The following is a 72,089-nucleotide window of genomic DNA, read 5'->3' as shown; positions in this document are numbered from 1 at the left end:
CTTTCAAAAGTGTTACCGTGGCGACGCTAGACGCCAAAAGGCGCGCCCCCCCTTCATTTGATTGGTCCATATTTGATAGTTCTCCAAAAGTCACCAAATTTTGCATGCAAGCCAGACTTGGCGATAAATTTTATATTTCATGGTTTGCATTAATGGGCGTGGCCTAACGGCTCAACAGCGCCCCCTAGAATACTTTTATCTGCCATAACTATTGAATGGTTTGACATAGGAAGTCGTGGGTGGTGTCATGGGACTCTGTAATGAGTCCTTAAGCTTCGTCGGCCTTAATTAGCCCCGCCCCTTCTTCTGATTGGTTGTCCCGATTTTCTGCTATAACTTTGGAATGGTTTGGCATAGAGAGTCGTGGGTGGTGTCATAAGATTCTGTATGGAGTCCTTGACCTTCATTGGCCTGAATTAGCCCCGCCCCTTCTTCTGATTGGTTGTCCCTTTTTTCTGCTATAACTTTTGAATGGTTTGACATAGGAAGTTGTGGGTGGTGTCTCTTCTGATATGCTTATGGGGGGCGGTGGCCGTGAGTGCGAGGGCCCGTTCATCGCTGCTTGCAGCTTTAATTTGACATTATTATTGCACTATTTCATACAGTTACACATAAATCTGGCCAAATGTCCTCATTTCAAGTGCTGCTGCCGAAATATCATCCAGAACAAGTGCTGCTAAAACGATGACGCCTGCCACTACTGGTTTAGCGGGCTGATTGACTGCGGGTCCCAGCAGACTTCTGCTTGGAATGGTCTTGAAATCATCAGTGGCTCGGCAGTGGCTCCAGCCCGGAGCCACTGCCGATAATTTCAGCTGATCCACGCCAGATGAGCCGTGGAGCTGCCAGCAAACATTCGCCAAGGTCGCTCCCATTTAAGATACCGTTTGAGTGGCGTTTAGCACCAAAACGGGAAAACAGACCTTCGGCTCTGAAGCTGGAATGTTGGCGCCTGGTTACAGCGTAGCAAGATGGGAATTTGGATAAATACTGGTAAGATCTCATACACCTTCTCCTAAGGAAAGTAAGTCTTTGTAAAGCATATTGTAACACAGTTATGATTCGTAGACATCACTAACTGCTTCACATCGTTCGCTTAATAGTCATGCATAGGGTTGCCACCCGTCCCGTAAAATACGAAATTGTCCTTTATTTGAGAAAAAAATGTTGTGCCCCGTATTGAACTAATATGGGACCATATTCTAGTTGAATTATTGAAATAAATTAACTTTTACACCATATTCTAGTTGAATTATTGAAATAAATTAACTTTTACACCATATTCTAGTTGAATTATTGAAATAAATTAACTTTTACACCATATTCTAGTTGAATTATTGAAATAAATTAACTTTTACACCATATTCTAGTTGAATTATTGAAATAAGTTCACTTTTACACCATATTCTAGTTGAATTATTGAAATAAATTAACTTTTACACCATATTCTAGTTGAATTATTGAAATAGATTAACTTTTACACCATATTCTAGTTGAATTATTGAAATAAATTAACTTTTACACCATATTCTAGTTGAATTATTGAAATAAATTAACTTTTACACCATATTTTAGTTGAATTATTGAAATAAATTAACTTTTACACCATATTCTAGTTGAATTATTGAAATAAGTTAACTTTTACACCATATTCTAGTTGAATTATTGAAATAAATTAACTTTTACGCCATATTCTAGTTGAACTATTGAAATAAGTTAACTTTTACACCATATTCTAGTTGAATTATTGAAATAAATTAACTTTTACACCATATTCTAGTTGAATTATTGAAATAAATTAAGTTTTACACCATATTCTAGTTGAATTACTGAAATAAATTAACTTTTACACCATATTCTAGTTGAATTATTGAAATAAATTAACTTTTACACCATATTCTAGTTGAATTATTGAAATAAATTAACTTTTACACCATATTCTAGTTGAATTATTGAAATAAATTAACTTTTACAGCATATTCTAGTTGAATTATTGAAATAAATTAACTTTTACAACATATTCTAGTTGAATTATTGAAATAAATTAACTTTTACACCATATTCTAGTTGAATTATTGAAATAAATTAACTTTTACACCATATTCTAGTTGAATTATTGAAATAAATTAAATTTTACACCATATTCTAGTTGAATTATTGAAATAAATTAACTTTTACACCATATTCTAGTTGAATTATTGAAATAAATTAACTTTTACACCATATTCTTCACCTGTATGTATATTATACATCTGGGCTGACATACGTCGCATAGGAGGCTATTTCAGTTGCTAGTATGGTTGTCTGTCTCTACAGTCATGAAAGTTCAATGCTATTAAAGCATTTTAAACTTTAAATCAAAGCATTTTGTTTTTCATATAAAATAAACACATTTTTATTCAGTTTAGAAGTTTTAGGGCTTTTTTTTTTGGCTCCTGCGCTGCTGAAATCAGGGCGTCCCTTATTTCTATTTCTGAAAGGTGGCAACCCTAGTCATGCAGGTGAAAATCAGGTCATTTGTGTTGTACCTGGAGCACGGCATGGTCAAACGTCACGGCGTAGGACAGCGAGGGGTCTTTGTTGATGCGATTGACGGCAAGCTGTGCCGCCACGTTAGGAAGGGCCTTGGCAAAGAAAGGGTCACATTGCCAAGGTCCCACCACCCCGACCCGAAACCCGGCCGCCTGTACTGCACACGGCAGTAAACACAGGGAGGCCAGGAGGACGACCCTGAGGAGGCCATGTGAGGAGGGGCGGGAAAACTGTAGGGAGAGGGGTGAAGAAGAAGGAGACGAACAAGAGGAGCACTGAGAGGGAGAGGAAACTGATGCAGGTGGCTGCCGGGGAACTGGAGTTGAGGCAGGAGCAGCGTGATGAGGGAAGGTCACATGAACATCAGGGGATGTGTTCGGTGTCTGCTCCCGTGTCTGAAGTGAGGAGATGAAGGCACGGCGCTGGTGAGGCATCTCAAGATTCACCGCCTCGTCAACTCAGTGGAGGGTGGATGAAGAAGGTGTGAAGGTGTTGCACCTCTGCAAAGAAGAGCTGAAGTGAGGCCAAGCTTCGACTGATGAAGGGGTTTTGTACACTTTAACAGACAGTACAGTCACTTACACAGGTTCAGTCTGTTTCAGGGAACAAACCGTCAAAAAATCTAAAATCTAGTCATAAAATAAATGTAAAAATGAGTCAAATACAAATTTTTGCCATTTTACAGTTGAATCATCTGATTCATTTTTGATTTAGAGGAACTATTATAACATCATGGTGTCATTTGAAACTTTATTTTCAACAGTTAGAGGGGTGAGTTAAGACAAAATCAAAGCTTTGCTTTAACGTTGATCAGTTAGGAGCATCATTTCAAGTTCTTGTTATACTTTATTTTTAAGTCAGTTAAATAGACGACTGATGCAACTAAATTAAACACTGTTTTTAGTCTCCAACTAAATAATAGCGATATGGAAACTATACAATATAGTTGTAAAAAAAAAAAATATATATATATATATATATATATATATATATATATATATATATATATATACATATATATATATATATATATATATATATATATTTATTTTATTTTTTTTATATATATATATATATATATATATATATTTTTTTTTTATATATATATATATATATATATATATATATATATATATTTTTTTTTTTTTTTTCTTTTTTTTTTTCTTTATATACAGTATAGACCAAAAGTTTGGACACACTTTCTCATTCAAACAAATGGGGAAGTGTGTCCAAACCTTTGGTCTGTACTGCATTTTAGAGGACATTCTAGAAAAAGTTGTCACAGGAAGGCCATTACTGAGGAATGTTGCCCTTTAGTGATAGTTTCTAGTCTTATTACATCCAAACAAATCTTTAGTTATGTAGCAGCTCAAGGTAGCTGCTGAAACACCTGTTTGGTTTGGTTTTCGACAATTTCCACGTTATCAGTTGGAGATGTGTAAAGACTGCATGCATGTCAGTCTGATGCAGTTTCTACGAGTCACGTTATGTTAAAGTAACTCACTTCTTCCTCTATAATCCAACATCTATGGGATATCAGACAATGAAACTACTTTGAAATGAAACTACATCTCATTTGGCCTCGACAGGATTACGTGTGTGCCCGTCTCATAGTTGCATGAACAATAATCCCTCGTATCAATATCTCTCCAAGGTTATACGAAAGAAAAATAACTCTGAGACCATTTAATGACATTATAAGATATTGATGTTTCCTCAAAACGTGCTGCATTTATTTCAGAAACATATGAAGTAAGCCATTTTATGATCATATCCTAATACATTTTGTATATATATTTAAAAGACGATGTCTGAGAGCAGTTTTAATCGTTGTTTCACCTTCCATCCGAACTGAACCGCCTATAAAGTTAAACTTGCTTTTTTGAACATGTGTTCACACTCTTCTCACATTCTGATTTAATAACATTGGAGGTTTCCTACCCCGCATTTATGAGATGAGCAGGTGTTTGGTCTCTTCAAGGCAAATCTCCCGACCCGAAGCAGCACATTTAAGGCAGGTTGCATTGCTTCTCTTGTTTGAAACATCCGAGACGTCCTAACAAGGTGCCATGCAGGTACATCCTCACCATTTCAAGCCAAATAGTGTCGCTACATCATAAGCATCATGCATGCAAGCGTGTGGAGGCTTTGCAGCTCTGGTACTTGTGTCTATGAGACGATCTGCTCCAAGTGTGTGACCTGACCTGTCGGATTATATCAAATCCAATCAGGATCGTTCTGTATGTAAGCTTCTGCAAGTGAGAAGGGGAAGTGAAAGTGATGCTCATTATTGTTATCATTTATCTTAGAAGACTGTACTTTCATGTACGCCTAATGCATGAAAATACAGTCTGTGTTTAGCGGTAACTGGCAACAATTTTACCTTATTTATGTCTTCTGTAAGTGGAGTTTGCCTCACCGGGAGCAAAGAATGATGTCAGTTAAGATTATGTTTTATTTGCAATGTTAGAGATGCTTTTAGAAAGAGCTGCTTCAGCCACCAGACAGACATTAGCCTCAAATAAAATTAATAGCATTAACCTCAACCCTGAAACTAAAGTTTAACGTTAAGAAATCCCAAGATAGTTAAAAGTGTTTCTGAGGTCTATGCCTCACTTCACACTTGGTGTAACTATGATCCAGTTGGTAGAGATGGTCGCGGTTTGATTTCAAAACGCTGCTTCATCTCAAAGATAAGGTTTTCCTCCCTCTGATGAGCTTTTTGGAGTTTGATTGTTGAGCCATGTACACTGCCGTCGCGTAGTAACGACAAGCACTTAAACAGCTTTGGCTTACCGGTATGTTTTGAGCTCAACTGTATTTTTCAATGTTTTAATGTTAATTTAGTGCAACATTCCAGATAATATTTTGTTATCTGGAATATTTGTCTTTTTAAAATGTTAACATTCATTATAAGCTGCCTTGTGAAATTAAATCAAGTGTTTATTTTATTTTCAAATATAGTGTCCTTTAGTCCTTTATTCATGTGTTTGCGTCTGTTCCTCTACATTAAAATGTAATTTCGGCCCATAGTGCAGAGCTCCTCTGGAGGGCAGCACAACACAGGAGCAGCGACCTGCTGTTTCAATGGCCCAGTACAACTGATACAACTTCAGTCCAAATGGGGCGATGAATGGCTTTGGTAGAGATTTGTATGTTTTTTTTTTTTAAATTTGATTTGATTTGAATTTTCTAACTGATTTCCACTTCTCCGTGTTATAGTGCTGGTGAAATGTTATTGTGCAACGTGGCTCCATCTGTCCTCAAGGGCCAACGTCCGTGTTCAGGACTTTTTCTGGGCCTGTCGGCTTGATTACCTGCCTCACCTCAGCGTACCTTTGCCAGGATCACACTCTTGTTTGGAACTTGAGTTAAAAATGATTCCTAAATGATGAAATCGAATCAAGGATAACGCATGATCAAGGCCGAGCTCCTTATTTGTTTTCTCTCTCTTTTTGTATTGGATATTTTTGCAGCTCTGTGCTTTGTGTTACAAAACAAGATGCCAAAGGGAGCTTTTCCAACTTTTTGCATGATAAAGTAAAACCCCTCTAAACCAAACCAGGACACATCCGTCCAGATGAGAGGTTCTGACCTGCCAGTTGAAGCCTCTGACTATGTACGCAGATGTAAACACACACACTTTAACAGCCTTTGGAAGCTTTTTGATTGCACAGGATGATAAATAAATACAAAAGAAAGTTTGAAGACCTGTAGTAGAATGAGGAACTGATTGAGACCATAAGTTCTGGATACAAGCTCTGGGGAGAAGAGAACTTAAAATAAAATTGTTTAGCTTTACGTTAAAATATGATACTGATTTTATTTTGAAATGATAACAACCAGAGCTCAGGTATCCATATATCTCATCAGATCAATATCATACCTGTGTTATGCAAGAACATGTAAAAGCTACATTAACAGTGTCAAACATTACAGTTGTCTAATAAACTGTACGGTGAGAACCTTTTTCGGACACTTTCCTTCATAAATACCGGGGAAGCAGCTTACATCTCGCTGTAAACTGACGTCAACATTTTTATAAATGATGTCATTTGTCATTTTTACAGCAGGGGTCTCCAACCCTGGTCCTCGGGGCCCCCATGTCCTGCATGTTCTAGATGTTTCCTGCTTCAACACAACCCTGAGGGACATGGCTGATGACATGCTGGTGATGACCATTAATTAGAGTCAGGTGGCTTGATGCAGGGAAACATGTGAAACATGCAGGACGGAGGACCAGAGTTGGGAAACACTGAGCATGAGAACACACGGGCAGCGATGCAAACAACACACCCATATTTAATTTGCTCATTCTTTTTGTCATCTCTGATGAAGGCGAAAGGAATCGCCGAAACATGACAGGCATTTAAAAAAATCTAAAAATTTCTTGGCCGACAAAAAGAATTAGCAAATTAAATTGTAAAGCCATGAACAAAAATAACTTTATTAAATCACCACACCCATAGTTTCCAGCTGATGTTCAAAACAAAACAAAACAAGAGCCTTCTAGCCAGGAGGTCTATTGCAGAGTTATCACTGTCGTGTGTTTTTTATTACTATCACAGATATAATAGTTAAAGGGGTGTACTGACACCAGTGTCAACGGCTAACAGTATTCATCTCATAAGTAAACTGTACATCAATGCTTTATTATAAAGTCATGAATACATTTAAAATATTTGCGTAAAATATAGGCACTTTGTCTGCGTATATACTGATACAAGGCAAATGTGATAAAAAAATAATAATTATGCATTACGTAATTTGGTTGGTCCGAGGGAGGGAGGGAGGGAGGGTGGGGGTGATGATTGATCTGTATTTTATTTAGTTTTTTTTGTGTCATACAAAAATATTATGTATGGAAAAAGACTATTATGGTTATCGGTTTTCAACTACGTCATTTTTTTATTTTCTAGTGGTCTGTCTAAATGACTTGGTAGTAACTGCCATCCCTTATGTAAATTTGCTTTTCTTGAGAATTTGCACCCAAAACTAACCAGAGGAACTTTGACTATAACATTTATGGGTTCATATTCCCAGGAATCATAGGTTATTTTGGGAGATGTTGCATATAAAATAATGTCATACATAATTTGAATGTGATTAAGGTTCTTTAGGTATCGCTTTACTGATGTGAAACATTCATGTTATCCAGTTATGCTTAAAATGTATAACTAAAATCCCCCTTTTACCTCAATAAGCAAAAATTAAAACTGCTTAATGGGGTTTGTTCAATAGGATCCAGAGGGTGGGTGGGTAATGTCTGGGGTTATGATTTTATTTTTATTTATTTATATATTTATTTATTTTTTGCCCTTAATTTATGTGTTAATTTTGCATTGTTATACTTAATTATATGGGCATTACCTTTTTTTTTTTTTTTTTTGTATTTGCTTTTTGCTATTACAATTATCTATTCATTTGTTGTCGTTTTTTTTTTGTTAAAATATCATATACATGCCCCATGTTGTTTTTTCAGAAAATGGAAAAAAGAAATAAAAATTTGATCACAAAAAAAACATTAAAAAAATTCCCTTTGAACAGCTGAATCTCTATTTTTATCGTTTTAAATCTCCACGGAGGTCTACCTACGTCAGAGGGGGGCAGCAGGTTACTACTCCTGTCTCTTTATGTCCAGGTGCTGACAGTCTCTGCCATAGGCAACTCTTTGAAATGATCACGAGCTCTTTCTTTCGCCAACGCCACTTTTCCTTATGAAACGGCCAGTTAACTGTCGTTGATGGAAGGCCCTTTATTCCCAGGACAGACCGGCACCGTGGATGCGTGCGTGCTCAGGCGTGGAGGCTCGGCGGCCTGGAGAAAGCAAGTTCTCCCATACCATCAGTGAGGACGTGCAGAGGCCAGTGCAGTTCACTTCAACTGATCATCACTCTCCTCAACACACAGACGGTGAGAGGATATGAAAATGTGAACGTTGAGTATGACAAAGAAGTAAAAAGCACAAAAAGTCCTATCCCTCATCAGTTAAAATGGATTGAAGAGAACACTTCAAAGTGTTGAGAGTCAAAACATGACACTTGAAGAGGGTTGTGTTTGTGGTGTCAGTGCTGTGACCTTCAGAGATGGCCTCTTTCAAAGAATGTCCTCTCTCGTGAGTGATGCTTCTGATAAATCGGTCGGCATGACTCATCGTCCAGCTCCCTGCCGCCTCCCATCGCAGCTTGTTTATCTTGGAGACACAGAGAGGCCGAGGCGTGTCGATGTAATGACCCTTCTGGAAAAGACTGGATTTATTGGTGATACGGTCCAAAGACACAGTCTACTGAAGGGTTAAGAGAAACGTGGAAGCACATGGTGTGTCTTTCACTACATTTTTTTTTGTTATTGTGGCTGTCGACTGTCTTTCACTCCATCAGATAGCAGCCACGATGCAGCAGCTCCAGAGGGCTTCCAGCACAAACTACACACAGAGTTGCCACGGCTACAGTCTATTTGTTACAAGTAACTAAGGGATCTCTAAAACATGATCCAGCACCACAGACCACTCTTGATTTTGGTCTTTTTTGGTCTTCATTCTTAAAATGTGGCTTCCTCTGGAAAAAAGAAAAGCAGATTGCTCAGATAGGACAGAGATAACACCTTTTTTTTTTTTTTAATCCAAGAGTTTTATTGGTGGAAGATATGGGATAAAGTTGTTGATAAAACTGTTGATAGAAACCAATTTATAGAAATAGGCTAAATATTTTACTATTATACTCTAGAACAGGGGTCGGCAACCCGCGGCTCTAGAGCCGCATGCGGCTCTTTAGCGCCGCCCTGGTGGCTCCTGGAGCTTTTTCAATAATTTTTCACCTTTTTTTCCTTTTTTTCCCCTTTTTCTTCTTTTTTGCTTCTTTTTTTCTTCCTTTTTTCTCTTTCTTTCTCTTTCTTTTCTCTTTTTTTCTCTTTTTTTCCTTTTTTTCTTTCTTTTCTTGTTTTTTTTGCTTTTTTCTTCTTTTTTTCCCTTTTTTCTTCTTTTTTTCTTCCTTTTTTTCTCTTTCTTTGTCTTTATTTTCTCTTTTTTTCTCTTTTTTCTCTTTTTTTCCTTTTTTTCTTTCTTTTCTTGTTTTTTTTTCTTTTTTCTTCTTTCTTTCCTTTTTTCCACTTTTTTTTCTTCCTTTTTCCTTTCCTTTTTAATCTCGACATTTCGACTTTTTTCTCAACATTTCGACTTTTTTCTCGACATTTCCACTTTTTTCTCAACATTTGAACTTTTTTCTCGAGATTGTACTTCAACATTAATCTCAACATTTTGACTTTTTTTTCTAAATTTTGACTTTTTTCTCCACATTTTGACTTTTTTTTTTCGACATTTCTCCTTTCACCATTTGTCTTCATTCTAAGGCTTTCATTTTTTACGGCTCCAGACATATTCGTTTTTTGTGTTTTTGGTCCAATATGGCTCTTTCAACATTTTGGGTTGCCGACCCCTGCTCTAGAACCACAAAATGATATCCAACAAAGTAAAAAAAACAACCTTATACTGAACACTAGAATGAATAAAATGTTGAATAAAGGTCCCCTGGCCTTGCGATCCTCTTGCCAGCAGAAGAGGAAATGCTTCTGTGTATTCGCTGAGCCCTTGTAGGATACCACGAAATACCTGAGGTCTATTTCAGTAGCAGGAATGAAGTTGTTGCTGACGGTGAAGAAAAGCTGTTATTGGCATTAATGGCGTACTTCCCATAGCGCTTCATTTCTTCTTTATTTATGAGTTTTCGCCAACCAAAACCAAAGATATCTTGATCAGTTTAAGTCTCTCTGCCTGAGCCGGTCATAGCTATTTAAAATAAATCATCAATTGCTTCCAATGTGGACCAATTAAATACTGTAAATGCTGAAGCTGTTTTTAACCTGAATGAAAAGGAAGATTTGAGGTCTGTTATTCTTATTTCTGCTGTTTTATAATTTGATCTTTCTGCAGGAGACCGAGGTATGTCAATACAAAAGAAAGGGTTGGAAGATAATTGGAACTACGGCTGTCAGATCAGTAAGTAAAATCCTAATAAAAGGGCATTTCCACATCAGTGGACGCCTCTTTCTCAGAAGATTCTCCAACATCCAGACACTCAATTCATTGGAAGAGCATGTTAATTACAATGTGTCAGGAATATTGAAAGAATAACAAAGTTTCTGCATATTTGATGAACTGCATGCTTTGGCATGATTTATTTGATGGTAAAAAAAAAAGGACTCAAATTTCAGTGTAATAAATATTTAGCATAGTCCATGCTCAGCTCGATAATATAAATACATGACTAGATAAAACGAAATAAAAACAGACATTTTTATTTATTTATTTATTGTATTTATTTATTTTTTGCACAGTGATAATACAATCATTTTTTTATCATATAAAGACAAATAATTTGTGCAGGAGAGGAAAAGAAGCCCGAAGGGCTTATAAGAAATCCTCCCCTCAATACAAAATCACCAAAAACAAATCAGTCAATAGCAAAAGAATAGAAAGGAAAAAAGAAAAGGTAAAATAAACAAAGAAAAATACAATAAGTACACAAACAAAAATATCCATGAAATGGCAATTTCATTTCCATAAGAATAGCCTGTTAATTTTGTCTAGATAAAAGATACCCCACCAAGCTGGTCCTAAACGTTTTTAAGGATGAGGCTAATTTAAGAGATCTATCTAAACAGTCGGACGACACCAACTTTGTCATGTCGCATTCTAATTTTGAATGTCTATTAAGAAATGCCAATACCATGTTGGAATACGCCTCAAGATGGTTTCTGACGAACAAGCTTTCCTTAAATATAAATAAATCAAATTATATTCTTTTTAGAAACAAAAACACATTTTTCCCTGAGCAGGATTTAAAGCTCCAAATTAATTAACATTATAGAAATAATCAATAGTCAGCAGAGATCCCTAATGTACTGAGCTGGATACTGGTGGGCACGAGGAGCAAAGGTCGGCGGTGCCAGGCGGGCGGGCGCCGCCACAGCCCTGCCCACCAGGACACTCACCACTGCAGTGCAACAACTCTGACCTGGGAGTGAGACGAAGAGAAATCGCATTAAGAAATCAATGGCAGGTTGGCAGACATGCCAGCTTAGCTGAAGCAGCTTCCTCATAAGTGCTTTGAACAGTTTTAGACTCAGTTCATTGGTATAATGCAGATGTTTCAAATGTACAAAGTGGTTATCCAATAATAAATCAAATGGAGACAGCAAGCCTGTATCCTCTCTGGCAGTGTCGATGGGAAGGTGCAATGCGTCCAAATTAACACAACCGCTTTTGTCCGTTAAAACATGTATGTGTAGAAAATGAAGATGTACAGGGTGAAGTTTTTTTTTTATTCATTGATATTCTCCTTTAATGACTTCACCAGCCCGATCTACAGCTCCACCCCTCGTAACTGTAACATGACAGACAGACGGTCCGCTGGGTGATTGACAGGTGGATGGAGAGGGTTCTTCTTGTCTCTTAAATGTGCAAAACTTAATTCGGTACTGATTTATTAATTCATTTGTGAGTTTAAATTTAAATTAAAGCTGCAAGCAGCGATGAACGGGCCCTCGCACTCATAGCCACGGTCCCCCATAAGCATATCAGAAATGACACCACCCACGACTTCCTATGTCAAACCATTCAAAAGTTAAGGCAGAGAAAAGTATTCTAGGGGGCGCTGTTAAGCCGTTAGGCCACGTCCATTAATGCAAACCATGAAATATCAAATTTATCACCAGGCCTGGCTTGGTGCAAAATTTGGTGACTTTTGGGGAACTATCAAATATAGACCAATCAGACGAAGGGGGGCGCGCTTTTTGGCGTCTAGCGTCGCCACGGTAACACTTTTGAAAGAGAAAAGTAATGCGTGTTGTCGCAGGATGGAGACGCACATTTTGATGTATAACACACTTGGGGGAACGTTACGGTTCGGGCTGTATTGATTCTCAAAGGAATGGCATAAATTGCTGCAAAATTACGCGATTAATTCAGAATGTTCAAAATGGCCGACTTCCTGTTGGGTTTGGGCCATGGCTCCAAGAGACTTTTCTTTAAGTTGTGACATGATACAGGTGTGTACCGATTTTCGTGCATGTACGTCAAACGGTATCGTGGGGCTTGAGGCACAAACTATTTTCTCTCTAAACCAATCAGATGAAGGGGGGCACACTTTTTGGCGTCTAGCGTCGCCACGGTAACACTTTTGAAAGAGAAAAGTAATGCGTGTTGTCGCAGGATGGAGACGCACATTTTGATGTATAACACACTTGGGGGAACGTTACGGTTCGGGCTGTATTGATTCTCAAAGGAATGGCATAAATTGCTGCAAAATTACGCGATTAATTCAGAATGTTCAAAATGGCCGACTTCCTGTTGGGTTTGGGCCATGGCTCCAAGAGACTTTTCTTTAAGTTGTGACATGATACAGGTGTGTACCGATTTTCGTGCATGTACGTCAAACCGTATTGTGGGGCTTGAGGCACAAAGTTTTCTAGGGGGCGCTGTTGAGCCATTTTGCCACGCTCATTAATACAAACCATGAAATATCAAATTTATCACCAGGCTTGGCTTGGTGCAAAATTTGGTGACTTTTTGGGCACGTTTAGGGGGAAAAAAGACCCTAATTTAGTCGGAAGAAAAATCACAATTCCTACGGATACAATAGGGCCTTCGCACTGTAAGTGCTTGGGCCCTAATGAGTGAAGCAAAAACATGGGAAAGGATGGCAATGTGTATCTTTTATTAAGAAAGTGTTTAAGTGGACAGTTCAATTTTATGGCTTTTCAAATTTCCTAGACTTACTTCCTAGAAATGTTCAGAAATGTGAAAAGATATTTCCACTTGTATATCTTTTCAGATACGATAATTCTAGTTTAATGCTACTTTTAAACTGTTTTATGTCTTTATCCCATAGATCTCATGTCTGCTGTCATGGAGGATAAAAATACAGCACATTGTCATAAAGATTAGGTTGTTGTCGTCTGAGCACACTGACAACTGAATCTAGGAGGACCACGAGGGTGTTTGAGAGCAGATGGACGTGTCAGCTTGTTTTATTGACAGCTTGAAAGCCGACTGACGTCTGATCTAGACGACGATCGCCACTGGATACGAGGACCACACTGCAGCAGAAATCCACCTGATGGCACTGTTGAATGTTCTGCTTAGTCTCACGAAAAGCTGCACAAACTGCTGACAAGTGAAGAAGGAAAAAAGAAAAAGGCAGGCTGGGAGAAGGAAATGAGAGACTAAATGGGTTTCCTACTGGGAGCTTCAGAGCCAAGAATAGAGACAACAGACCTCAGATATATCGCTACAGCTTAAACTCTGTACTTCAAGCTTGGAGATAAGAACAACAGCCAGGCAACCAGAAGACAATTTATTATCCTTCTAAATGTTATAAATAGTTTTTAAACTTTAGTAATGATTATGACAAATCCTTGCTGTGAGTAATGCAGCTAATACTTTATTTTTATTTCTATTTATCTATTTGCAGCATTAGGTGGCCACAAAAAAAGCTTATACTCAAATAGAGTACGCTGGTTTGATTTAAGTCTTTTCTCCAACTGGAAGGTCATCAGAGTTCACAAGACGGTGATCTCGTAGTAGTTCCAGTTCAAACCTCAGATAAATGGGGGGGTCGTGTCAGAAGAGCATCAATAAGGCCAGAAATTATTCTGGTTTATTTTAAGATAAACTGTTTCTCACTGAGTTCTTTATCAAGAGACTGGAACCAACTGAAAACACCATCATCTAAGTAAATTAAACAAATAAGATCAGATTTAATGTGGAAAAAATGTACTATATGAAGATTATCAGTTCATTTGAGTGTAAAATTAGTCAGGCTTTTTTTAAAGGAATGTAAAAACATTTATAGTTAAGTTACATTGATTAAAAAACAACCCCTTTTCAAATTAAAGTTGGGTCAATGTGTAAAATGTTTATAGAAATAGAATCCAAAGAGTTTCCAAATCTCATAGACCTGCATTTTTCTTCTCAATGGAAGATAAGCATCAAATGTTTAAACGGAGGCGTTTGGCCATTTCATGGAAACTTTAGCTCATTACAAAGATACAAAAACAACAAAGATTCTCCTTTTTAAGAGTTTATGCGTGAATGGATGAAGTTTGACACCGCTGAACCCAGGATTGGTCGAAGCACAGATGATTCCGGATGCATTTCCTGAATAAATAAATAGCCGAGCATAAATTACTGTTTGACTGGTTTATTGTTTTTTGTTGATTTTTTTTTAGTTCAGTTTAGTTTATGGGACTTGAGCTACAGTGAAGATCATACTTATGCAGGATTATAGTAAAAATGGGTCTGGCACCGCGGCACAGTCTGCAAAGAGTCTACCTCTGGGTGTGTCTCTGTACTTAGCTCCTTATCAAAACATTTATTACATAAAACTCATCATCATCAATCATTTCTGCTCTTGATTTTTATCATCTAAAAGAATTGGTGGCATAACAAGTTAATTTACTTTATGTCTCCACAAATGCTGATAATCTTCCTGTCTTTCTTTTTTTTTATCTTTGTTTCACTTTTACTTCTCTAACTTCATCTCTTCTCAACACCACCCTGTCCCTGCTCGTCCTCTATTTTTCTCTCTCCATGTTTTTGATTCCTTTCATTCTCCATTGTTATCAAGATTTTCAGCTATCGTCCTGTCCTTCCACAGTATGCCTTGCATTCTCTCTAATTCGGGGTCATGACTTCATCCCAGACCCAACTTCAACTTCCTGCCACCTCCTACAGATAAAGCGCAAGGGGACTTGTGCACGTGTGCGTGTATGCACACACAGCCGGTTTACGTCCTCCCATTTGCTGCTGTTGATGAGGTCCTCTCCCACAGAGGTCACCAGAATAAGAGTGACTGCATATTTAATGGTTTTCTGGCTCTGGGTGAGGGGCGAAGTGGTGATCAGCTGGTCTTCCACTCCTTTTTTATCCTTTACACATACTTGGCATGTTTGTGACCTCAAGGGGAACTTGGTGCCAAATACAAAACTGATTGCATCACAGAAAAAACATGTTTTAAATCACTTCAATTTTCAGCCCTCATACAACAAACAAGCTGAACAATTATTCTGCAGTCTTTTTTTCACGTGAATGTCTTGCAGATGCACTTTTAATTTGATCACTGAAAACACTGATGCACATTTTTTTCTGCAATGTCAAAATTGAGCTTAGCTCATGCTAACTGTCCTCCCCTCACATTCATTCAGATCAAATCCATCCATCCCTCCACATTCCTGATATAACTACTGAGATGACATCTCAAAGGGTTTCTGCAGCTATTAGTCATATAGCCATGTGGCTGAGGTTAGCCTTGATCTGTCTTTGCAGCAGCAGCAGCAGGCAGCAGCACTGGCCAGAGTAACTGCAGTCTGCTGGTGGCTTTTGACCTCCGTCAAAGGCAACTTCAGCTCTCAGCCCCCAGTGAAAGGCTGCTAGCCTGTCAGCGGACATCACATTTGGCTGTAGGCTGCAGCTGGCTAGCACTTGATCATGGTCTCTAGGAGAAAAACCTTCCCGACCAACACAGAACTGCTAGTGGCAATCTGTAGTATTAACAGCACGAAAAATGTTCTTTAAAGTGAGAGTAGGGTTGCCACCTTTCAGAAATAGAAATAAGGGACGCCCTGATTTCAGCAGCGCAGGAGCCAAAAAAAAGCTCCAAAACTTCTAAACTGAATAAAAATGTGTTTATTTTATATGAAAAAAGAAAATGCTTTGATTTAAAGTTTAAAGTGCTTTAATAGCTTTGAACTTGCATGACTGTACAGACAGACAACCATGTCCACATCAGCCCAGATGTATAATATAGATACAGGTGAAGAATATGGTGTAAAAGTTAATTTATTTCAATAATTCAACTAGAATATGGTGTAAAAGTTAATTTATTTCAATAATTCAACCAGAAAATGGTGTTAAAGATAACTTATTTCAATAATTCAACTAGAATATGGTGTAAAAGTTAATTTATTTCAATAATTCAACTAGAATATGGTGTAAAAGTTAATTTATTTCAATAATTCAACTAGAATATGGTGTAAAAGTTAATTTATTTCAATAATTCAACTAGAATATGGTGTAAAAGTTAATTTATTTCAATAATTCAACTAGAATATGGTGTAAAAGTTCATTTATTTCAATAATTCAACTAGAATATGGTGAAAAGGTTAATTTATTTCAATAATTCAACTAGAATATGGTGTAAAGGTTAATTTATTTCAATAATTCAGCTAGAATATGGTGTAAAAGTTAATGTATTTCAATAATTCAACTAGAATATGGTGTAAAAGTTAATAAAAATACAGTACAAATCGTGTCCCGTATTAGTTCAATACAGGACGCAACATTTTTTTCTCAAATAAAGGACAATTCTGTATTTTACGAGACGGGTGGCAACCCTAAGTGAGAGTGATCATCATATTTTAGTCCTTACAGCTCACGTTAAGTTCACAAAAGCAACAGTTTGTCAACATAAAACGCGGTCGCTCAAAACACCACCTCCCTAATTATGTAGGAGATTTTAGTTACAAACTTTACTTTTGCTTTAAAGTTGGACTACTAACATGGGTAAAGGAAGCTTGACTGGCTTTTAGATACATCCCCTAGTGGTCAATCGGGGAAGTGCAAATACAGCTAGGGTCGCCACCTTTCAGAAATAGAAATAAGGGACACCCCGATTTCAGCAGCGCAGGAGCCAAAAAAAAGCCCCTAAACTTCTAAACTGAATAAAAATGTGTTTATTTTATATGAAAAAACAAAATGCTTTGATTTAAAGTTTAAAGTGCTTTAATAGCTTTGAACTTGCATGACTGTACAGACAGCCAGCCATACTAGCAACTGAAATAGCCTCCTATATGCTCTGTATGTCCACATCAGCCCAGATGTATAATATAGCCTGCAGGTGAAGAATATGGTGTAAAAGTTAATTTATTTCAATAATTCAACTAGAATATGGTGTAAAAGTTAATTTATTTCAATAATTCAACTAGAATATGGTGTAAAGGTTAATTTATTTCAATAATTCAACTAGAATATGGTGTAAAAGGTTAATTTATTTCAATAATTCAACCAGAATATGGTGTAAAAGTAAATTTATTTCAATAATTCAACTAGAATATGGTGTAAAAGTTAATTTATTTCAATAATTCAACTAGAATATGGTGTAAAATTTACTTATTTCAATAATTCAACTAGAATTTGGTGTAAAAGTTAATGAAAATACGGTACAAATCGCGTCCCGTATTAGTTCAATACGGGACGCAACATTTTTTTCTCAAATAAAGGACAATTCCGTATTTTACGGGACGGGTGGCAACCCTACATACAGCCAGTTTAGGAAGCCACATGAAGACCACTTGGTACGCTGAAGAAATGCTGTTCCTGATGAGTTGTCTCCTCTTCTCTTTCATCACCAACATAGTCATGTATGAAAACAGCAAACAAAGCAACCATCTCACTTCCTTCCTAACTGATCTCTTTTTTATGTTTTGGTTTCCTTCTATTCTTTCCTCTGCTTTGTCATCATCTTATTCTTCTTCCTCTTTGGTTTTAAATCCCAGTTGACAAACAGCGAAGTGGCATGGACATTTTAGTTTGTGGATGTTCTGTGTTGGACGCTGTAACGGAGACACGATGGCTGGACGGACTGAGAGGGAGGCCCCGTTACAGTTCCCTGGACCCTCGCTAATGGACATCTGATTTGGTTTTTGGACTAGATCAATAATACTCTGATATTCTCTAAAGTAAATATTATCTTAAACTGACTGAGCGACATGTTGTCATGGATACAGCTGGATCGGATGTTTGAAACAGATCTCTGTCAGTCAGAGCGACTGACAAAGATCTGTTTTTTTTTTTTTTTCTTTTGTCAAAAAAGCAACGGTTAGAAGAGGCTCACTTTTTTTTTAACCATCCATATAGAAATATTAACTCTTCATCTTCCACATCAACGCACATCTGAAGTTCACTTTAGCGCAGATAAGCAGCTTTGAGGGGGAAAAGGGAGAATTTAGGAACACTTGCTCCAGTGGCACACAGGAAGGAGCTCTTTAAGATAGTGTGTGTGTGTGTGTGTGTGTGTGTGTGTGTGTGTGTGTGTGTGTGTGTGTGTGTGTGTGTGTGAGAGAGAGAGAGAGAGAGAGAGAGACAGACAGACAGACAGACAGAGAGAGAGAGGGGGCTCGAGTGCAAACACGGGAGGAAATTAGAGCCAAAGTGCCTGAGGATTATGAGAAAATCTCCTTTTCTCTCTCAGACAATTGCACTCGGATGGAAACTTCTTTTGAACTTCACAACTTAAAAGTATTCTTACTGAAGCGCAGTGAGAAGAATTTGTCTTATGGGAAATTCCTTTTTTTTTTTCTTCCAGAGCAGGAAAGCCGGTTCTCACAGTGTAAAAATGTGTCCTCACTAACTGAGTAATGCCAGTAAACACTCAACTTTGCCTTGGCATTCATCACATGGCATCTCGTAAGTCCGCTGGCGAGACGACGGGTCTCGTCCTAGTTTTCTTCCAGACCGTGATGGATCCCCGCTGCTTCCAAAGGTCAAAGAGCAAGAGGTTATGAGTTGGGGTCAGCAAACAATTTTTAAGTTTGTGTGTGTGAGAGAGAAAATGAGCGTGAACGCACAGACACACACATACAGAGTGTGTGACAGGGCGAGAATGGTGGTTCAATGACCAACAAAGAAATTCCAGATGCTGAGGAATTTTGTCTTTACTGGGAATTCTGCATTTGTTTCAGTGAGATGAGAGGTCATGAGAACAGCACAAAATACACACACACACAGATACACACACACACATTGCAAATAATGTGCAGTGCAACGCAACCTCCTTCTGGACTGGTTCCTCACGGAGAGAAGAGGCTGGATTTTAAAACATCAATTCCATCAATTCATTAATGTTGGATTTTAAAATGAGACGGTAAACACAGGATTCCAGCTTCCTGCAGCTCATCGCAGCACCTCTACGTGTCCCTCGCTACACTGAGTCTTCGTTCTTATAAAGCTGAACCACTGAAGAGTTAGTCACAGTCAGCATTTGGAGTATTTGAACCTGCAGCTACCACGGAAAGAGTCCTGGATCCTCACAAATGTGGTTAAGATCAACGTGACCAAGGCGCAGAGGTGGACAGAGTACTCGACCCCAGTACTTGAGTAAGAGTACAAATACTACTGGTCAAAATTTACTCCGTTACAAGTAAAAGTAGCTCAGTCAAAATATTACTCGAGTAAGAGTAGAAAAGTACTTGCTTTTAAAGGTACTTAAGTATCCAAACGTAAATGCTTTTAAATGTACTTTAAGTAAAAGTAAGAGTAAGAGTACATTTCTTATTTTCCACATCAGTAAATTACTATATTTTTTCTAAATTAATTTAAGGATCTTTTAACTCTTGTTTCTGAGAATTAGCTCTTTGAAACCAGCTGCACTGATGTGCTGCTTTTAGAACCACAATGTTATATAAAACCTGCAGAAACACCGAAAACAAATCAAATGAATGGGATCATAAGAGGACAGCAGATGATGCAGAGTTTATTAACAATCATGAACTGAAACCAAATGAACCTGCACCATCCAACTAAGTCTGGATCCCCCTCAAAGACCACTGCTTTACAAAAAACTACATCTCTGCTTTCAATAACAATAATGTCTTGACTTGTTGCGGCTCTGTCTTGACAAACACAGGCTACTTTGGCGGTATCGTTTTGAGGAGGCTTGGCGTATTTCCGCTTTACGTACATCCCAGTGGAGAGCGTGCACTGTGATAGGTCTCCTCCTTTGACAAAAACAGCTTGTGTCCAATAGGATTTTAGGGAAGAAGAAAAAAGAGCAGACCTGAAAGTAACGAGTACTTTTCAGCCTTCCTAGAAATTTACTCGAGTAAAAGTAAAAATATTTGTCTTGGAAATGTATTCAAGTAAGAGTAATAAGTACCAAAGAAATCTAATACTCAAGTAAAGTACAAATCCTCTGGATATGTACTTAAGTACAGTACTCAAGTAAATTTACTCCGTTACTGTCCACCACTGCCAAGGCGTCAAGAAAAGCAGCAGAACCGTACTGTAAATCTGACATCCACAGATAGTTAAATGACTGCGTTTGCAAAGTAAATAAATATAATTAACTAACATATATGACTAAAGCTTGGATAAAATGAAAATTCAGGATGCTGATACATGCAAATCCGTAGACTGAGCTGTTGACAAACTGAAGCTATGGAAGTACTTGGATTCCAATATTAAAAATGATTCAATTTAACTGAATCCAAATTGAATTTTAAAGTCAATTATGTTAGATTTGTTTGAAAATGCGACTTCTACCACAATGTTATCATTTGATGGAATCTTGAATGAAAAACATTTAAATAGTCAATGATTTGATCCAGCTGTTCTCAATATGTTCAACTTTCCTTGGAAATGTAATGGGTGCAATTTTGAACCTAAAGTAATCAAGTTAAGCCTGCTCTTTTTATCTACTTTCATTTTTTTCAAGCCTGACCAAAAAAAAAACATGTTGCAACTGGCTCCTATTTCATATATTTCAGGGTTCATATACGTACATCTGGAGGTCGCTCTGCTTGTTTTGTGAAGGAGAGATTTCCTTCCTGCTGCAGATGTTTCGGTCTGCAGCCTTGAACAGTTGCATTGTGGGGTCATTTCCTGTTTTGCTTTTAAATCCAATATGCAATAGACAGGACAACGATTCACATCTTTTTTAATCGACTTTAGAAACTGTTAATAGCATCGTTTTTATGTGGAGCAACTTGAAGTATATATATAAAAAAAGAAGAAAAAAACAGGACATATTTAAAGTATAATTTCATTCCCAAAATAAAGAGAACAGCAATTAAAACCAAAATGTAAGTAAGAGCAACAAGTGGGACATAAAGTATGAAATTGGGTCATATTATCAGTGTGACACATGGCACGTCTGGATCACAGATTCAAGTCTTTGTTGTGTTTTTTAATCATTTCATTTCACATCAGTCTGGTGCATTCAGCTCTGAGATCAATACAATAACTGCTCTCATGTGTCGGACTTCTTCACTGCTCTTAACGAGAGACATGTCAAGGTTTCAGTGTTCGACGAGTCTCGTTTGAGCCGCGTCCTTGTTCATCCTGGGAGGAGGTCCTCCTGACGGCGAGTCTTGTCCAGAGCAGCTCGGCTGCCAAAAAGAGCTCCATTCAGTCGCTGCCTTTATCCGTTCATCTCAGGAGGACTCCTTGTGCCCTTTGAAATGCTTTGATCACTTCAGAGCGGCTCAGCCCCGCATTTTCATGTCACGAATGGCCTCAAACCCCGAACTCAGAGGTCCCAACTCTTCAATCTCTCCTCCTGTGGTTTCTCCTCAACCCTTTTTTATTTCCACACAACTTTGATGCTGCTTCTTGTCTGGCTGCTGCATGTCGTCGGTGTCCATCCCCACCCCTGATCAGATAGTCGTGGCTGACTTGACTTTGGAGGAAAGGACCTGCCTGAACCTCCGCTTCAGCTCCTGCATGTTGGGAGATTTGGGCCTGGCCAGGTGGAGGCCTCCCCTCCTTTTCTCGCCGTTTCCACCCCCGAGGGCTCGAATCACCTGGTGAACAGAAGTGAAATTGTTTTATATCGGAATTGTTTTGTAGTATGTTGGTGATTTGGTGGTTATGCCAACACTTTTAGCTCTAGTGGAGAAAGAGGACCTTGCTAAAGACTTGGCTGTACGCAGCTTTACCTTAACCTTCTGCTTTTTATTCTGCTCTTTTCTTTTCTTTTTATATTTTATTATATTTGAACTCATAAGCTACCTCACACTGTGCAATTTTTCTATTTCCTGTCCATAATGTCCCAATATTCCTTACCTATCTATGTGCAATACTCTTCCATCCTTTCAGTGCAATATTCCTCCACCCATTCATGTACATTTTTATTTTATTCTCCCATTCACTCTTTTCTTATAGTGTATATATATATATTTATGTTTACTTTTTTTGTTCATTTTTGTTGTGTACAGTTTACTTGCTTATATAGTCTTGCATTTGTTTTGCACTTTGACGGAGCTGCTGCCTAATTTCATTGTAGAAGTATAATGATAATAAAGGCTTTCTATTCTATTTCTATTTCTATTTCTTTTTCTCAGAGCAAGAAAATCCAAAAATCTAAATGTTCACCACATCTAGAATCTACATGATGAGCTTGATGGAGCATTTAGCTCCTTTAGAAAAGGTCTAGTCTAAAAACAGAAAATGATTTAGCGGAACAGGAAAATTAAGCAAATGACAATGTTGCTTCACACTTTAAGTTCTCAGCACTTCCTAAAATTTCCGAGACAAGACCAGAGCTTCTGGTTAGCAGGCTGCTGCCGTGTGCAACCGGCTGACACTCTCAGCTTTTAGACTTTGGACCGTTTTTAAGATAAAGCTTGAGATCCACTGTTTTGAAAAAGCACATTGTTCTTCATTTATTGTGCTTTGTTCCACATGTTCTTTTATTTGTACCAATTCTTTGGGGTTTTACAGTTTTTAAACAATATTAATATTATATTTTATTATTACAAAAGTGCAAATTATAATTTGCACTTTTTTTTTTTTCACCTTTTGAATTGAAAAATGTGCCATATAAATAATTAGAGTTGACTGTTGACATCTACATGATCTGTGAAGGAACAAATCTTTGGTAACGCGTTCATGGAAAAATATAATTGTTTAGGAGGTTTTTTTTACAGAGGTTGGCAGTGATGTTAATTAGGATTTCATTATACTTCTTTTTAAAAGATCCAGTTACGTGTCTTCTGTCTGCATCACAAATTATACTGGATGTAATTTAGTCTTTGATCAAATAAACAGGACTATGTGTGCCTAAGACTTTTGCACAGCTTTCATTTGAAATTTCAGCAGAGCTGATGTGAAATCGAGGGGCAGTGTGCGGTTGTCAGAGAAGGGTGGGCTTTTTTACGAGGGTCAGCCTCCCAAGCTCCAGTTTTCACAGGAAATACACAAATATGGGAAAGCCAGTGGAATTCCACTTGCTTTTATACATGGGAACTTTAAAACAATATTTTTAAAGCCAGAACGGCTGATTATGTTGGCCTACTGAATACGGATCGAAATGTTGAAAACATAACTTCAACACAGACTTTTAATTGAGCTTCAGTCAGTCACCAGCTACACCTCCTCTCCCTTTCTCCACAGGCCACGTAGAAGTTCATTTAGATATCCTTATTAGGGCATTGCATTCACTTCCATTCATTCTGTGCAACCAAACCCAAAGCTTAACCCAAACTTTAACCGTTACCAGTTTATGCCTAACCCCTTCCCCACACTAATCCCAACTGACACTATGAGAATCCCTGCAATCATCTTCGCTGATTAAAAGCATGCAACATCCTGATAGCTTGACCAGATTGCTTCCATGAGGACAAGTCTTTTGTAAACACAGCTCCTCATCAATTAAACATTTCCGACCAACAAGCAAAAAGATAAGGTCCCACCTCCTGGCAGAGATGGAGGAAGGCGGCGTGGACTCCCTCGTGGTTCTCCCTGGCCGAGGCCTCAAAGTAAACCCCTCCTGCAGGCAGAGGCAGTGTTTAGATCAGGACCGCTCTCATTTTCCTGATAACACTCCACATTCCTCCCTCATTAGGCGTCATGCAGGATATAGTTTAAACACTCAGGCGCACAGGTGGAAGCCAAAGATCAAGGAGACAAACCAATAACAGTCTCAGGATGCAAATAAAACTTTGTGTTCCTGAGTATTTTGGCAGCTTCGTGTGTGGGTGGCTCCTTTTCCTCTAAAATGGTTTAAGTAGGTTAGTGAATCAGCGCTCCAATAAAGATCTATCAAATCCCTTAAGATATTCCTTTTTTAGCAAATATATACCAGAAGAGAATTAGCAGAAATATTCTGAACAAGTCTCTGAATGACAAGACAGGAAGTGAGGGGATCATTATCTCCTATGAACCACAAATATTTACTCTTTTCTTCTTCTTTTTTTAATTTGAGATAATGCAGACAGTCTGCTCTTCATGTCATACCAACACATTAAATGTTTTTTAGAGATGCTGCAAACAAAACTAAATATATTTCTTCTTTTTGCACCTTCTGGCAGGACTAAACAGCTTACTTTATTTGCTATAGGCAAGGCAAGTTTATTTGTTTAACGCATTTCGTGTACAAGACAATTCAAAGTGCTTTACATAAAAAGGTTTTGAAAAATGTATAAAATGTCAAAGAGTTTAAAAGCAGAAATTTAAGACGGATATAAGCTAAAAAATAATTACACAAATGAGATGCAAGCAATAAAGGTTGCAGTGCATTATGGGGGATTAATGAAATGCAGCAGTAAATAAAAAGGTTTTCAACCTTGAATTAAAGCAACCTGAGAGTTTCAGGGGCCCTGATGCATTCTGGGAGTTTGTTCCACAGACAGGGAGCATAAAAACGGCGCCTCATCGTATTTGGTTCTAACTTTGGTTCCAGAACGTAAGACATTAACAAAACTGTGACTTCATTGCATTATGCATTCTTTGCATTGGTTCTGGAATGTGGTGGCTATCTGGGCCAGGATATGGCCTGGCCCAGATATCAGATTGGGAAGGGGACCAGAGAACACCAGAGAACCAAGAGGGTTTCTAACCATAGGAACGTAGCAGAGTAGTATAATTTGTTTCATATTGAAACAAAAAACACAATAAATGGAAGGAATTGGTGCTCTTCTAAAAGTGTAGACTCTCATCATATGTAGAAATATAGTCTTGTGGTATATTTTTAAAATCCCTTTGCAATGCTAGAATAACTTATTATTCACCATTAATAGAAGATGGTAAAAATAAACCAATTTTTTTGTTCAGCACTGTAGCCAGGCTGACAAAGAGTCATAACTCTGTTGAGCCGTGCATTTCTGCAGACTCTCAATAGTGAGAACTATGAGTTTAATTAGCAGTAAATATCATCAGAGTTTGAGGGCATTTCTACAGCTTAAGTAACTTTCTAAGGTCCTGACCTGAGTCTAGACAGTTTTACTCCTATACACCTCCCTGAGCTGACCTCAATCTTCAGTAAAGCAAAACCACCCACGTCTGTTAGACCCCATCTCAACTCGACTGCTCCAAAATGTTTTCTCCTTTACTGGTATGTCAATATTGGATCCGGTCAACCTATCCTTAAAATCAAGATACTGTGTGCAACGCAGGCTTTTGGAGGAGGGAACGTCTGCCATGATGCACCATTACTATGGAGCCAGCTACAAGTTTGGGCTGAAGAAGTTGACACCATCTCCATCTTTAAAACCAAATTTAAAACATTTCTGTTTAGTAAAGCCTATAGTTAGTGTAAACTCTAGTGTGTTAGGTCCAACAGTCATGGGTGCAGCTACAGGACAAGAATAGAGCAGGCTTGTCTTAAACATAGCTTTGTCCTAGATATGCTGCTTTAATCCTACGCTGCAGGGGGACACTACCTTGATCCACTGAGTGGTGCTCCTCAGCCTTCTTCTCTTTCTTCAGCTCAAACCAACGTTATTAATTAGAAGTATCTGATTGCACGCCATTGTTCTTGTAGTTTGTGTGCTGATCTGCTCTCTATTTTTCTCTTCTGTATATGTTTGCAAGTCAGAGCTTCCAGAGCTGCATGCTGACCTGCAGTCCCCACCTCTGACCACCTCAGTGTTTGCTGCAGGTTGTACTGGCCCTTGACCTTAATACTTAATGCGACATAATGATCATCTTGTTAGAGCGAAATATTGGCATGCTATCAGCCTTTCACACATAGGACATTTTTTGTGGTTGGTATTATATATATATATATATACATATATATATATATATATATATATATATATATATATATATATATATATATATATATATATATATATATATATATATATATATATATATATATATATATATATATATATATATATATATATATATATATATATATATATATACAGTACAGATCAAAAGTTTGGACACACTTCCTTATTTGTCTGTACTGATATATATATATATATATATATATATATATATATATATATATATATATATATATATATATATATAAAATATGACAAGAAGATGGCACAACGGCAGGAGGACGTCCCACCTAGTGAAGCTGCTAGCGTCTCGCCTTCATCTGCAGGCACTTGTCGGGCTCGGAGCAGGTCGCTCTTGTTGCCAACCTGCAGCAGATTACAGATGATAAACATTAGATTATAGGATTAGGGTTAGTAGGTGTCTCGTCTGCTTTAAATCGGAGAAAAATACAGGGGTGGACAAATTGTACTCTTACACTTCACTGAAACACAATGAAAAAGTTGAATTCCTTCCGAATGAATAATACAATAAATAGCTGCATGTCTTTAATACGCAATAGAGTGAACCAATACAAATTTGAAAGGACAGATTTTTATTTAATTTACTAGCATATTCTAAAATAATTGGGACAAATTTGTCGGTACCCCTTAAATGACTAGAAATCATGTTATTACTGTCATGTCTCAAGCTAATTTTTTAACCTTAGTTAGTATAAACAGTGTCACCCGTGCAGCCTGTTTAAAGGGGGAAAACTTCACACTGAACACGGCAGAGGAGAGAGCTGACTGAGCTCCAAAAATCATAAAGAAACATGCTTAAGTATCGTTGATGCTTCATCTTCAAGCTTCATGTCATTGTCGACCGCGACTGGAACTAATAAAAACAGACCGCATGGAAAAAGATCTGAGAGAAAATCCACTATTGAAAGGAAAAACATTAAAAAAAAAAACTAAAAGTGCATGTTGACAAGCCACAGAGTCTCTGGTAGAATGTCCTCTACAATGATGACAAAAACACTGGAGCTTTTTGGAGTTTTATTTTCACAAATGGAAAGTTAAATACCCACTGTGAAACATGGATGGGTTATTGCAAGCGTCAACAATGTTGTTGCCAATAAAAATGACAAATTAACTTATAACCACAGAGCCTTGTGACAGTCTGACATGGGGACAGGACTACAGTAACTCAAAGTACTTTGCTTTTTTGCAGGAAGATGTTTGATTGATAGCTGGTATGATGATCTTATCAGCGAGGGACAATCCAAAGTATCAGAAACAGCAACTGCCATGAATTGCCACAGTGAAACTCCTCAGTTACCGTACAGTCACACGAGTGGCAAGACTTTCCAGTGCCGTGACACTTCAGGTTGTCCCTGGCCCGACAACACGCTGTTTTCTTGGATTTCCTTGCACCCAGACTGTATAGCTGCAGACAGTTTAATTAGTTAACCCTCATGTCGAAGCCAAATAGGCCAACTCGTATGTGTGAGCATGGCCCGCCTGGTGTTTTTTGGGTTTGCTTTCGTGCATCTGACTAAGGGGGTCTCACAGGAAGCTATGCCTCAGTTGCAAAAAACACAGATCTTCTGACAGGATAATCACCCAAATCATACAGTTCAGAAAGCACTAAGAATGACTGATTTAAAAAAAATATAAAAAATGTCTCCCTGAGCCCTGAACATCTATGAAAAATGTGAAAAATGCCCTTTGGGCGGCCTTGAAACTTTGCACAGACATTACTTGTTGGCAGTGACTACTGACAAAGGTTGTGCAACAGACTATCAAGTTAGGTTTGTTATTATTTTTGCCCCAAACATATTCATTTGTTTCATTAAATCAAATATTTAGTTGAATCAAAACCATGGAGTAAACTAGGATGACTTCTGTTTACTCCCATCAGTTTCAAGTTTCATGACATATATAGTTGTGTGTTTTCATGGAAGAGTAATACATTTTTCCACATCTGTATTTTGCCTGCTGAATGAGAAAAAAAAAAAACATAACTGACCCATTTAAATCATTAACTCAAAAGAAAAGTTGCTGAAAAACATTACTATTTTGTAATACTGTCTTAACATTTTGAGATGAGCAGACGCCCGTACTGACCAGTATGACGGGTATGTTTCCAGAGGGATGTATGCGCCTGACGTGCTGGTACAGAGGCTGGATGGTGCGGTAGCTGTTGTGGTCTGTGATGGAGAACACCAGCACGTACCCATCTGCCCAGTAGATCGACCTGCATGTCCAGTTGGTAAAGAACACGAGCTGAGTGCATTGACTTGAATTCAAATCCAGTTCACATTCATGAGACTTCAGTCTGACCTGTTGATCTGCTCCTGGCAGTACAGGCCTTCGGCATCGTCCTGGCGAGACACACGGACAAACGGTGAGTATATGTGAGCAAGGGGCCATGTGGTGATTATTACTGAAGGGGGCGGGGGGATGAATTACTCCAGACACACACCAGCTGTTTCACCTTCTGAACTTGTGCTTCAAACCCACAAAACCACCCGGCTGTCAAATCAGGAACAGGTCTCGTTGTTTTCTCGACTCCTTACCGAGCTAAATGTGTTTTCTGCTACGCAAGGAGGCCCCGCTTTCAGTAGCGCTCAGCAGCAACCTCTCATGCGTTCGGCTCTGCACACATGCCTCTTCTTGCCTCCACACATCATTTTGCATGATGTCTGAGACCCGATCCATTCTGGCGGAGGAGACTTCCACCCCCCCCACCCCCCCGACTCTTGGCTTTATGAACAGCTGGTGTCGGGCAGGTTAAACTGTGTGACATGCTGCACTCATTAAACTCATCTCTTCCTCGCTGTTTAAATACATTCCTGACATTCTTTGAGAAACATACTCTATACTTATGTGCAGACGTGGAAAAAAAAGAGGTACACCCTCCTTCAATTGTTCCAGGTCACTTTTAAGCCTTCTACTGTGTTCAGACTGACTATCTGCACCATATCTAGATAGATTTGATGAAAGTGTGAACAACCAGAACACACTGTGAAGCGTGAATTGTCCAAATCTCATTGAAACCACACACAGAGCTGCTTTCAAATGTATTTCCATTCAGGTTTCCACAAATGCTTCCCCAATCTGAGTGGTCGAGCGGCTTAAATAGGACTTCAAACCGGCATTTTCATCATTCTCAACACAAACAAAAACGACATCTGCCAGAGCGACAGAGGCACGGTGGACAGTCGACAGCACGATGACTACAGGCCGTGGATGGCTGCTGATGGAAAACAATACATGCTGTCTTTGTTACTGTTTTGTAACTTGTGGAAAAATTTGTACCACGGCTTCACAATCAGTTGGACGAAGTCAGTTTTGGTTTGTTTACATCAGTTTTGAGTTTGTAGGCTGATTCACCCCAAGATCAGACAGTGTTTTGCTCAAAGTAAAAAAAGAAGAAGAATAGAATCAACACAAAAAGGAATGTGGCACAGCTGGTTTTACTAAACACTATTGTCCAAAATAAGGACAAATTAAGGGGAATTTAAGGGGATGATAAAGGAAAATGAAGGTGTAGAAAATAACTAAGCCAATTATTCAAAGAAAAGAGATTTAAAAAAAATCCTATTTAGATTATTGCAACCAAATGTGTAAAAATGAACTATTAAAAAAAATAACCAGTGTTTTATTTAAAAGAGATACTGACTGGGAGGCAGACACATGGAGGCGCAGGATCCGGTAAACCACTCACAATTTGTAATTTCAAAACACCAAGACAGTCATGGCCATATCATAACAATACATGTGGCAAATTGTCAGTCTACAAAACTACTTTTAAGATGTCAAAGTTCAAAATTATTTCAGTAAATTCTCACAGAATCTAAAGTTGGTGCACATTTTACTTAAAAGTTATCATGTTGGTTTTATTATTGTATATCAGGACAGCTTTTTTCCTTCAGAAGGAAGTGGACATGACCTTTCACCTACAAAGCACCTCTTACTTTAGTTAAATCACTGCTGATGATATTAAGATGGGCTTTTACTCTCTTAAAGAGCAACATGATAGCAGGTACTAGGTAAATGCATGTTTATTCACAACAATTGAGCTTTAAATACTAATATGAGAACGTGCGGGAATTGTAATTCACTACTCTACTAATAGAGCCATTTTAGTCAGGTTAATATCAGCTTTCTCTATTTACTATGTAAACAGTATATACAGTATGCTGTGGATACTCTATTTCAAAAATAATGAAGCGGATGATTACTTATTGATCATCAATTTAATCACATCAAATCCTTATGGACTGAAAATAAATCTATATTTAATGTTCTTTTGCTTCTTAAATTATATTCATCTTTTAAATCCCAGCCTTTCCAGTGAAGTCACAAGTGAAACACAGCAGCAGGCTCTGTTTCCATGAGTTACCTGGAGAGACACACAGGGTGTGTCCTGGATCTGAAGCGACACTTCCTCCCCATCCAGCGTGACCTTTCTGGAGTAGAGCGCCCCTGCAGAGACAGAGGTGGATAGATCGACAGATAAATGGATCCGTAGGTTGATTTGTCATCTGCAACAGAGGGAAGTTTTGCAAAAAGGAAATCGTACAGATGAACAGAAACTCACCTGTGTTTGCTTCATAATCCCCAATGAAGCGCTTGGTCAGAAACCTGACAATCAATGCTAGAAACAAACAAAGTTCCTCAATCAGAGATGCAAACATTGTCAAATATTGCAAAATATTCAGAACTACTGCAGAATATTGCAACTTTTACATTTCTCTTGCAGCCTTTTTACACATCTTGCAGACTTTTCCTGCTCAACTTCTTTTTAGCTTTCATCCATTTCTCCAGCAAATGCTATTTAAAGTGCAGTTAAAATGCAGGTGTGGAACCGAGAACAACCATAATATAAAACTTTCCTTATCCAGTCAGGTTTCCAGCCACACCAGAGCACTGAGACAGCTCTAGCAAAGGTCCTTAATAATATCTGCTCCAATACAGATAGTGGAAACATTTCAGTCTTGGTGTTACTGGATACTCTCTCCATTCGACACAGTCGACCAAAACATCTTCATGTTGAAGAACTGGGTGGGACTTTCTGGCACAGCACTTGCCTAGTTAAAGTCCTATTTAAAAGACGGGGACTATTATGTATGTTAAAGGAGACTATAATCCAATTCAAACATTGATCAAATGCATTGATGAAATTAAAGAGTGGATGTGCCAAAACTTTCTTTATCTAAATGAAGATGCAACAGAAATAATAGTGTTTGGAGCCAAGGAAGAAAGATTAAAAGTCAGCACTCAGCTTCAATCAATAAAGCTAAAAACCAATAGCCAAGCCAGAAATCTGGGGGTGCGAAGTCAGCCCATTATCACCTAAAGAACATATCCAGGATTAGGGACGGGCGGTATGGACTAAAAAATGTATCACGATTATTTCTGGCATTTATCCCAATAACGATAAAAATGACGATAAAAAAAATACCATTTCAACTCCACCTTTTTAACTATAAATCTATCTCGCTCTCAGATCCGCCATGTTTGTTACACAAAAACGTCATCAACAGGAATTTATCTTTCTTTCTTTCTTTCTTTCTTTCTTTCTTTCTTTCTTTCTTTCTTTCTTTCTTTCTTTCTTTCTTTCTTTCTTTCTTTCTTTCTTTCTTTCTTTCTTTCTTTCTTTCTTTCTTTCCTTCCTCTTTTCTCCCTTCCTTCCTCCTTTCCTTGTTTTCTCCCTTCCTTCCTTCCTTCCTTCCTTCCTTCCTTCCTTCCTTCCTTCCTTCCTTCCTTCCTTCCTTCCTTCCTTCCTTCCTTCCTTCCTTCCTTCCTTCCTTCCTCCTTTCCTCCTGCTCTTTCCTTCCTTCTTCTCTTCCTCTTTTCTCCCTTCCTTCCTCCTTTCCTTGTTTTCTCCCTTCCTTCTCCCCTTTCCTTCCTTCCTTCTTTTTTCCCCTTCCTTCCTTCTTTCCTCCTGCTCTTTCCTTCCTTCTTCTCTTCCTCTTTTCTCCCTTCCTTCCTTCCTTCCTTCTTTCCTTGTTTTCTCCCTTCCTTCCTTCCTTTCTTCCTTCTTTTTTCCCCTTCCTTCCTCCTTTCCTCCTGCTCTTTCCTTCCTTCTTCCCTTCCTCTTTTCTCCCTTCCTTCCTTCCTTCCTTCCTTCCTTCCTTCCTTCCTTCCTTCCTTCCTTCCTTCCTTCCTTCCTTCCTTCCTTCCTTCCTTCCTTCCTTCCTTCCTTCCTTCCTTCCTTCCTTCCTTCCTTGCAAAAATCAGCTTTACACAAAAACATCATCAACAGGAATTTATCGTTTTTACCGCGACATGACAAATTCTTATCGTGAGGATTCTTTTGACGGTATATCGTGAACGGTAAAATATCGCCCATTCCTATCGAGGATTAAAGGACTGATGTCTTGTCCAGCTTTTATCTTCAGTAGACTGTAACGTTGGTCTCAGGGGTCTCCCTAAAACATCCATCATACAGCTGCATTTAGTTTGGAACGCTGCTGCCCGTGTCCTCACTAAGACCAGGAGAGTGGACCATATAACTCTAGTTCTTAGATCTTTACACTGGCTTCCTGTCTGTCCCAGAACAGATGTTAAATCCTGCTGCTGGTTTATAAATCTCTGGATGGTCTTGGGCTAAAATACATCTCTGATCTCCTGGTCCATTATGAATCAACCTGAACTCTCAGGTTGTCAGGGTCACACCTACTTTCTGTACCCAGCGTTCACCTTTTATGCTCCCCACCTGTGGAACAAACTCCCAGAATGCATCAGGGCTACTGAAACTCTCAGTTGCTCAGTTTAAGTCAAGGTTGAAAACCTTTTTATTTACTGCTACATTTCAGTAATCCCCCATAATGCACTCCAGGCTTTCCATGTCTCTTTGTCTTTAATTTCTCCTTTTGAACTCTTACTTCTCAATGCTTTTAAAAAAATATTTGTATGTAAAGCACCTTGAATTGTCTTGTACATGAAATGTTCTATAGAAATAAACTTGCCTTACCTTATCACAGAGACACAACATTTAAAAACAGACTGTGGCTGCCAAGAAAGCAGGACATGTAGAGCTTTTATAGATAAGTAAGCATCAACCTCTTTGTTTTTTCTCCTTTCAACTGGCAAAAATGCAGCTATGAAACAGCGTAATCGTTTAGCTAATTTGTCCAGTTGACGGTTGAAAGACAAACCTGTGTGAATCCACAAGCTGAAAATATTTTTCCGTGCATGTAATGTTTGATATTAGGGCTGGGCGATATGGACCAAAAGTCATAACTCGATATTTTCTAGCTGAATGGCGATACTTGATATATATCGATATTTTTTCTGTGCCATAATTGGGGTTTCCCCCAAAGCATTATAGCATAGCATCTCTGTTAGCTTCATTTTTTTTCTGAGGCAAATCCTTAAAAAAACAGTCAGTTTTACAATACAATGCCTCGTGCCAAATGTCACACAGGTTCCTTTATTAACAGAGGTCTGCACAATATCAAAATGTATAAAACAAATGAAATAAAAATAAACTCCCTCAATATATAGAATAAAAATGCTTCTTGAATAAAATAAAACAAATATCCCTTTCCTGCATAACAATTAAATTAAAATACACTGTGCAATTAATACAATGTAGACAGTAACAGGCAGACTTTTCCACTGAGGTTGACAGTTGTGCAAATAACAAAACATTTGTGCAAATTTCAAATAAAACATTCAAGTCAATTTATCACAAAATAAGCTATATCAAAATCATTAAAAAAAAATAATTATTTTTTTAAAATCAATATAAACGATATTGTCTCGTACCATATCGCGTTTGAAAATATATCGATATATATTAAAATCTCGATATATCGCCCAGCCCTGTTTGATATGAACAGTTGTAGATGTGCAACAACATAAGATGTGCACTGTCAGCAAGAACTTTTCAGGAAAATGTTTAGAAATGACTCGTATCGCTGCAATGCTTATCCACAAGTACGTATAGCACCTGTTGATGAACACAAGACATCACCACTGTATTAGGTCATACTTATCTTAGCTAAAATACCTCAAAAGCAGCGAGCATGGCCGTAAGTGAGTTTAATTCCACATCTGTCTGGATCCGGTTGTTTGCTTCAATCGTATAGTAATTGCTGAGGATGTTGGGAAAAATCGTGGGACTGACAAACAAAAGACCACCTAGGGACCGCTTTTTTTCTTACTTTTAGTTTTAGCAGCTTGATCTTGCACTTGTTGGTTATGCTTAATATCAGTATCACTTAGCATTGCATGTTCTTTGTTAGGTTAAAAGATTTAAACTCAAGGTTAAGTCCTGTTTATTCTGTAAACAAGGTTATGTTTAGGAAATGATTATGGTGTTTGTGCAATGAGAAGCGAGACATTAGATAGCGAGATGAAAATATACAGTTTTAGTCATGAAGTTGTGGAAAAGAGATTATCCAAGTGCAGACAGCAGACATGGGATGGACAGATCGAGAACCGAGAACTCTTTAATAAATCTTAGAAGACGAAAGTATTACTGAGCAGGAGATATGAAGAAAGCTGAAAACAAACTGAGCTTCTTTAACTTCTACTCTAACTTCTACCACAAAGTGAACAAATAGGTTCTGTTTTTGGTTTGAAGAAAAATTGTCTTTTCAAATTCTCGTAAACTGCTAATAATCTGTGAATCACTCACTTTCTCCAGTCAGACAAATTCACCACTTTTAGTTTGGCATACTGACTATTAATCTCGTCATTGAAGTGTTTAGTCTATTCTGCCTATTAGTGACAACCACTGTCATAACATCAGACCTCACTAAAAACATTGAACATAATACAAATCTGTCTGAAATAAAACAACCAGAAATGAGCTGTAATTCATTGAACTATTGGCACCACCTGAACATTTAGTCGCAGTACACAACTAATTATTATTCTTCTTTTCTATTTTGATGAAGAACTTTATTCCAGGGGAATGTGTTCATTGGTAAAACCATAACAAGAACATAATTACAAGTGATCTACAACTCAACATGATCCAACATTAAGACCCTTTCAAACCCATTTTTGCTAATTACTTCTTTCTTTCTTTCTTTCTTTCTTTCTTTCTTTCTTTCTTTCTTTCTTTCTTTCTTTCTTTCTTTCTTTCTTTCTTTCTTTCTTTCTTTCTTTCTTTCTTTCTTTCCATTTTTTTTTTGCAGGAAACATATCAATTATGCATTTCAGATAAGTTCCTGTGCATGAACGTTAGCCATACTCTCTATAAGATTTTTTTTTCAAACATCAATTAAATATCCCTTCTTCTTCAAGGTGTAATTAAATAGGCTTACATCAAATTACTGAATGGATCAATAATAATCTAGAAAACACAGCACCTGAGTACATTTACATATGACTGCAACTTGTAACTTATTAAGTACATTTTGAAGAGTTAACATATGAGCTAAGTTACTTTTAAATGTAAATAGTTTTATTTTTATGCCGACTTGAGCTTAATTAAGCCCCATTAACGAACCTAGTTGAGGATACTTACAATAAAGGAAAAAGGCGAATTGTCGCCTCCTGTCGGTCAGCGGTGGTAATTTATTTAAACTTTTTTTTCCCCAATTTTTTTCTTTTCTTTTTTCATTCTTCTTCCAAAGAATGAAAAAAGAAAACCAACAAAGACCAATTCGTACTTAGTGTGACAGCTATTCCTAACACTACCGAGGTGGTTGTTTTCTGACTACTACAACTGCACAAATGGACTTCAGCCTCTCTGGAAAACTTCCCGCATATACATTTATTGGACGTGTGGAGATCTGTCCACTCATACCGGTTTTCCCGACGTTGCTCGCTCCCAACACCACGATCTTCACCGTCTTGTTGGGCACGCAGTCCAGCAGGGGATACTCCGGTATGGGGACCAGCAGAAAGTTGGCAGAGCCGCTGCTGTTCATGGTTCCCGGTGCAGGGTCGCCCGTCTGCCGCATTTAGATCCCCCTCTGCCCCCAGATCTGCCCCCAGATCTGCCCCTCTCTATCTGGTCAAATAACAACAACTCCGGTCCGGGGGAAAGTCTCTAATGCCCCGGCAGGGACGCACCGACAGGACCGCTGGAATACAACCCTCCTGTTGCTTCTTTCCTCAAATTGATCAATATGCCTGTTTGGACCAAATTCCTAATTGTTATCCATGCATCCCATCTCTTGTTGAAAGTATTCCTCGGTTGAATGAAAGGAGACCTCGGCCGATCCGTGGATGTGACACTTAAGGCACATTATTGATGTGTTTTAAGGCGTCATTTCCCCGCAGCAGCTGCAGATGACTGCAGCAGAGAGAGGGATGAGAGGGAGGGATGTAGACCGTGATCCGTCCCCTCGGATATTCCCGTGGGACCAGGGTGAGCTGGGCTCTGCAGCCTCGACCAGGGCTGCTGCTAGACTGCTCAGGGGTTAGGGTTCATGGCATGTGAAATCAGTACTCGAGTTGTAAAAAATAATCAGGGGGGATGGTGGATTTTATCATATGGGGACAGATAATTTGTGCTGATTACAAATAATATAATATATTACAAATAATAGCACTGACCAAAACACCTGCAGAAATACTGCAGGAATTACATAGCAGCAGTTAAATGCAGCCTTCTGTAAGCTTTAAATATCCACTTGGCTTACATCAAATACATCAAAACACAACAATCAAAAACAGTTTTCTGAACTTATCAATATGACTCTGTCCTTCACAGGATAAGTAAAATGGATCACTGCAAAAACTCAAAATCTTAACAAGAATATTTGTCTTATTTCTAGTTAAAATGTCTCGTTTTAGTTAAAAAAAATCTCATTACACTTAAAACAAGACTCATCACTGGAAAAAAAACAACAATTTTCACCTGTTTCAAGTAGATTTTCACTTAAAATAAGTAGAAAAATCTGCCAGTGGAACAAGATTGTTTTGCTTATAAGATAAATCTTGTCGCACTGACAGATTTTTCTAATTATTTCATGTGAAAATTTACTTGAAACAGGTGAAAATTGTCAAATAACAAGTTATTTTTCTGTTGATGACTCTTGTTTTAAGTGTAATGAGATTTTACTGTTTATTATTATTTTCGATTTCGGTTTCGGCCACAAATTTTCATTTTGGTGCATCACCACTAAATACTACTGCATTGTTCCAAAATTATTAATTCTGTCTCAAATTATTCTAGGGGGGGACAGCTTTACTAATGGGGGGGACTTGTCCCCCCTGTCCCCCCCTGTATTTTTGCCCCTGTTCATGTCATATGAAATACATCTAAGTAGCTGTCACCTCCATGATTATAAAGCAATAATTGAATGCACTTCAGGGTTATGTGAAATACTTGGGAAAGTACGGTATATGTCTCTGTCTGTGACTCCCTCACTTGTTTCTCCTTGGTCTCTTCTTTGTTTTTTCTTTATCCTGCTCTTTCTTTATGATATTGCCATTTTGAATATTTCCCTGCTGCTAGAAAGAAACAAGAAAGGCAGTCGGGTGGCATTGCTGTGACGTCATTCTCTCACCTGAACTCAGTCTACTGATATAAAAAAACAAAAAAACAAACTCCATAGTCGTCCATTTGTGATGAAAAAAAAACGATATTTTCAAAAAGTGAGGGTTAGATCCAAGATTTCCACTCATTGCCTATTTTGTATATGTTGTATATGAAATATGATGTAAGGAACTCAGGCTTTGTACAAATGCCAGATACAACAAACAAATACTTAAACAAGCAAACAGATAAATGCCAAGACTAATATGATGTCTCATGTGCAGATTTGTAAATGGGATTTTTGTAAATTAACCACCTTGCGTTTATCATGCTGTGCCGTTTTCTTCAATACATTTTATTGAAAAAGTCAAGGTTTTTGATCTATTTCACTTACAAACTGCACAAATTGTCACTACTTTTCATATTCAATTATCTATTATTTAGGGGAAAAAAATCTTAAAAATCGGTTTATGTCAATATCTTTACTATTGCAGTTTAAAAGATATTCAATGCAACTCCGGTTTGCACTAGCTGAGCTAAAATAGACATATTTGATGACCGTCATCACCAGAATCTTCCACACCAACCCACACCTGGTCGTGGCGGTCTGTTATTACAATTAAAAGCACCGCAATCCTTCTCCGAGTGCAGAAGTAATCTTCACCAAATGTGCTAAGCAGACAAACGTGATGACAGCTACTTACTCTTACTCAAACAAAAAGTGAAAATGGAAGGATGGTTCCTGCTCATGACTTTTGTGCTGAGAAAATTATTTGAAGCTAAAAGGTCATATCTCCTCTTTTACCACACTGATTTACAACAAAAAGTCATTTAAAAGTTTACAACGGACCAGGGAAAGTGACTGGACGTGCAGTGAGAGACTGTTGTAGAGTCCTGTTTACGCAGAGGACCTCACATGATCCACACATGCAGCCAGAGTGCTTCAGCTCTGGTAGTAGGCCTCTCAGACAAGAAAGAGTTTCAGGATATCTTTTTAATGACTTTGATGTTTAGATATTGCTACAACAGTAACAGAATGGAAATCTCATACGTGAATTGTATCAACTGGTTGAGCCAAGAATCAGGGTACCGGTTGCTGATACTGCAGGAAATCTTCAGAAGCACCACAACAAGATATTCAAGTCAGTTGTTGATCTTTTGTTTAGTGCATAAGTGAAGCTTCTGTTTTCCATGACAATGCCCTATTACATGTGGTTCAGATCTGCCGGGAATCTCCCAACCTGTCTTTATCTGAGCTGCGGTTTTGGCCATAATGAACGGCTGTCATGCTCAATGGATTTAAAATGCACTCTTTTTGTTTTGTTTTGACTTACCTCACCCGGATATTTATTTATATTCTCATACAAATTAGAGTCATCATTGAATTGAGCTGAAGTATAACGCTCATTTCAAGTGATTGACCAAAAAAAAAAACAAGCAATGAAAAATATCAGTAGAGTGACTTTAGTATTCAGTAGTAAAAACCTTGACCTTTGGAGACTGAAACAATAAAACTAGATTCAAACTGTAACAGAAAAAGTCAAAAATTGTTAATCAATCAACAAAGTAATTGTTTTCATAATTTGCAAACCTGCATGAAAGCTCTTTGGATTTTTAAAGTTGTCTCATTCACATTTCTGCAATTAAATTAACAATATATACTCACTGAAACATTAGTTTTCAACCTGAGTGCAGCGTGAATGTAGTGAGTAACCTAATTTCACCACACGAGATAGTGAAGTTCATAAGCACCGCCCGTCGCGTTTAGCCCCATGACTGGAATCGAATGAACCCAGTGAGTTGTGAGTCGGCGACACTCCCTCGCAGCTCCAGACTGGACGTTCGGAAACTGTAAAATCAGATGGAGAAAACGCTAAAAAAAACGGAAACGAGATTCTTTGACTTTCAAAATATAATCAAATATGTATACGGTATATAATACAGTATATATATAAAACTATAGTTTTATAATTTTTTTTAGACTCAGCCAGTGTCAGTAAACAGAAATACATTAAACTTCAATTGTATTTAGAGCATCAGTAACATCAATTGGTAAACCAAAGCAAATTACACTTTTTCAGCCTCTATAATTATTGCAATGATTAGTTTGTAAATCTTAAGAAGAAAAATTATTCTATTAAATTATTAATTAGATTAGTTTAGATTAGATTGTCCTTTATTCCTCCATCAATGGGGAAATTCGCTTTGTGCAGCAGCAGTACACACACACACACACACACACACACACACACACACACACACACACACACACACACACACACACACACACACACACACACACACACACACACACACACATGCAGCGAAGGGATAAAAAAGTAAAAAATATATATTTACAAAATATAAACAGTATATACAGTACATTGGAATTAAAATAAAATTAGTGCAGTACGAGAAAGAAAGAAAAACAGTGCAAAAAAAACAGGTATATAAGGTAGATAGGTAGATAATTACTGCAGTAATAAGTTTGTAAATCTTCAGAAGAGAAATTATTCATACATTTAATTGAATAAGTGTTTTGGTCAATCCTCTCTGAATAATGTGAAAAATTAATACCAATTAATACCAATTAGGTCTTGAATTTTTGTATTTCAGAATATGCTACCTGGTATTTATATATATATATATATATATATATATATATATATATATATATATATATATATATATATATATATATATATAGAGAGAGAGAGAGAGAGAGAGAGAGAGAGAGAGAGAGAGAGAGAGAGAGAGAGAGAGAGAGAGAGAGAGAGAGAGATTATATAATTTGTACATTTAATTGAATTAGTGTTTTGGTCAATCCTCTCTGAATGTGAAAAATGAATACCAATTAATACCAATTAGGTTTTGCATTTCTGTATTTCAGAATATGCTACCTGGTATTTTGCAATATATACATATATATATATATATATATATATATATATATATATATATATATATATATATATATATATATAGATAGATAGATAGATAGATAGATAGATAGATAGATAGATAGATAGATAGATAGATAGATAGATAGATAGATATTATTTTATTGTGAAAGGCCAGACCGGAAGCGGCCGTCCCACCAGCCTGACAGACGGACCAGCAGCAGCAGGATCTCCTCCCGGAACTCTGCAGCCGCATCGGCTCTGCTCATTTCACCGCCGGGTTCGGTCCAACATGGGGGCTTGCGGATGGAAATACTGATGACAGTCCGAAAGATCGCCTCGATTTGTACGATGGTAAGGCGTAGTTGGTGCGGGCGGAGGCGGCCCGCGGAGCCGGGACGCGGCGCCGGCCGCCCCGCTGGCCTGGCGGCTAACCTCGCCGTTAAGGCTGATTCATGGTCCCACGTCACACCGACGCAGAGCCTACGGCGTAGGGTGCGCGTCGCCGCGTACCCTACGCCGTAGGCTCTGCGTCGATTGAACGCGGAAGCATAAATCAGGCTTCCCCCCGCGGTGCTCCGGGGAGCTGGAGCTGCAGCTCCCCGGGTCTCTAGACACTCTGGCCGGGGTAATAACCGGGACTCACCCCGCTGAAAGCAGCTGGTGGTCGCCCCTCAGCTCCCACGTGGTTTGATCCCGGAGACACGACTGACCGCTTAGCTTAGCCTCTTAGCTCGCCAAAGTAGTTCCACCAAACCAGCATTATAGTTTTGACTAACGTTTTTAATAACAAAAACAGCGTGTTTTTCTGCAGCAGCTGCACATGAAGGACGGGTGAATATCCAGGCGTGAGAGGAACGTAAACAGTCGTCAGCTGACACTGATGGAAAAACACAGTCCTGTCACATGAGATCAGTCTGCTTTCCTCTGGTCTGGAAACGTAATCTTCACGTTTACTTCTCCAAAATTCACAGTTTGCCCTTTTTTAACCACGAAGAAGCTGTGTTAGGTCGTGATATTCAGGAACTAACAACCAAGGAGGAGTTTTGTGTCTGTAGAGGTCTGTGACGTCCCTTCAGTAAAACACTGGGGGGTTCAGTCTGCAGTTAAACATCTAAAGTGGATCTTTATATAGTTTTTGGTGTCATTGCATTTTACTGGTACGTGGAAGAAGCTCAAAAGTCCGGGGTTAGTGATGACATTCCCCAAAGATGCTCTGCAGGAGTACATGCTTGCTGTTTGGGTCAAAGGTCAGCGTTACTACGCTTTGTTTTGGTTGTGATGTGACAAGTCTGCTTGGTGTCCGGACGGACCGACGGTGCTGGTGGAGATCAGCGATCAGTCTCTGGTGGCTGGTGACGTCTTTACAGCGGCTGCACTTCTCAGTGCTGACAGAAAACCACGAGATGTCTGCTGGTCTGGTTCAGTGTTTTGAAACTGCACTTGTGTCAAAAAGCCGGATGATGCACGCTTGTCGTTTTGCCGACCGCACCGTGTAACCCACTTAAGTGTGGAAGCCAGCAGCAGTTACTAGTGCCCATTAGGCTATTACAAGCAGGGCTTGACACATAGTGAGTTTGTCCACCCTTTTTTTTTTTTTTTTTTTATTTTTTCAGCTTTGGCAGCCCCACCAGTGTCTGGCCAGTGTCTGTTTGTTTTTCATAAAATCAATTTTGCTGATGGAGCTGTGGCAAATAAAGCTGTGCAAACTGGAGTTGGCAACGCAATAATCAAATGTTAAATCACGATTTGATCTCTCGGTAGCAGTGACATGAAAGGATTCTGGATTATGTTTACTCTTATTCATGGTGACCAGCAGTAGCAGCTTTTGCTTCCTTTTGTTTTAGATTATAAAATGCAGAAGATTGTTGTGAACAGGTTAGACCAGGGTTTCCGCGGGGTTTTAAAAAGTATTAAAAAGTGATAAATGAAAATTGCCAAATTTAAGGCCATTAAAAGTGTTAAATTCACTGTCAGAGGTATTATTTTTTTTAAATTGGTATTATTTTTTACCTTTTACATTTTAATCAGTCTATTTTATTGTCATTCACAAAGTGAAATAAATGTGAAACATCTGGTCAACATCAATGAGTCTATAAATCTGTTCTGTATAGTGTTCTATAGGTCAAAATCTGTATTAATGTTAAAAGGTTCGTGATTAACACTTAATGTTGTGACAGTTTTTTAAAAAAATCTGAAGGTAGTGAAAAAGGTATTAAATTGGTATTAAATTTAACATAAGGATTGCTGTAAAAACCCTGTAGACCATTTTCTTTGTACATTTTGATCTGAATGAGGCTTATTCATAAACATTAGAACATTTAATTTGTTAATACAATTTTATTTCCATGTTTCGTTGAATCAGACTTGCTGTGCGTGTGTTTGGGCTTTCATACTGATATTTTCTCTTGTTGGTAATCTTCAGAAACTCCTCGTTTCTGGGTGCGTAGAGAATATTTGAATCCACTTCCAAAGGCAATCATTTAATATGGAGTGGTCAGACATTCGGCAGGAAATACTCTCAGGCCTTTTGTGTGAGTTTTAAATCTGTAATTTTTCAGGTAAGAATGAACTGGATCTAACTTATTTGATATGCAAAACCACCGGGCCTCCCCACATCCACCAGCTCCCAGCGTTAAATGAAGTTGAATAAGTTTAAATTTCAGTTACTGACCAATGCAAAGTGTAACTTGTCACCAAACTCCCAGCAGTTGCCTGTATGAACAGAAAAAAATCCAACATCCATTGCCTTCTTTGATTACATAGATGATTTATTATCCTTAAGTTCAAAGAGATTGCCACAGGTAGTACATTGAAATCGAAATATTACCACTTTGTCGTTATTTAATTTTAGTGACGTGTTCTTTCAGCTTCATGTATTCTTAGAAATGCAGAAAACTTTGGCCACTTCTGTTAAAGGACATCTGGTCTTGATGACGTGCTGTGTTTTTGTGGTTTTTGCTCACAGAAAGATGCAGTTTTTGAACACTGCAATTTTAAAAACTGCTGTCAGTGCTGGGAAAGGATATATTAAACCTCCAGCACCGCTTCCTCCTTGGTCTGATGTGTGCTGGTTTTCTCTTTGTTGACAAGGCAGAGGAAGCAGCCGTGCAGCAGTGCTGTAATGAGGGATTACATTTTTGGTACTCGGCAGTGATGAACAACGTTTTTCAGTCTCCGAGTGAAAAGGAAACAAATTAGGATTCATGTCTTCAATAGTGACGACAAAAATAGGGGAAGATGTTTTGTGACTTTGAACTCTGTACATTGGTAGAAGTTCTCCAGACCAGCATCCTGCTACATGCCCTTGATCGATATGGGTGTGGTCCCCAGTCCTCTTCCTGTGTGATTCCTGTTGGTCCCCTCCACAAAACTACTCACCAGGGTCCTTTTTTCCGGGTTCTGACCATCTCTGATACACCTTACCACCACCCAGTGTTGTACTGGAACTCTGTGGTGAAACAGAATGAACCAGAACAGGGACTGAACTGTCCGTTTTGATGCACCTGTGCTACTGACCACCACATCAGACCGGGTGCTCGCTTAGGCCTGTCTGACAGATAATCAGTGACCCAGGACACAGTGGAGATGCTGACACTCATCCTGAAGCAGCTTCTTCCTCAGCAGTCGAGGCTGGATGGTACTTAAGGCACTGGAGAGTAGGAGTGGGCGATATTTTTACCGTTCACGATAAACCGTCAAAAAAATTCCCCACGGTAAGAATTTGTCATCTCGCGGTAAAAAACGACAAATTCCCGTTGATGACGTTTTTGTGTGAAGTCTAAAGAAAGAAAGAAAGAAAGAAAGAAAGAAAGAAAGAAAGAAAGAAAGAAAGAAAGAAAGAAAGAAAGAAAGAAAGAAAGAAAGAAAGAAAAGAAAGAAAGAAAGAAATGAGCCTGAAAGAAAGAAATGAGCCTGAAAGAAAGAAAGAAAGAAAGAAATGAGCCTGAAAGAAAGAAATGAGCCTGAAAGAAAGAAAGAAAGAAAGAAATGAGCCTGAAAGAAAGAAAGAAAGAAATGAGCCAGAAAGAAAGAAAGAAAGAAATGAGCCAGAAAGAAAGAAATGAGCCCGAAAGAAAGAAATGAGCCTGAAAGAAAGAAAGAAAGAAATGAGCCTGAAAGAAAGAAAGAAATGAGCCTGAAAGAAAGAAAGAAAGAAATGAGCCTGAAAGAAAGAAAGAAAGAAATGAGCCTGAAAGAAAGAAAATGAGCCAGAAAGAAAGAAATGAGCCTGAAAGAAAGAAAGAAAGAAATGAGCCAGAAAGAAAGAAATGAGCCTGAAAGAAAGAAAGAAAGAAATGAGCCTGAAAGAAAGAAAGAAAGAAAGAAAGAAAGAAATGAGCATGAAAGAAAGAAAGAAAGAAAGAAAGAAAGAAAGAAATGAGCCAGAAAGAAAGAAATGAGCCTGAAAGAAAGAAAGAAAGAAATGAGCCTGAAAGAAAGAAAGAAAGAAATGAGCCTGAAAGAAAGAAAGAAATGAGCCTGAAAGAAAGAAAGAAAGAAATGAGCCCTGAAAGAAAGAAATGAGCAAGAAGAAGAAAGAAAAGAAAGAAAGAAAGGAAAGAAAAGAAAGAAAGAAAGAAAGAAATGAGCCAGAAAGAAAGAATGAGCCAGAAAGAAATGAGCCTGAAAGAAAGAAAGAAAGAAATGAGCCTGAAAGTAAGAAATAAATGAGCATGAAAGAAAGAAAGAAAGAAAGAAAGAAAGAAAGAAAGAAATGAGCAAGAAAGAAAGAAAGAATTGAGCCGGAAGGAAGGAAGGAAGGAAGGAAGGAAGGAAGGAAGGAAGGAAGGAAGGAAGGAAGGAAGGAAGGAAGGAAGGAAGGAAGGAAGGAAGGAAGGAAGGAAGGAAGGAAAGAAAAAGGATCAATTAAATTTAATTGGTGTAGTTTAGTAGCATTTAGTATTCTAGTACTACTACTACTTGAATTGTAGTATTCTTCAAGACTGAAAGTGGTGATAGATTTATAGTTACAAAGGTGGAGTTGAATTGGTATTTTTTCTTTATCATCATTCTTATCGTTATTGGGATAAATGCCAGAAATTATCGTGATACATTTAGTCCATACCGCCCATCCCTACTGGAGAGGTCAAAGAACGAGTCTCACGGTGTCCGACACCATCCAGGTGTGGGTGAGTGAGCTGCAGCATCATCCGCGGCGACATGGGGCTGGTAAACAAACCAGTCCTCACCTGTTGCTCCAGCTGGGCCAAAACCAGTCTCTCCAGTACCTTCATGATATCTGACATCAGGGCGACTGGGGCCGGATGTGGTGGACTTCTGTGGTACCAGAACTAAGCAGGACGTCTTCCTCAGCAACAGTACCTTCTCCTGCAGAGGGCTGAGGCTGAAGATGCTGCAGGATGCCACACTGGCCTGAAGGGGTGGGCAAAAATATCGATATGGCAATATATCGCGATACTTTTCCAGCCGATTCGATATCTTTTTTTTTTTTTTTTTTTTTTTTTTTTTTTTTATAAATATTTTTTATCCCCGATTTTTTCCCCATTATATCACCCAGTGCTCCTACCTAAGTGACTGTCCTGGGCATTGCCACTCTCTACCAACCCTGGGAGGGCCCTGCACTGAGCTCAGGTTTTATTTCACGTTTTATTTCATTTTATAGGGGAGTTTTTACCTGCCATTGTTTATGTAATAACTGCTCGGGGGTCATGTTCTGGGTATGGGTCTCTGGAAAGCGTCTAGAGGACAACTCTGTTGTATTAGACGCTATATAAATAAAATTGAATTGAATTGAATTGAATTATAATTTATTTTTATGTAACACAATTGCCTGTCCTTAAAAGATGAAAAATAATGGACAGAGGTTTATTTATTTATGGATTTATATCTATACTGACTGATCACTGTGCCTGTCCTTGGTTTTAGTACCATCTTTCTTGTGTTTATTATCATTTGCCACATAATTAAAGCAACCTCATACTAAATTTAATGTTAATTTCATATGATGTAAATAATATGAAAAACATATACAAATATGTTGTAACCTTTAGCTTGTATAGTTATAATTAAACATTGTTTGACTCAGTTTGTCCCATGAACTGTCACTATAATCTGATGAACGTGCAACTCGGATTTTAAGATCCATCACTATCATCTGATGTACATATATACAACTTGGATTTTATGATGTGTAATGCATTTTTAAAATTTCGGTGAACTATGTAGAATATAATAATCGGGATATCGCATAATCGGGATATCGCAATGTGTATCGTATCGTGGCTCAAGTATCGTGATGCGTATCGTATCGTGAGGTCCTTCCCAATACCCACCCCTACTGGCCTGTAGGACCTCAGCCTTTGCTGAAGTGCTGCTGATTGTATAACAGAAACATCTGTTAAGTAAGATAACATTGTTTTGGTGTTTTAACTCTGAATGGAAATGAAAGACCCAATTAGCTCAGATGCAGGTGGTTTTTTTCATAACGTCCTCATGACTGATCGTCATGATTAATAAACCAAATCACACTCAGTAACGAAACCGTCACCCAGCCATGCTTCGTTGAAACCTCCAGTCAGCTCACTGTCACCTTCATCAGACTCGTGTTAGAGCTGTTATTTCAGACCAGGACGGATGGTATTAAGTAAGGAATTAGTGGGTGTTTGTTCTCAGAGCCTGCTGAACTAAACACCTCCTAACTTTTACTCTGCTCCTCTCTGTTTACGTTAGGGAGGATGATGTTGTTTACAATGCTTTGGTGTTTGGAGCCTGTGTTTGTTGGATAAATATCCCCACACAGACGGTGTTTACTTGCCCTTTTATTGTCTTTACTTGGACTGCGATGGGATGATGAGTACAAACGGCGTAGCTCCACTTATGGAGTCATTCATCCCCGTGGGGAACGGCGGGCATCATCGAGAGCCTCATCGCTGCTCTCCTGGCTCTGAGTAAAGTGGTACCAAAACAGAACCAGATCAGCATTTTAAAATGCCCCCTTACACTAGGGATGGGCGGTATGGACAAAAAAATGTATCACGATAATTTCTGGCATTTAACCCAATAACGATAAAAAAAAAATACCAATACAAAAAGTGTCATCAACGGGAATATTTCTTTCTTTCAGGCTCATTTATTTCTTCTTTCTTTCTTTCAGACTCATTTCTTTCTTCTTTCTTTCTTTCATGCTCATTTCTTTCTTTCTTTCTTTCTTTCTTTTCTTTCTTTCTTTCTTTCTTTCTTTCTTTCTTTCTTTCTTTCTTTCTTTCTTTCTTTCTTTCTTTCTTTCTTTCTTTCTTTCTTTCTTTCTTTCTTTCTTTCTTTCTTTCTTTCTTTCTTTCTTTCTTCTTTCAGGCTCATTTCTTTCTTTCTTTCTTTCAGGCTCATTTCTTTCTTTCTTTCTTTCATGCCCATTTCTTTCTTTCTTTCATGCTCATTTCTTTCTTCTTTCTTTCATGCTCATTTCTTTCTTTCAGGCTCATTTCTTTCGTTCTTTCTTTCTTTCATGCTCATTTCTTTCTTTCTTTCAGCTCATTTCTTTCTTTCTTTCTTTCTTTCTTTCAGGCTCATTTCTTTCTTTCTTTCTTTCTTTCAGGCTCATTTCTTTCTTCTTTCTTTCTTTCAGGCTCATTTCTTTCTTCTTTCTTTCTTTCAGGCTCATTTCTTTCTTTCTTTCTTTCTTTCAGGCTCATTTCTTTCTTTCTTTCTTTCTTTCTTTCAGGCTCATTTCTTTCTTCTTTCTTTCAGGCTCATTTCTTTCTTCTTTCTTTCAGGCTCATTTCTTTCTTTCTTTCTTTCTTTCAGGCTCATTTCTTTCTTTCTTTCTTTCTTTCAGGCTCATTTCTTTCTTCTTTCTTTCTTTCAGGCTCATTTCTTTATTCTTTCTTTCTTTCAGGCTCATTTCTTTCTTTCTTTCTTTCTTTCAGGCTCATTTCTTTCTTTCTTTCTTTCTTTCTTTCAGGCTCATTTCTTTCTTCTTTCTTTCTTTCAGGCTCATTTCTTTCTTCTTTCTTTCAGGCTCATTTCTTTCTTCTTTCTTTCTTTCATGCTCATTTCTTCTTTCTTTCAGGCTCATTTCTTTCTTTCTTTCTTTCAGGCTCATTTCTTTCTTTCTTTCAGGCTCATTTCTTTCTTTCTTTCTTTCAGGCTCATTTCTTTCTTTCTTTCTTTCAGGCTCATTTCTTTCTTCTTTCTTTCTTTCAGGCTCATTTCTTTTTTTTTCTTTCTTTCAGGCTCATTTCTTTCTTTCTTTCTTTCTTGACGGTTTTATCGTGAATGGTAAAATATCGCCCATTCCTACCTTACACTCAGGCTTGGTGTCATCTGAATATTTAGACATTTGGACATGAGTTTTTCTCTGCTCTATTTATTCCCTCCCCCAGAAACGGCAAAGTTTTTCACATGTGCACAAGCAGAAGCTTTGAAATAATTCCCTGAATTTTCTTTTTCTTTTGTCTCAAATCTCATGATGTAATTTGAACACCGAGAGATAAGATGTTTCTTCTGGCTATGGAGCACATGTGCCTTTTATTATATTATATTATATTATTTGCTTTTATGTTGGCAGCTCGTTACTGGATATTTCAGTGCGACATTCAGAGTTTGCCAATTTTTCACCGAGTTATTGTAAGATTTTGTTTGACTTCGGTCTGAAAGAGTCACTAAAGCACTTTAATGCTCTGTAAAGACGCACCCCGTGTTATTGTTAATGCACCGTTTGGTAGATCATGACATTTCGACTCGGCTCAGTGTTGTTTTTGAAACGCAGCTCCTTTCATTGCTGAATCACGGGAGGAGGGGGAAAATGTGGGGATTTTCAGTGCTATTGTTTCCATAACAAAGTCAGCAAACGGCCAGAAATAGCACCTCTGCATTTCAAAATGGCAGGAAATGCACTCGCATGTGCAAAATGTGAGCATACCCTCCTTCCTATGCTTTTGTTTGAAAGCTCAATGGTAAAAAGTTTTTTCACAGCTTTCCTGAGATCCTGCTACAGAATATCAGTTGGGTTCATATCTGCAGATGTGCTTTGGATCATTGTCATGTTGCACAACCATGCATGGTCCACTCGGTGAATGCCGGGTGTCCAGGTCCCGTGACGGCAGAACCACCTCGAATCATCAGTTAAACCAAGCATGGCATTGGGTATTAAAACCCAACGGCTCAGCTTTGATCTCATCTCACAATAAGGTTGTTTTTTTTCTCCCAGAAGTCTTGTGGTTTCTTCTGATGCAGTTTTTTTTTCCTTTTTGTCAACCTCTTTCGTTTGAGAGAGAAGATGTTTACTCCCAACAACCTCTCAGACAAACTGCACTTGTTCAATCGTCCTCTGATTGTGCTGAGATTAATCTGCTCCACGAGGCCCGGAGGGTCAGGGATTTACCTCTGGGTTTGTTTTTTTATTTCCCTCCGAGCGTTGCCTAACTTCGTCTGACTTTGGTGAAGTTTGCTCAAACTTCCATTCCCAGAAATGAAATGAGTGCTTTCCATTAATGAATAATTGATCTCACTGTGGAACACCAAATTGCTTTATAACTCTTTCCAGATTGATGTACTACAATATTCCCTTTTTCTTTTTCTTTTTTTAAAGATCATTGCCTAATATATCTTACTATAGCTTGTCATTGTGGTAACAAGCACCTGAATGCTTCCATAAAGGTCTGCAAACCTGCTGATGGTCAGTTAATCAAGTACTGATGATTAGCTGTACATGGTTGCATTTTGCCATGTAAAATCCTGTAAAAGCCGGAAGTGTGTACTTAGTATTGTCTACTTTTTGTTTAGTTATTCTTGTTAAAGAAAAGAATGCACATTGAGAAAAGTTCTTGTTCATGTTCTTGTTTGTCCGAGGTAATATTTGTTTAATATGAGACCCACAACATAAGATAATGATTTATTATGATTTTTCATATTTCCACATTTGTGAGTGTCGCTAAAAACAGTAGTTGGTTGTCTGTCTGTCTTCACCGGTGTGACATTTGTTTTGGTCAAACCTGATTTATTTATTTTTTCTCTTTTTGCTTCCCTCCAGGGCGCCAATGCCTCTGCCTTGGAAAAAGAGATTGGACCCGAACAATTTCCCGTAAATGAACACTACTTTGGATTGGTCAATGTAAGTGTCAGTCATTACACCGTACTGTACATGTTGCCAGTCTTGTTTTAACCAGCTGCGGGGTTAAGATGATGCACTTAAAGTTGGATGAGCGAGTGGAGATGGTGCAGAGCCAATCAAAATGAGCCAAAGAAATGAGTCAGAGAGGAAGCTCTGCGTTTTTTATTCAACTTTTATTAACCTGTTCCCATTTGACTGAGGTTGGCTCATTTTGAATCGCTCTGCGCCGTCTCCACTCGCTTATCCAACTTTAAGGGTTTATGGCATCATCTCAACCCTCCACCAGCCCTCGAAGAAACGATGTAAACATACTAATGTTCAGAAGCTGCAACATTATTTATAGTTTCAGATTGATAATTGACACCGACGAGATTTCCCACACAAGGCTGATGTTAACGGGGGACGGCAGCTAATAGCATCAGCAAATGCTTTATAGCCAACCTAAAGATTTTTGTCTGACAGCTATCAGAAGCCTAAGATTACGCTAACAGAATGTTAAGCAGCCTCTATCTCACTGGTTTCACTGATGTTGCTGTCTGGAGTTTATTCTAGTTCTTTGAAGGAACATATGTATTGAAACGTCAGACCTTGGAGAAAAAAATAATCATAATGGGCTCAGAAAATTGCAATGGGTTCATCTCTTCTCTAATATATTTCTGTGGGGAAAGTCTGATTTTGTAGCAAGTCACTAAGGCCACATTCTGCCATATAGCTACAGCTGCTTCTTATTTGGTCTAAATTCAAGATGGAAAAAACAAATGTTACATTCTCCACGTAATCTCATCCAAAATGTCTTTTCTTCCTCTTTCCAGTTTGGCAACACCTGCTACTGTAACTCGGTGCTGCAGGCTCTGTATTTCTGTCGGCCGTTCAGGGAAAAAGTCCTGGCATACAAGGTAAGTGATGAAAGACACGTAACTGTATCACTAGCAGTGTTTCTGTCCACACATCTGCACGGTTGGCTGTATGTTCGTGCTTAAAAGTGGCACGGAAATACTCCCGAATGATGCAGTGGCATGACAGGAGCGTGTTATTCTAGAGGCCTCAAAATGTAGGTTTCTTATTATAACAGCTGCTGCCTCTGAACAATCCAGTTTGACTGACTAAAACTTAGTTTTTGTTAATTCAATAACATATTTTAGACTAGGCTATAAAGGGAAACAAAACAACAACAAGCAGTTTAACAGGATTAGAGTTTAGCTAGATGACCTCAGCTGCTTCTTGTACATTAAAGCTGAGAGGAGGAGGACCTAAAATGTTAATTATTGCTCAAATCACTGAAAAAGACAAAAGCACTGACCATTTTTAGGTAAAGTTTGGAAAAGGAAGCCGTTGGTTTAAACTTCATATAAACTCCTACTTGACTTGATTTTCTTTTCCTTTTCTTTCAACTGCCAGTGTTTGATGCCCAAACAATACAACGTTTGGAAATGTTACTTAAAGTTTGAATGATCTCATAAAATGAAAAGTACAGGTTAGCTTTTTTATGTTGCAAAAACTGATCTTAAACTTCCATCAAACAACTAAAAATCAAGTAATCAGTTGAATTTACTGGTTATTTATACAACTCCTCACTTCCTCATCCACTGCTGGCCTCATGTGAGGACGCCTGGTCTGCTGTTTCAACCAAGTGTGCAAAGACGTGGTCAACACATTAGATAAAAGTTTTTTTTTTTCAAGCAGGACTAGAAAACAACCTAATTTGTGATTAGTCCAAAAACACTTTGGTTAATACACTTTTCTTACATGTACAGTAAAGTGAAGTGATGAGTTGTCGTTTTTTCAAGGAACCAATTTTGGCACTTTAAAGTTTCTCTCACCATGAAAGTGATGCGATTGCTTGCTTTTATGTCCATTGATCTTAAATGAGTAGTGGCATCGCAAGAACATTTGCACAGTATGATTCATCCAAGGTATTTTCTTTCCTCTGGGTGGTAAAATGATTAGATCAGCCTTAAATGACCCAGTTAAACTTGATCACTCTCACTGATCATAGGTGTTTTTTTTGCTTTTTAGAGTGATGCTCCTTCCCACTGGCAAGTGTTTTCCCCTCCATTAAGGCATTATATTTCCCCCTCATTGCTCATCATTACCTCTAGCGGGCTGATGTACTAGTGAAAGGGAAAGGAGTGGACTTTGTCTTGACTATACTGGTGTTACAAAGCAGAAATAATCATCCATATTGCCAGATGTATTAAGATGGGCAAATAACCCCAGTAAACTGGCTTGAACTAGCTAGCGGTGATGTTTCCAGACATGTGTCTATTCTGTTTGTTCTCTGCTCTGTTCAAATATCAGAGGTGGGGAGCTGGCGTGAATCAAAGCTTATAGGAGGCTTTTTGGAGTGACGGTGCCCCGTCCTCTTCTCTCCAGGTGCAGCCTCGTCGGAAGGAGTCCCTCCTCACCTGCCTGGCCGACTTGTTCAACAGCATAGCCACACAGAAGAAGAAGGTCGGAGTTATCCCCCCCAAGAAGTTCATCTCGCGCCTGCGAAAGGAGAACGGTACGGATTCAAGATGCAGAACACACCGAGGAATGTGTAGCTCCTGCTTGTGTCGGATCACGACTAGGGATGGGCGGTATGGACTAAAAAATGTATCACGATAATTTCTGGCATTTATCCCGATAACGATAAAAATGACGATAAAAAAAAAAAACAATTCAACTCCATCTTTTTAACTATAAATCTATCACCACATTCAGTCTTTGGAGCCCCCAAAACACTGCTCTAAAAGAATAAAAACCAATTAAATTAGTCCACCTGTACTGCAAAACTGTAATGACCATGTTTGTTACACAAAAACGTCATCAAAGGGAATTTATTCTTTCTTTCTTTCTTTCTTTCTTTCTTTCTTTCTTTCTTTCTTTCTTTCTTTCTTTCTTTCTTTCTTTCTTTCTTTCTTTCTTTCTTTCTTTCTTTCTTTCTTTCTTTCTTTCTTTCTTTCTTTCTTTCTTTCTTTCTTTCTTTCTTTCTTTCTTTCTTTCTTTCTTTCTTTCTTTCTTTCTTTCTTTCTTTCTGGTTCTTTCTTTCTTTCTGGTTCATTTCTTTCTTTCTTTCTTTCTTTCTTTCTTTCTTTCTTTCTTTCTTTCTTTCTTTCTTTCTTTCTTTCTTTCTTTCTTTCTTTCTTTCTTTCTTTCCTTCCTTCCTTCCTTCCTTCCTTCCTTCCTTCCTTCCTTCCTTCCTTCCTTCCTTCCTTCCTTCCTTCCTTCCTTCCTTCCTTCCTTCCTTCCTTCTTTCCTTCCTTCCTTCCTTCCTTCCTTCCTTCACGTTGTGCGTGGATTTAACACAGAACCATAAATCAGCTTTACACAAAAACATCATCAACGGGAATTTATCATTTTTACCGAGAGATGACAAATTCTTACCGTGGAGAATTTTTTTGACGGTATATCGTGAACGGTAAAATATCGCCCATTCCTAATCACGACACCTCTTCTGCTCCCTCTGCTCAGGGTCAAATGTTTAGAAATGTCAACTCTGAAATGTTTCGAGTTATTTGGAGACTGTGAATGTGTCAGACAGCTGAGAGAGAAGATGGAGAGAAACATAAAATATTTCGGGGGGAGGTGACGATAGCAGCTGAGAAGTTAATTGCACAGCTGAGGAAGTAACGCCAGCTCCATCACGGAGCGGAAAGCAGATGAAAAAGAGGATGCACACTAATTGGCAAATGTTTCTCAATGCCAGCACACGCTGGCGATAATTATTTTCTATCGACGTCTTCAGTTTTCTGTAATAAATCTTTAATCTCCTGCTCTGATATTAATACCGAGTGAACAGAATGTGTTTGAGCAGGAAGACGCTGCAAATACTCAGCTGGTCCTTTTTATTATGATCATAACGGCGGCGTGTGGGAAAGACACCGAAAATGAGCTGAAGCATTGCACCTAATTCTGCAGCAGTAGATTTCACTATTTTAGTAAGTAAAAAATTAAACTAGGTGAGTGGTCTGTGAAATATATCCCAAATCAGGAATGTAACTTGATAAATAAATAACTCAGTGATTCTTAAGCTGACTTATGTTTCCTTGCAGACAGTATGGGCCCAAGATATTTTGTTTTTATTATTGTTGGCTTCATTGCACCCAGTTTTACATTCCAGGCCTGCTATGCCTATAAAAAAAAAATGAGACAGTAAAATTTGTACTACTTTGCAAAGTTGCACAGTTGTTCTGGCAGTGATGATGCCGAGCTTTGAAAGAATCAGTTGTTATTTTGTCCCAGTCTCGCTGCAAAGAGGTTTAAAGTGTGCAATAGTTAGGGACAGGTCAGGACTGCAGGCAAGCCAGTCCAGTATCAATACTATCAAGACCCTCTTTGTCCCCAGTTATGCCTTTTGTAATGTGTGCAGAATATGGTTTTGCATAATTTTGGAGAAAAATACATAGCAGTGGATGTCATTAAAATGAGCCAATTCCTGTTACCGCTTCTGTTCTGTGTAGAGTTGTTCGACAACTACATGCAGCAGGATGCCCACGAGTTCCTCAACTACCTCCTCAACACCATCGCAGACCTTCTCCAGGAGGAGAAGAGCCAGGAGCGACAGCAGAACGGGAAGCTGGTACAGAACGGAGGTGGAGGCGGCGGTGGCGGAGGAGGAGGAGGAGGAGGAGGAAGTGAGGGAGGAGGTGAGGCGGAAGGAGAAAAGGAGACACAACAGACTTGGGTCCACGAGATCTTCCAAGGGACGCTGACCAACGAGACGCGCTGCCTCAACTGTGAAGCTGTAAGTGGCTCGAGGGCTCGGGCGGTGAGGGGTTGGCTTTTGTGACAACAACCAAATTCAGTTTGTTCTGATTCTCAGCCAGAATGGGAGGATATTCAAAGTAAATAGAAGGAAATGTAGTTTGTTGAGGTGGACCTGATCGTGAATGACATGCAAACAACGTGTTCCCCCCTTTATGATGCAGTTCCAGGACTTTACTGTAAACGTTTTGCTGTCTGTGGATTCAGTTGTTTTCAGCAAGTTAAACGCAGCTCACTTGAGTTTAAGTGAAAACCTTCTACCTGGAAAATGTTCCTCATTCAGTAAGATTTCTTTAAAAGGGGTGGACATGAGTATTGTTGAATTAAATTTGTATGTCTATTTTACATTGCACCTTTCTTTTACTGCACGTTGTGGATTTACATCCAAAGTGTCTATAGGATTGTAGTTAACGTGCAATAATGAAGAAACATTCCATGTCCATACAGCTTTATGTCAACTTTCCATTATCTTTGAGACTCCAAGGAAGCTGCTTCAATTGTATCAAATTAATTAAGATAATCTGCATTTTAAGCCTGTACTCACTCTAAAACAGTCATTTGAATTTATTTATTTTTTGTAAAAATGTGGAACAAGATGTCCGATGTTCCTCGGAGGTGTTGGAGCCACGCTCCCAGCGCTCCCAGCGCTCCCAGCGCTCCCAGCACTCTGACTACCACTGGCTGCACTGTTGCCTTCACCTTCCACATCTTTTTATTTCATTTCCATTTTCAACTCTTGGTATTTCTCCAGCTTTTTTAGTTCTTTCTTCTTAGCGTTGCTATGGCTTGGGACTGCTACATCTGTCGCTACTTCTCCCCCCTGACCCTAGATATTTTGTGTTTTTATTCTCGTCAGCTTCACTTAATGCTCCCATTTTTACAGTCCAGTCCTGCAGTACATATTTAAAAAGAAATTGGGACAGTAAAGTTTTTATTACTTTGCAAAGTTGCGCAGATGTTCTGGCATTGAGGAGTGGAGTTTGTTGACCACTTCCATATCCGTTGGTTAGCCGTCGGTTAGCCATCATCGGTTAATCATTCTGGATCCGGGAGCCCCAGAAGTTCTTTGCTCTTTCATTCTTCCCCACTTCTGGACGGTGTCCCATCTGGACTTTGGGACTCCTTTTTATCTATTCTTTGTATACTTAAATCTTTATTGTACAGAATATGGGATATTTTCTTTTCAGCATTAGTTGCATCTTAATGGAAAAGAGAAGCTGCTTTTTATAATGAAAGTCCTTTTGAAAGAGTTTGTTTAGATCAAAACCACATTAACCTTCAATGACATTTTAACAGTTCTCAAATGTGATCTGGAGGTCATCTGATGACTTTGTAAAATGCAGTATTTGTTTGTCTTTTTTCCCCCCCACACACCCCATTTGTCCTGACGGGACTTTGTTGGTGTTACAGGTGAGCAGCAAGGACGAGGACTTCCTGGATTTGTCGGTGGATGTAGAGCAGAACACGTCGATCACGCACTGCCTCAGGTACGTGGTTGTTGGTGTTGATCAGTCCTGAAAATATGAAAGAGGAAAAGGAAATCAATAAATAGATCAATCTTACAGGTAGACTCTTTGAAATGCTTGTGTGTAAGTGTTTTCAAACGTGTCCACAGGGGCTTCAGCAACACTGAGACGTTATGCAGTGAATACAAGTATTACTGTGAGCAGTGTCGCAGCAAACAGGAGGCCCAGAAAAGGTTGGTGACATCATCATAATCATCATAATCATCATTATGGTCAGAGGGCATTTATATTTAATGTTGTGCATTATCAGATTGACATTTAAGGATTTAATGTTAAACTTTTGCTTCTTTAGTCTTCCTTGTATAAGCTGGCCGTTACTCTTTAAAACGACATTGAATGAATTTCCTGTAACAGCATTTAACTGAAGACAGTTCAGATTCAAATTACCATTTATTGCATGTTCTCCAAATACATAAACAAAAATGGTGTGTACATCCAACAGCCTTGTGCACCACTTTGCCAGCGTGCAAACTTGTATTTATATGATGTAGAATATGATATGGACATGTTTTTAGCAATTTAAGTTTCATTTGGTGAAACGGCCTTAAATAAACCCCCAAAACTGCACGTTTGACATATAACAGCCTATTTTAGGGTTTTTTTTCTGACAAGGTTTCTTATAATGTTGTAATAAATACTTGTTCTGATGTTTTAGACCAAAATGATACTAGGTTCATGTGCTGTTTTAGGTCCAAAAGGCCTTTTTATGAAAACACTGATTTTGCCACACTCCTTTTATGCATCTGTCTCCTTCATAATCACCTTCATGCAAAGCCGCATTCAGACTTTATGCTCAGAAACTGATAAAGCAGGGATTACTGGTCACCTCCTAAACCTCTGATGCTGTTGTTTCCCGTGAGCCATTTTGCTGTTTGGTCTCTCGTTTGCAGTGAAGGCATTTCCTTTTTACTTGTGCAGAAACCCTCTCTCTGAATGTAGAGTTGATTGCGTCTGTTACTTTTTTTTCCCATTCAGCATTGGGATTAAATGCATACATAAAATGTAATTTTGTGCTGATAATGTTGGTTTGACTAAATCTAAAAAGGAAATGATATTCTGCTGTTATGAGGCTCTGTAGTCTGACCCATCACTCTTCCTCCACCTTGCTGTACAGAGGTTTCCTTCCTTTTGGTGGGCAAAGAGGTATAGTTAACTTTTGCTGGTACAGGGTGTTGCCAAAACCATGTGTCACCATGACAACGACTTGGCCTTCCTGTTCAATTCGTAGAAGTATATCTTTGGTTTCGCTGTGGAAAGATGGGTGTTGTTATCTGTGTCGAGCGGTCTGGTGGTCTCAGAACTGCTGCGAGGGCAGTCGTTTCACTTGACGTGAGCGTTCTGTGGTTAATGAACGAGCACGAACCGCCCAGGGCGGCTTCTTACAAGTGTTTTTAAGGGGTTTCTTTTTCCTTTTTGATTAAAAACAGCAACCATTTTTGTTTGCACCTGCTGAGTGCACTAAGTAACTCCCATTAGTTTGAGACGGCCGTGATGTCTGCATGGAGCTGAAACCTCTGAAAGTGCCCAAGGTGGTTGAATCAGGATGAACACAGAAAAGCTTTTAGCTCTGAGTATAGTTGTCTGTCTTTATTTAATCATCTTACTGCCTGCCCTCTTGTGTGTCTCCTTGAAAAGCCTTGCTCTTTGTCTATATTGCTTTTGATTAAAATCTGACTTTTAATCAAATAAGTAGTTCTTTTTTGTTATCTGCAGTTTGCATTCAAAATGTCTTTTTCTCTCTCAGGATGAGGGTGAAGAAGCTACCCATGATCCTTGCTCTCCACCTAAAGCGCTTTAAATACATGGACCAGCTGCACCGTTACACCAAGTTGTCCTATCGTGTCGTCTTCCCGCTGGAGCTGCGCCTTTTCAACACGTCAGGGGACGCCACCAACCCTGACCGCATGTATGACCTGGTTGCGGTTGTCGTACACTGTGGCAGGTAGATTTTGCTTTTTTTTTTTATCCTAAATGTATGTTGTAAAAAAAGTGGACACAATTTCCTGAGATATAAATGAAATTACTTTTTTTCTCTAAAAATAACACGAGTATAGTACAAAAGCATTTTTTTTAGCCATATCTTTCAGCTCTGTTCATAGCAGCTGGTTTTAAAGGGTGGAGTCAGCAACTCAACCTCTCTTTTTAAAGGGAGGTGCCTCATTTGAAATTGGAGTTGAGAGCTTTGTGACACTCACTTCTAAGCTACAGCAAATAGAGCAAGATGGGAAGTTAGGTAGAGATCAATATTAGGGAGAAGCTGGATAATTCTCCTCTGATCCAAGTCTGTCATGTCACAGTAACCTGCAGACCTGAATCACTATGAACAAAGGTACGGGGTTGAGTTAAAGTGGAGTTTTTGAGTGGGGTTTAACTTTAAATACCCAGGTAAATGGTCTCAAGCTCAAAAAAGTAGTAAGAACATTATTAACTATTAATTATTGTCTATACTGTTTTGTGTCTGTTCACTTGCTTCAAACAAGTTTATGCATTAATGAACAGAGGAACTTTTCAAATTCAGTAACATGAGTGAACACGAGTTGCATTTAAAACCCCTCCTGCTAAAACAGACTTTTTATTTTTCCCTTTTGCTCGGACAAGCGTTCTGTGTAATCTGTGTTTTTAAATAGTGGGAAATGTTTTAAGTTGGTTTGGGAAAGTTTTTGATGTCCTATTAGTTCATCACAACTAATGAGAGATGAGTGTTGCTCTTAGCCGTAGCTGGTAAATGCTACAGAACTTTTTTACATGCAGGTCACTGTGGTGAGGCGGTGGGGCTTTAACCTTCAGGTCGTTTGAGAAACATTGTGTTACTCTCTGACACGGTAGTTCCTGTTTCTGCCGGCTGGTGTGTACTCACCGTCCGGCCAAAGTCGCAGCACAAAAACATCTTGAATGCACGAGAGGAAAATGAGAAATGCAACAGAACACAGTTAGTGGGACTAAAAGAACTTACCTTTGAGTGGACTAAATACATAAATACATGTTTTCTCTTTAATCATGGGTGAATATAGACTGCAAATTTGATAGAGATTGATTGAAGGTTATAGGCGTATTTTGCGCTGGAAAAAAAATGTGCTTGGTTAATATTAAACATCTATTTGCAGAACAATTAATTTAAGAAGCTATTCATTTATTTTTCTAATTATCTGGAAAAGAAACATTCATCTTGAAGTAACTTATTCAGCAAAACATTAAACTAGGAAAAACAGGAAGTGGCTGTGTTCATGCGAACACTGCTCACTGCTGGTTTTTCTGAGGCAGCCTCGTTCTCACCTCGTTCACATGTTTGGTTCATTTCCCTTCAGTCAGATCAGGAGGTGATTTACTCCTGATCTGATGTCAGGTGTAAAATAAAGCATGTGCAAGTTGTTATTTGCTCAATTGTCTTCCACCTGGAGATGGATATGATGTAATCTAGCACAGGTTCTTCATTCAGGAGGGTAGACATCACATATAAACACAGATGTTAACCTGCTGCAGTGTGTGGATGTGAGAATACTTTTATTGCACTTCTTAAATGGTGCTCAAATGTTTTGACAGCTTTACTTGGATTTACTCGAGTTCTTGTTGCCTCAGCAGTGAAACGTGTCTCAATGATACTTTGGAGTGATTCTTTTTGAATGTAATTCATGCATGGGTGTCTCTTGTCTGTGTCTGCACTGCAGCGGTCCCAACCGCGGGCACTACATCACCATCGTCAAGAGCCACGGCTTCTGGCTGCTGTTTGATGACGACATTGTGGAGGTGAGGAAGGACTTCTTTAGTTTTCAGTTGATGTTCGAAAGAGGATGCAGTTTGAATAAACATTTCAGCACCGATATTACGACTGATTAAGACATGTCTGACAGTATTAACTGATTCAGTCTGCAGCTCAGGGCTATTTTCAACACTGCATTGAATATATGTTACTCACACCACTGTCAGTGCCAGTGCTGCTCGTAATTATACTTATCAATACTGCGCCCAGTAATTTCTGGCATTTCCTAAACATATGACTCAATATGATGCTGTTTGGATGTTCAGCTCATCATCTGCTGCAGATTCAGAACAAACTGTTCTAACAGCACAGAAGTGTTGTAGTGCAGCATCACATGTATTCCATGCAGCTGGAAATAAATATAAAGGACCCCTTATATGTGGTCTGCAAGACAGCGGTCGCATTGTGCTCAGGTGTGGACTACATACTTAAACATTTACTACAGAGAATATTGTAACCGAGTGGGTTTTACTGGAGAGCAGGGGTGTAGGTCTTTCAGGATAAAGCTGGCACCAGCTCTGCAACGTTCTGCTGATTTTCCAACAGCTTGTGATGAAAAACGGCTGGTGTCTTGACTTCACCGACGCCTCGGCTGCTAATCGACTCAAGTCTGTGGGAAACAGAAGATAAAAGTCCTTTAAAAATGACAGATTAATGTGTAATGAGTTAATAACGGCAGGTTTATCGTTTTTATAATAACAGAGGCTTTACTGTACGGACTTTAACTGCTCTCTTTCACTGCATGTGATATCTCGCTGCAGGAACACCTATCAGGGAATTTGCTTTATGTCATCTTAGCTGTATGACTGTCTCACCATTTCAAATGCAGAACTGCTTGATTATTTTGTTTCGGAGCACTAAAAAGCTGATAGCAATTAATGATAAATGATGTGTTTGGACCTGTTTTATTCCATTTTTCATTTAAGAAAGGAAAAAGTTATGCATACGTTTTACTAAATCAGCGGAAACAAAGAGGGTTTATTTATTTATTTTATTTATTTCAGATCCCCATTAGTTGCTTCCTCAGCAGCAACTATTCTTCCTGGGGTCCAACAGTACAAATATACATTTCTAAAAAAACTTTTACAGTACAATATAAAATGTTAGTTAAACAGAATAAAACAAAGTAGATAACAAGTACAAAGAACAACAACTAAAAAGAAAAACAAGACAAAAAACTAATAAAAACTAAAGATAATAAGAAGCAGAAAACCATGAAAAGAAAATGAATTTTCCTAAATGAAAAAACGAAAATGAAAGAAAAAAAACAAAAACAAATAACAACAAAAAACAGATAGATTAAAGATAAATCCAAGTACAACTAAAGATAAATAAGTGCATACTAAATGAGGCAAATACAAAAACAAAAAAAAAACGGTTAAGCAATGGGTTAAGCAATGAAATTAAAATAGACAGCATGGCAGGTAGAATTAACAAAAATGTAATTTTATGAATTTAAAAACATAGTGAAAGTAATAAGTAATAAGAAGATAAAATTAGGTTTATAATCAGAACAGGACATTTTCTGTAAACAAAGGAAGAAAGTGACGGGAAACAAAATAGAAAATAACAAACTGTTTCAAAACAGAGGATAAGATCCCCTACGAGGACGTTGAGCTGTTTGTTTCTTTGGCCTTATCTTACTCATCCCTCCTTGTCTTATGTCACAACGTACCTCCTTAGAGTTTCCTTTTAATTAAAACATCAGTCATCGCACTAAAACCATAATGCAACAGGGGCTCCTTGGTCAGGTTGACCTGGACGTTACACTTTGAAAAGTGAAAAGATAAGATCCTGCTGCTGTTTGTCCTTCAGCCCTCTTCTTTCTTTTGACCTTAGTGATCCGAGAGGAAATAAAACAAGCTTCAATAGAATGAACTTGAAGTTACTTTTAACTTTTATGAAATGGGTTGTTTTTTTGCTGATGCTTGATTTTTACTTGCAAGGAAATAGCGGTCTGTCCATGTAGATCCGTCACCCCCCTTTTATGTGGCGGCAGGGGAAAAACATGGCAGCCTGCAGAGAAACCACAGCCTGACATGAGCTGGCGTGCGCAGCGTCATGCAGCCCGTTGTGAAATGTTTTTCTGCCTCCGTTCTCGGCACGCTACAATCTGCACTGCATCTGACACAGAGATGCATCAGTTTTTCATAAACATAGTGATGATGTGACTCAACTGCCACTCTATTTCGGGACATATAATAAGCACACAGAGTTAACTGTGGCTTTACTAGCAGCCGGTTTTTGTCGTCTGCGTGACGTGGCTCTTAAGTCGTTGGAAAGCGTCCACATCAGGACACGGTCGAAGCCTTGCCAGGCCAGTGTTTCGTTTCTGGTCAACATAGCCGTTCAGTTTGGTATATTTTCTTTCTTCATGCCAGAAGGAGTGAAATGTCAGAGCAACCAGATCACCAGCCATTAAAAGACCCTGCAGACCCAACTCACACATGTATGTTCTTCCTCATCCAGATGCAGGTCCGAGCTAAAAAACGCACTGTTAGAGGTAAAAGTTATGCTTTTCCTTATTAATTACAAGGAAAGCATGAAAGATTGTTTTACTTCTTTTTTTTTTTTAATACATTTCAATTCAACATATATTTCAGCACTATATGTTGAATTTTTCTTTTTAACTACAAAAATGATACATTTTGACTGTTACGCTGGCAGAGTTTGAATAAAAGCTACAGTAGACTTTAAAAGAATGGAAAATACATAGAGGTAATCATTGTCTTATATTTGAGAAATTATACCAAATTGCATTTCAAGAATTAAAATAAAATTCCAGATGTGTGAAACTGACGTCCTTCAGGAATGATTGTTATGAAAAACATCTAATTGTATCTTGAGATATTTATTCGGTTTATGATCTTGATGTGATGTGACCATACATCAATTTTTATTATTTCATTTTTTTCCCGCCAATAGAAGTGGTAAAGTCCGATGTTATTATAGCAGATCAGCTGGGGGGTGAAATATGTATCATACATTCAAAGATGTCGTAAATTGATTCCAGATTTGGTCAAAATTGCAGGTTTGATTTTTAAAAGGCAGCAAGTTTTTCCATAGAGATGAAATCAATTAATACATTTTTCCAGAAGGTAATATTAATGGATTTTTTAGTTTTCCAGTTCATGAGGATTGTTTTCTTGGCGATGATTTGGGCATTAGTGTGGATTCTATTGGAGTTGTTTTTTGGGGCAAAAACAACTCCATACATCAATTTTTGATTTCATTCCATGTTGCATTTTCTTTTCTGTCATTTAATTTACAAGCAGGAGAAAAAACTAATCAGAAGCATCCAACTATAGTGTAATTCTTGAATATTGATCACAAAATAATGTAATTGTGTCAGTAGCTAGACAGAAGCTGCCCCCGTTAGAAGGGTTACAACTGGCTCGACGGCACACCTGGCACCTGGAGTTCTTCTTTTCTTTAAACATTTAGAACCTTTAAGCTCGATACGGTGAAATGAAAATGCAATCTGATTTTCAGCTTTATTTATACGGCACCGTATCGTGACAAACGTCATCCCATCATTTTTTTATTTGCGTGCTATAAATAGCAACAAGCGTACATAAAAGTGGTGTGCAGCAATGACTGCTTTGATGTTGTTGGAAGAATCTGTAGAAATCTTTCTGCTTTACTGGCACAAGATGATGCTGCTCATGGGCTCCAGATAAAAAAACAGGGGATGCTGGACTTGTCCTTGAAGTTGTCTTTGAGCTGCGCTTTGAGGCTTCGCTTTTGCAACCTGTCTGCAAGTCGATGCTAAATATGTAGCAAACGTATTCAAGGACTTTTGAGTCTCTGCACATTTCTGCATTTGGTTGTGCAGACAGGTTCAGTCATGACAGTGAGCAGAGTTAAATTCATCTTTTCTGGCTGAGTTTGAATGCTTCAGCCAAAAAGGATGAGACAAACTTCCAAAGGAAAGTTGATTTAAGCTCGTAGGTTCATTCAAAGCAGATGTGAGCCTGGTATTATTGGCATAGGCGCTTTATCCACTTAATTAGTAAAACGTCTGCAGACTTAAGTATTTGGGATATTTTGTTTTTCAAATAATTTGAGAAAACGATCCAGATCCCTCTTTAGGCTTTTTCATTATGAAGAACAGTATTTTGGGGGTGGGGCTGTTTAGTAGTCTGAGACGTTGCAAAGTGGAAAACTTGAACGGGTCTGAACATTTTAATGGAGAAAAAAAAACAATCTGCCTTTTCTAAACTCACTATAGGCAACATTTTCTGGGATATTAATGCCAGTTTTAGCTTAAAGGGGCAGCTTGTCCGAATGTTGTGATTTGTGTAGTCAATGTAATATTTTCATTAAGTACTGTTTGTAGTTTGTAAAACATTTTTCCTTTTTAAAATGCTTGATTGTATTCTATGTCTGTAAGACATCAGTGTTTAGTTGGAGAGAGGGCAGTTCAATACCTCCACAGAGAGATGGGATCCTAAGAGAAACAATAACAGTCACATGACATAATCTTGGCAGGCTTTTTCTACAAGGAAGAGCCTCACCATTTGACTATTCTGTGGTTTATTGTGCTGTTATTGATCATTTAATAGTGTTAAAGTGTTAAAATGTCGACGTTGCCATGTGGTAACACCGTACCATTATTATTACCATTGTATTGCTACCCCGGCATGTTGATGGTTTGCACTCTTGTAGGGTTTATTATAATAATACGCTTTGTGCGTATGATTATATTTGACACTTTTCTCTAGTTTGCAGAAGATTCAAGGTTCTTTATTGTCATTCTTCATATGTCATAACAACGAAATTACAGGTGCTTCATCGCAGGTGCTCGTCCTTATATAAAGTATATAAAGTGCAAGATAAGTAAAAAAAAATATATATATATATATATATGTTGGTACATATATATATGTTGGTATATATATATATATATATATATATATATGTATATATATATATATATGTATATATGTATATAAGATATTTTAATGCCCAGAAATGTTCCGTGTGATGCGTCAGATGCGTGTTTAGGAAGGTGATGGCTCAAATTCAAAAAAATTCTCAGTTTTTGACAGTTTTTGAGTCTGAGAATGAATGCAACAAAGTTTTATAGCTCCTTGTGGAAGAAAAGCAAACTAGCCCTCCCTGTAGATGCAAGTAAGGCTGAATCAGGATTTAGTGATGCAGAAAGCCAGCTTGCAACCCAGCAAGGAGAGCGTGAGGACGATGGAGATGGTGAGAGTGATGAAGACTATGAGCCAGAGAATGAGGACAGGGTGAGGGTGAAAGTGCAGTTACGGTTCACTGTGGGTGAAAATATCTTTTAAATCGTTTTGAACTTTCAAATGAGTTGCATTTTTAACTGTCAACGCTTCTGGGGAAGGTGTTTACAATTATAAACCACGCTTTCTTGTTTTCATCCATTTCCACTATCGAACAGTGTTGTCATAGGGCAACATTTACAAAAATTGTTACGATGTCTCTTGTTTATATTTACTTGGTCTATTTTATGTCATAAAAAAACATCCCAAGCGTTTTTTCTCCAACTGGCATCATGATGCGTACCGTGGAGGGTTAAAACCTATCTCACCATCAGCACGCAGTATTTTTCCATTAAATGGGAGGAGGGCCCTCGCAGACATCTGGTCCATGAGATTCCGCTGCAGTTGCAGAACAGAAACACTAACTTATCATTTTAATGGTTTGGAGATTTTCTCAGCTTGCTTGCCTTTTTTTTTCACCTTTAATTCTGGCTGGAACTAAAGATTCAGACTTCATTTGAATCTACTCCGTTTTCTTTCTTTCTTGGTAATAGATTGTTGTTTAGGGGAGAAAGCAAAAAAAAAAAGGTCAGAAAAAGTGCTGATTCTGTTCTTTGTTCTTGTTTTGTAGAAAATCGATGCGCAGGCGATCGAGGAGTTCTACGGCCTGACGTCAGACATCTCCAAGAACTCTGAGTCGGGTTACATCCTGTTCTACCAGTCCAGGGACTGAAGCAGCCGGCAGCAAATCCCCGACAGACTGTCCACTGAACGGATGGGGGGGGCTTCCACAGCCACCGGCTCCACCCCCAGTATGCTCACATAAGTATCCAGGCTTTATTCCCTGTAGGCGGAGCTTAGCGCTGGAGCGCCACTCGTACGGGTTGAGACGGTGCAGGTTGCATGCCGGCCTCCTGGATTCCAAATTCTTTGCGTCCACACTGCGACATGCACCTTAATTTACGAAGCGATCCATTTTGCAACACTCGCTTTGCACTGTGGCATCAACGGGGAAGGCTGTCACGCCGGAGGCGAGGGGGCTGGCAACGCCGCGTGTCCGGGGCGAATTAACCTCCACGCAGTGGTTGTAGTGGGTTTCTTGTTTTTAGTTTTGCACTAACGTGCAGCCATCACGTGTTCACCCTCCAGAAACTCTCTCACAGTGGAGGAACATCTGGCAGCACCGTCAGGAGTCCCACCCGTCACCACAAAACCACTAACACCTTTAGTGATCGGACAGTTTGAATGTGCAGTGATGCAGCGCTTCTACATGACATCTGCTGTTAAAGGCATTGTGGGTAATGAAAACCCTGCCACCTAATGTGATCCAATTAGTACAGCTCATTATATTCATTTATTCCATAATTCACGTCGTACACTAAAAAAACAAACATAATAAACTGCCTAAAGTTACAGTTTGCAGTATTTACATCTGAACTTCTCAGCGATTCAGTTGAGTCAGCAGGAATTAAACTGGGAGCGGAGAGAGCCTTCGATCAAAGATCGGCAAAAACCAAACCTGTTGTGGTTTTAAAAAGTGGAGAAGTGAACGTAGATGCTGAGGAAGTTGATTTCAAAGTTGTCGTGTTATCACAAGCCAAGTTTGGTGCCACAGTGGGAAGAAGGGAGGACACAGTAAAGAGCGAGTACTACAGCAGTCTAATCTAACTTTGTTTTTTGTTTGGGTCTTTTCAAAAATACAGCGACAACTAACATGTCTAACCGCCTCAACATACTAGAATATGCATTCATGTCATTTTTAAACTGGAACACGGAGACGGGTGCTTGTTTTAGTCACTTCTGGCGTCTGAACTCTGGCACTACACACATGTGCACATGTTGTGTCTCCCAAGGCTTGATGTCTGTTGAACTCGCCAGATTCCAGTTCGGAGGTTTTTCCAGCAGCTCTGGAGACGGAGTTGGAGCTTTTATACATTCTGTTTTTCACTCCAGAGTCGTAAAGAACGAGGGATGCTAGCAGCCTGCCGACGTGGAGGTTATCTCCAGTCGCTCAAATGTTCGTCTGAGGTGTTTAAAATGGCTTGTTGCCCTCAGTTCATGATCCCAATCAGCTGTTGAGCTAATACCGCAGGACATATGCTCACTGAGCTCTGTCAAAGAATGATAATGCAATAAAGATTATGCATCGATATATCAGTTGTCAGAAGTCATCGTTGCCGTGTCAACTGTTAAATTCAAGTAGTCGAGGAATTAAATGAAGAGCTGCAGGCGCAAAACTTTTTAAAACATTTCTGGTCCTCCTGAGAGACCAACCCCCCGAAATCTTCTCCTCATCCCATAAGTGTTGTCAGTTTCTCATGAAGTAGGTGGAAATGGTTTGTCTTTGCACGAGGAGACCAGATGCATAAATGACGTTTACACAAAAACCACCTGATGTTCCTTTCCTGCACACAAACTGGTCTTCATCAAGGAAGACTGTGCACATCTTCTTCACACCATTTCTGCAATTATTTTCTTTGTTGCTCTTATTCTCACGGTTTTTTTAAGCTGTGGTGTTTTTTTTTTTTTAAATAAATTAAATTTTTTTTTTTTTTTAAGTCTGGGATAATCCAGGTCCATTCATGGTTTAGAAATTGGCCGTTGAAATCATCACGTGCGTGCAGTTTCAGAACGGTGGCGGTTTGTGAAGGAGAACCACACGTCCAGTGGGGTTGTAAAACTGCTGAATAAAAAGCGTGCACACGTCTGCCTTTATGAACGTGCGTAGTTAGAGGCAGGAAACATCTGTCCACACACTTCCAACCGATACACCCGAGTAGATGGAGGGGAAAAAACACTTCATATTGCAGGTTCTGCCTTCCTAACATTTATAAAATACTGAATTAGAGTAAAATAAAACAACTAGTGCCTTAAAGTTTTCACTTTTCAGCTGTGGTCTGAATTATTGCAGAAAGACGCTTCTTCCTCTCGTTTAGACAGAGCTCCATTTATTTACTTTAAAAAAAAATGATTTAGTCATGTCAGCAGTGCTAAAAATTGAGATTGGTGAGTTGAGGAGGAACTGAAGCCATTTTAAACATCTTTTCTCTCCAAACCGAGTTCTCTGATTGGTTGTCCTGCAAGCTCACAAGGCTCCACCCACCTGGGCTGTCTTCTATGAAGAAGCAAGCTCACCCAAAGAATTGTTTCATTGTGGATATAAACAGAAATATAAAAAAAAAAAAAAAAAGCAAGGCTGCTCCATCTCAGTATTTTCTGGCTCATGTAGAACCAGAGAGGCACTTTGAATTCACAATACTTAGTTCCCAGAAAGTGAGGTGCTCATCTCCGATCTGCTTTGGTCCCTTTTGCTAAGTTCATCAACCGCCCTCCATCCAGTGGATCCCAACCTGAGAAGTCAACACTATCTCCTCTCCGCGTCCGCCCTGCTCTTTGACCCACTAATCGACTCGAAGGAAGAGATCTACATTAAAAGAATGTGCAGCGTGGCGACCCGGGAGTCCTTTAACTTTGTTTCTAACACTTCTACAACGTTAACGCCACAAAAAGCAGCTCATGGTTGCGGAGGACTTGAAGCAGACGCTGTGGACTCGCTTTCATACTTACCAAATGATGTTTATATTTAAGCTTTTTCAATAAATTGTACTTTAAAGTATACATGAACACAAACAAGCACAAAAGCACATTGTGTGTGACATAAGTCTGCAGATTGAGGTCAGATGTTGGAAACCCTCTCTCTTTTTTTGTATTTAAACTATTATTGTTATGAATGTCGCTTTCAACTTTTTTCTTAGACATTTTGCTTGTTTTTGATATATTTTATTAATTGTACTAGTCTACCACGTCTGCGTAGGCAGCTCTGGATATTTTATTTTGAAGTTCTTGGAAAATGCGGTGAGAGATGTTGATTGTACATAAATACAGATGTTAACGGAATATAAATAAGTGCTTTTCTTGACATAATCTGCAGGCTGGGATCAGAAGCGATGGAAGGTTTTAGGGGTTTAATAGTGTGTCTGGACGTTTCAGAGCATAGCAGCTCAGGCAGCAACTGAAGAAAATGCCTCATTAATACATTTAGATCACAGACGAGCAGCGATGCTGATCAGAAACTCTCACACGGTGATTGTAAAGAAAGTAAAGGATCTATTAAAAGAAAAAGAGCAGTTGATGTTTCTGTTTTCAATGTTTTTCCAGCTGATGGATGCACTTTGAGCTACATGCATCTCCCCAACGGCAGGAGTTAAACCACGTTTAAACATGCTCGTTCCTCACAAAAACCTTAACTGTCGAGTTTGTGGTTGAATTGATTAATGGCTATAAGAAATGTTCGGATCAGCTCCCTATCGAGTGAGAAGGATTCAACTGGCAAACGTGAAGCTGCTGCGGTGTAATCTGAGAGGACGCTGTCGGTGTCCAAGTGCCGGTGTTTGCCAACATCACGGCCCTCCAGTTGTACGCTCTGATGCCACGTCCACAGAGCCATCACAACTACCTCCAACAGCTGTTTTCCTTCAGGAAAAGCTGCTCCGGTGTCATATTCCCTCTTCTGTAAGAACGCCAGTAATCGTATCCATCAACATGTTGTCCAAATCAAAGATTGTGCTCTCCCAAGTTGGAGATCTGCAAACACGAGCCAGTGTTTGTAACCTCTGCCCTGATGGCGAGCTACATTCTGCTCACCTGCAGCTCAGATTTGACAGTGTTCTCTGTGTCGTCTGAAGTGGACACCTGTCTGTGCTCAATAATGGCGGAGGCAGGTGTCCCGAGGGCCGTCCGAGGAGGGAAAACCCGACGATCAGGTGTACTCTACTCTCCAGACGTTTGAGGATGTTGGGTGAGATTTTAGCTGATTAGCACGAGCAAGCGTGGGAAAGGTTGCTGAATCGGTTTCACAGCGATGGACGCACCCATGATCAGAGGTGTCAAAAGTATTAACATTCATTACTCAGGTAGAAGTATAGATACTAGAGTTTAAAAATACTCCTGTAGAAGTTGAAGTATCAACTCAAGTTTTTTACTCAAGTAAAAGTATAAAAGTACTGGTTTCAAAACTACTTAAAGTATAAAAGTAAAAGTAATGTAAGGGGGAAAAAAGCCATTGAAAATGATTACATCTTAGTATAATGCAAATATATTAAAGAGCCATATATGTGTACTATTGAGCATTAACATGTGTTTCAGAGAGCAGGAGATATGATGACTAGTTGCCTATAAGTATTGTAATGGTGCAAAAAGTCAAACTTCAGAGGCATGTTATCATTTATCTTAACCTTTATTGGAATGTACATCCAAGTTTAGTTGCAGGAATCTGAGGGCAATGGATGTAAGAACAAAACTGGACAAGAACATCTGAAACAACCACAACCAAATTCACTCTATCCGGATGGAGCAATTTAACTGGATAGTTTTTTTTTAAAGGCCGAAATGAAATAGAGTAACAAGGCTGTTTTTAAAATGTAAGGAGTAAAAAGTACAGATAATTGCGTGAAAATGGAGTAAAAGTAAAAAGTCGTCTGAAAAATAATTACTCCAGTGAAGTATAGATAACCAAAATTTCTACTTAAGTAAGGTAACGAAGTATTTGTACTTCGTTACTTGACACCTCTGCTTATGATGATCCGACGGGTGTCCATGGCAACTACTGACCTCCGTTAACTTCTCTTTGTGCCTTAAGTTTATCAAAAGTTCGCCTTGGCAGGACGCAGTGCTGCTGGGGGAATGTTTTTTTGGGCTGATTAAACACAATTTGAATTTGTTTGGGGGAAATACTCAGCACTGGATGGTCCAGATAGCGCACAGTCTACTAAACAGGGCTTGCTTTGCTCACTTCACTACCCTGTAAGATCATTTCAGGCGGCTCTGCGCCACCTGAAACCTCAGGAGAAGATAATTGATGAAGCAGGAAAACAACCCGAAGCAACAAAGTAAATCCACGACACAATGTTTCAGAAATTAATTTTTTTGAAGGTGAAGCTCAAAGTCCAGACTGTAACCTCTTATAGATGCTGCAGAGCAGTGGCATATCCAGGACATTTTTACTGGGGTGGCCAAGATGGGACACAGAGCCAGACTGGGGTGGCCATACCGGGAGAACCTTTATGAATGGCATGTGATCAAAATGTGTAAATATCACA

The 72,089-nt window shown here is 38.6% G+C and overlaps 3 protein-coding genes across 4 annotated transcripts in view; 1 reads left to right on the top strand and 2 right to left on the bottom strand.

Annotated features, from left to right (window-relative positions):
- gc2 (guanylyl cyclase 2) overlaps window positions 1–4,706 on the bottom strand; it is a 25,256-nt gene extending 20,550 nt beyond the window's left edge. Inside the window, exons 1-2 of one of the 2 annotated variants that reach the window (XM_061709685.1) lie at window positions 4,474–4,706; window positions 2,529–3,032 (exon numbers count right to left, since the gene is read on the bottom strand). In XM_061709685.1, the coding sequence (XP_061565669.1) occupies window positions 2,529–2,966 (438 nt within the window). In that variant the 5' untranslated portion in view covers window positions 2,967–3,032; window positions 4,474–4,706. The remainder of the gene's footprint in view (window positions 1–2,528; window positions 3,033–4,473) is intronic. The other variant, XM_061709686.1, reaches the window with a different exon arrangement.
- Window positions 4,707–20,275: 15,569 nt separating this feature from the next.
- rasl11a (RAS-like, family 11, member A) lies at window positions 20,276–36,577 on the bottom strand. The gene is made up of 8 exons (XM_061710086.1): window positions 36,074–36,577; window positions 30,905–30,961; window positions 30,707–30,789; window positions 28,642–28,682; window positions 28,426–28,555; window positions 26,610–26,685; window positions 23,995–24,071; window positions 20,276–22,104 (listed from the first exon to the last, which is right to left on the bottom strand). The coding sequence occupies exons 1-8, from the start codon at window positions 36,228–36,230 to the stop codon at window positions 21,958–21,960; spliced, it is 768 nt and encodes a 255-aa protein (XP_061566070.1). The 5' UTR covers window positions 36,231–36,577; the 3' UTR covers window positions 20,276–21,957.
- A 4,277-nt stretch (window positions 36,578–40,854) lies between these two features.
- usp12b (ubiquitin specific peptidase 12b) lies at window positions 40,855–68,143 on the top strand. The gene is made up of 10 exons (XM_061709459.1): window positions 40,855–41,007; window positions 50,645–50,725; window positions 51,538–51,621; window positions 53,099–53,228; window positions 55,168–55,451; window positions 56,882–56,958; window positions 57,087–57,170; window positions 58,742–58,939; window positions 60,663–60,741; window positions 66,623–68,143. The coding sequence occupies exons 1-10, from the start codon at window positions 40,960–40,962 to the stop codon at window positions 66,722–66,724; spliced, it is 1,167 nt and encodes a 388-aa protein (XP_061565443.1). The 5' UTR covers window positions 40,855–40,959; the 3' UTR covers window positions 66,725–68,143.
- The last annotated feature ends 3,946 nt before the right edge of the window (window positions 68,144–72,089 follow it).

This window comes from Cololabis saira, chromosome 20 (assembly GCF_033807715.1).
Source record: "Cololabis saira isolate AMF1-May2022 chromosome 20, fColSai1.1, whole genome shotgun sequence".
In the NCBI taxonomy this organism is placed as follows: domain Eukaryota; kingdom Metazoa; phylum Chordata; class Actinopteri; order Beloniformes; family Belonidae; genus Cololabis; species Cololabis saira.
This window is presented reverse-complemented; position numbering and strand designations above follow the sequence as displayed.

What these genes read in the sequence shown, in the direction of transcription:
- rasl11a (XM_061710086.1), bottom strand. Translation starts at nt 36,230, where the DNA reads ATGCGGCAGACGGGCGACCCTGCACCGGGAACCATGAACAGCAGCGGC. An exon ending in GAGCAACGTCGGGAAAACCG is followed by an intron (nt 30,962 to 36,073) that starts GTATGAGTGGAC and finishes GTTTGTTTCTAG; the next exon opens with CATTGATTGTCAGGTTTCTG. An exon ending in GGATTATGAAGCAAACACAG is followed by an intron (nt 30,790 to 30,904) that starts GTGAGTTTCTGT and finishes CTGTCTCTGCAG; the next exon opens with GGGCGCTCTACTCCAGAAAG.
- usp12b (XM_061709459.1), top strand. Translation starts at nt 40,960, where the DNA reads ATGGAAATACTGATGACAGTCCGAAAGATCGCCTCGATTTGTACGATG. An exon ending in GCTGCCTCAACTGTGAAGCT is followed by an intron (nt 55,452 to 56,881) that starts GTAAGTGGCTCG and finishes TTGGTGTTACAG; the next exon opens with GTGAGCAGCAAGGACGAGGA. An exon ending in TCGATCACGCACTGCCTCAG is followed by an intron (nt 56,959 to 57,086) that starts GTACGTGGTTGT and finishes ACGTGTCCACAG; the next exon opens with GGGCTTCAGCAACACTGAGA.